Below are 72089 nucleotides of genomic sequence, written 5' to 3' on the forward strand. Positions count from 1 at the left end.
GGTATATTTTTGAAAAATTCAAAAATCTTTCCTCTAAGCTTTTTTGTTCTTCTAGATGACAAGAACCTGTTGAGAAAATTTTCAGACAAAGCATCCCAAGATGTGATAGATCCTGCTGGTTTATTCTGTAATTATTGCTTTGCTTCCCTACTCAGTGAGAAGAGGGATACTGTCAACTTCACATTTTCATCAAAAATATTTTGGTACTGAGAGTCATCACTCAACTCAGTAAAATCTAGTAGATGTTTGCATGGGTTTTCATGTGGTTTAACCTCATAATGGAAAATGTTCTGCACTAGTCGCACCATGTTCTTATTAAGATTAAAATTTTTAGTGATATTCAACTTCACAATAGCTCTGGAGGCATTTTGCTAAGTTGACCCCGCAAAATTTAACTTTGGAACATGTGCTGCTGGATGGGGCTGGACTGCAACCCTATCTACTGCATTATTTGGTAGGTCTTAAAGAACTGGATTATTTAAGTTATCACTCATAGCTCTCAACCCTCTAGGAGTATGCTAAGCTCATGGTCAATTGAAATCAAGGGATCGCCTTGACTCCTGGTATTTATCTAAACTAACCTTTACCCTGAGAGAAACAAAACCAGTAAAGAAAAGTGAAATCTGAACAATTCAATAAAAACTCAAAATAATTTCAATTCTAGAAAATTCTCAAAAACGATGACAAAAATTTATTGCGTTCTTTAAAAGATGTAAGTCCAGATATTGTACCCACAGGAATTTGACAAATTAAAGTTCTACTTTGAATTCTTAGTCGAGCTATTAAGTAGGTGATCAATAACAAAGAGTGATTTGTAGATTTTGAATGTAAATAAAAATAATTGTAAGCAAGTTGTATATTGGTTGTGTTGTAATTCAGATTTAAGAAAAGATCTAGTATTGCGGTGTTTCGACAATCCAATTATGGTATCCAATCATTCGTCTTATTTGCTTTTCTGAGTTACTAGTTGTAGGTTAATTGTAGCTATATTGAGTGTATTTCCAACAACTCTAAGCCTACTCAACTATCCATAACATCTATATTTTTATGGTCGTCAGTTAGTGGTGAAGTGTATAAAGAAATCGACTATATCAACTAAACTAGATCATAGGGTATACTTCTATCCTCAGTGAAATTGATTTTCTTTCCCTATATGGTTCACAAACTATTTCTATTTCCTCTTATTACACTTGTCGTTTTCTTTTTCAAGTCCAACAAATAAGCCCTAGATCATATTCACAAGGTGATCAATTAAACAAATAATTAAAAACAAAAAAAAAATAACTCAATAGATGGAAAACAAAATAGATAATATGATTTTCAAGCCACAACTTTCATGTTCAACTACAACCATACAAATTAAAAGGTTTAGCTACTCATGAATCTCTTTGGAAGAAGAGATTTCATGAGTTTACAAGGCAAAATTTGAAAATAAGATTAAAGAAATAAATTAAACCTTGTTCTTGAGCTTTGCCCTAGTCTTTGCCTTTCCCTAATCAATTCTTTTTCATAAAAAACGTGTGGAGGGTGTTTATATAAAGTTCAGAAAGCCTTAGAATGTCAAAAATCAATCCTAATCGAGTTAGGATAATTTTGGATTCGCGCCACAGCCCAAAAGTAGAGTTGTGGCGCAAGGAACAACCAAAAATTCAGACTAACAACCTAAAATTCAGACTAGCTACTAAACTTGCACCACTCCTTGCTTTGGGTGAGTGGCAAGCCTTAAATATTTTCCTGATAGCAGCACAAATCAGAGCCATTGCTTGCTTTGCAGCAGTGGCGCAAGGAACAATTATTTCTGCCCTTCCGCACTCGTTTTGCAATGCACTGCGACGTAGATTCTTCTTGTTTTTTTTGGTTCCTTGATGCTCTTTTTCTTCTTGTTTAAGCACCAAATACCTCAATACACTCCTATATAAGCAAATCATGAAACATAAAAATAAATCACATCATTTAAGCTCAAGACAACACCAAAAGTAGAACAAATGTGAGGCAAAAGATAGTAACATAAGGTGTTTTTTAGTCTCGCATCAATTGCCAATTAACATGTATTAAAAGAAGAAAAATAATATGTAATTACTCCCTCCGTTCCAAATTTTCTAATTTGATTTCTCATTTTACTTATCTTTTTTCATTATTCAAAAAGAGACAAAAAAAAAAATATGTTTTACCCTTTGCATTAATTACTTTTTCTTCAAATTAAAATGTAAACATTATTTAATAGGGGTACTATGATAAATTAGGCATTTTATTAATTATTTTTCTTAATCAATGGTCATATCAATTTGGTACGGAGGGAGTCTCTTTTAAATGATTTGATTATGTAATTATACCAGTAAATTATGTTTAAAACTTAAAGGCGTCGAGAATGAGGAAAGTCTTAACTTAATAGTTTTGAGCGTCTAAAGAAATTGATGTACTTCATTGGGATTTTGGTAAATTCAGTTCTTATTAAAGTGTTAGTGTCATAGATCAAGTGTATCAATGAACTTAATGTGCAATTATTTGAAGGAACTCTGCCTCTTCTACCAAAAACATCCATTTATCAAGTCATGAGAACTTCAATTATGTCAAGAAAAAAAAATAGAGAGTAGAAGGGGTCTGCATATTATCCAATTCGTCCTGGTCTTGTTTACTTGATAGTACAAGACTACAAGTCTACAGTTAAAGAGAGGAAAGGGTGCTGAGTCAAAATTATTGCCTGTTTTAGGAAGAGGAATGCTAGCAATTAGTGAAGCAAAGTCAGTTTCCAATAGCTAATTGAGGATTACGAACAATGCTGAATGACGAGCTAGTTTAATATTGGTACATGGGGTCTGGGGATTAGAAATTTTGGAATATGGATGCACTGTGGCAACAACTTGAAAACCAGTATAAAAGACGACAAGGTGAACAAATTGTTCAATTTCCATCCTTCCAACTTATTGAACCAGTCACCATAACACATATTCACATTTAGAGTGTACTACACTTGGTTCTCACATTAACAAATCTAAACCTCAAAACAGATGTAAAACAGGAAAAGATGCACAGAAAAGCATAAATATAATGATGGGAGTCTCAAGACGTCTGGGTTTCAGGATTGGTGGGAGGAAGTGGTTTGGTAACAGCAGCTAAAATATCAGCATAGCCAACTACTCCAACTAGATGGTCCTCATTCTCGGCATCAGTAACCCATACATGAGTTGCCCGATGTGACAACATCTGAGCCATAACGGCAGCTAGTGAGCTTGTCTCCTTACATGTCAATGGTGCACTTCTGCCACGATACATGCTCCTAGAAACACTTAAAGATGAGTTTGTTGGATTGCTGACGAACCCAATACTCCTGCTGCTAAACTTTTTTGGCCTAACTATACCGCGACCATTGGCTGTATTTGCATCTGTTACCATTGAATTGACTGCAAAATCAGGTAAGGATCTCGAGGTAATATTATCCTCAACACCCATCACGAATTGTCCTGCTGAAAAATTAGCCAACGCCCATGCTGCAGCCAAATAATCACACTTCCACAGTTTAGTGGCTGAAATCTCGCCAATGATCTTATTGTAATCATCTGCCATAGGATCAATGACTGCAACTGCAGGGGGATCCTTTGGCAGTTTTTGAGTGGCATCTATTGCTGGGCGTGATGCTTCTATTGAGCAGAAGTTTGGGTTAATAACTCCAAGGGAGTAAATAGAGGAGAGAGGGATAGGGGCTAATGCACCAAGGCAACCAATAATAAAACGGATGATATCTTCTCTGGACAGACAACAGAATTTGTCACGAATGGTCGTAGGGGAAGAAGTTGACGGCCGGTTAGCATTGGCAGCAGGATTAGAAGTATCAATGTTCTTTAGCCATTTTCCATTATAAAGAATTGAAAATCTCTTGCTCATACCTCTCCATACAACAATTTTAGGAACTAGGAGTCGCTTCACGCCTTGCTTCATCATCTCCAGTGCATCTATCAATCTGAAAGTACAATGGATCAGCAATATATCAGTTAACGAAATAATTTTTACGGATTTCCATCATCATGTCACTCTCCAGGAGCAAAGCTCATTGTATAATTCAACTGTCCTATCACTTCACATATTAGTTGAATCTTATGGGTACTCATATGGACCCATTGCAATATTATTTAGTAATTTTTTCTTTCCTTTTCTACCTTGTGTATGAAACAAAAACTAGTATAACTACCTTGTTTAATCTACTACACATATTAGTAGACTCTTATAGATAATATGGACCCAAATTCACATCAGGAACCAAATGTATGTTTAATCCATTATTTCACGAGTCAAGCATGTTAGAATATGAATAGGAATAGGAATAGTATACAAATCCTACTTAGAAAAGGATTGTAATGTAATGTCTATAAATAGGGTGTCAATGTAATTATGTAGACACACAATTCAATAATATTTTTTTTCTCCATTATTTCTCACATGGTATCAGAGAAGGTTTGGTGAGGAAGAAAACTAAATAAGTCAGTCCCCGAGCTTCGATTTCCAGCGACTGTCAAGTCTAGTTTGAGCCCTCGTCTATTTTACAAGTGTTGTGTGCGAAAACCAACACTACCACGAGGTGCGAAACGCTCAAGCGAGCAAACCCCAGCGACCGCATCTCATCTCCGGCGATTCATGCGCCGCCGGAAGGTTCAGATCTGCATGTCACACGCCGACGCGTGCGGTTTACTCCGGCAAGGTTTCTTTTCCAGCTAGGTCCCCACTTCATTAAAAGGTTGTACCGATAATTTTTTCTTGATTCCGACAAGTCTTTCAAGATTCCGATCGCTGGAACCTAAATTCTGACGACTTTTCCGACAGTTTCTTCTTCCCGGCCAAATTCCGACAGTATTTCTTTTTCACGATTAAATCTGAATCTTAATGAGGAGATCAGAAACTCAGATGTCAGAGTTTATGAAGAATCAACAAGGGGAAGGTCGATTTGGAAGATCTCGACCTAGGTGTAGTTATTGTAAAAGGTTTGGACATACTCGTAATAGGCTTGGACATACTCATGGAATATACTATTCTTTGCATGGTCGACCACCTAAAAATGCTCATATTGCTCAGTCTAACACCACAGGTGATCAACAGATATATTTATCTGACAAGGAATATAATGAGTATCTTCAGTATCAAGCAAGCATATATTTCTACCAATAGCCTCAACTGCACAATCTCCTACCTTTGAATCATGGGTTGTGGACTCGGGTGCTTCTAACCATATTTCTGGTGACAAATCACTTTTGTCAGATATTATTTATTCACAATCTCTTCTTGCTATTACTTTTACTTTAGCTAATGAAATTCGAACAGAGCCAAAAGGAGTTGGACAAGCCACACCCCTATCTTCTGTCACACTAGACTCTATTCTTTATGTCCCTGGTTGTCCTTTTAATCTTGCATCTGTTAGTCCACGTGCCCTTATTGTAGTATAACTTTTTTTTATGATTCTTTTCTAATGCAGGACCGCAAAACGGGACAGACAATTGGCATAAGACATGAATCACAAGGCCTTTACCATCTTACCTCTTCAAATTCCTTCATAGCATGCTCCGCTATAGATCCGCCCGACCTTATTCACAAACGTTTAGGACATCCGAGTCTATCCAAGCTACAAAAGATGGTGCCTAGTTTTTGTCTAGTCTATCCACATTAGATTGTTAGTCATGTCAACTTGGGAAACACACTCGTGCTACATTTTCACGTAGTATTGAGAGTCACTCAAAGTCTATTTTCTCATTAGTTCAGTCTGATATTTGGGGTCCTAGTAGAGTCAATTCACCCTTAGGATTTCGTTATTTTGTTACTTTCATCGATGATTTTTCAAGATGTACTTGGGTTTACTTGATGAAAGATCGTTCTGAGTTATTCTCTATATTCAAAGGTTTTTGTGCTGAAATACAAAATCAATTTGGTGTTTCTATTCGTGCTTTTCATAGTGATAATACCTTAGCATACTTATCCTCCCAGTTTCAGGAGTTTATGACTCATCAAGGAATCATTCACCAGACATCATGTCCATAACACCCTCAACAGAACGGTATAGCAGAAAGAAAAAATAACCATCTCATTGAGACTGCCCGCACTCTTCTCATTGAATCCCAACGCTGCATTTTTGGGGCGATGCGGTCCTCGCATCTTGCTATCTCATTAATAGAATGCCATCATCTTCGATCCAGAATCAGGTTCCCCATTTCATATTATTTCCACAGTCACCTCTCTACTCTATCCCCTCTCGTGTTTTGGGGAGCACATGTTTTGTTCATAACTTAGCCCTAGGAAAAGATAAATTAGCCCCTCATGCTCTCAAATGTGTCTTCCTTGGTTACCTTCAAGTTCAAAAAGGGTATCGATGCTATTCACCTGATCTGGGTCGCTACCTTATGTCCTCTGATGTCACTTTCTTTGAATCTCAACCTTACTATACATCTTCTGATCATTTTAATATCTCTGAGGTTTTACCCATACCTCCGATCTTACCCATACCAATCTTTGAGGAATCTACGGTTACTTTTCCATCTCCAGCTACAGTGCCACCACTTTTGACTTATCACCACCGCCCACGTCCAGCATCAATCTCAGATGATTCATATCATGCGCCTGACGCTTTCCCTACGACGAACCTGTCTCCTTCTAGCCAATCAATTGCACTTTAAAAAGGTATAAGATCCATTTGTAATGCTAACCCACATTATACTTTCTTGAGTTATCATCGTTTGTCATCACCCCATTATGCTTTTGTATCATTTTTGCCCTCTATTTCCATCCCTAAGATTATAGGTGAAGCACTTTCCTATTCAGGATGGAAACAAGTTATGATTGATGAGATGTCTGCTTTACATACTACTGGTACTTGGGAGCTTGTTTCCCTTCCTGCAGGTAAATCTACTGTTGGTTGCCGTTGGGTTTATACAGTCAAAGTTGGTCCAGATGGTCAAGTTGATCGGCTGAAAGCTCGGCTTATTGCCAAAGGATATACACGGATATTTGGGCTTAATTATAGTGACACTTTCTCTCCCGTGGCTAAAGTAGCATCAGTCCATCTTTTTCTCTCTATGGCTGCCGTTCGTCATTGGCCTCTTTATCAGTTGGACATTAAGAATGCTTTTCTGCATGGTGATCTTGAGGAAGAAGTCTATGTGGAGCAACCACCTAGTTTTGTTGCTTAGGGGAGGTCTAGTAGCCTTGTATGTCGATTGCGCAAATAGTCCCCTCGAGCCTGGTTCGAAAAGTTTAGCACAATGATTCAGGAGTTTGGCATGATTCGTAGTGGAGCTGATCATTCAGTGTTTTATCGTCATTCTGAACCAAATCTGTGTATTTATTTGGTGTTTTATGTTGACGATATTGTTATCACCGACAATGATCAAGATGGTATCACTAACTTAAAGCAACATCTCTTTCAACATTTCCAGACTAAAAACCTTGGCAGACTAAAATACTTTCTAGGTATTGAAGTTGCTCAATCCAGATCAGACATTGTTATGTCTCAACGCAAGTATGCTTTAGACATTTTTTAGGAGACAGGAATGATGGGATGTCGACCGATTGACACTCCTATGGATCCAAATAATAAACTTCTGCCAAGACAGGGGGAGCACTCAGTGATCCTGGAAGGTATAGGCGGTTAGTTGGAAAGTTAAATTGTCTCACAGCGACTAGACCTGACATCTCTTTTTCAGTGAGTGTTGTAAGTCAGTTTATGACTTCCCCCTGTGATAGTCATTGGGATGCAGTTGTTCGTATTTTGCGATATTGGGATGCAGTTGTTCGTATTTTGCGATATATAAAGTCATCTCCAGGTAAAGGACTACTCTTCGAGGATCGAGGCCATGAACATATCGTTGGATATACAAATATTGATTAGGCAGGATCACCCTCCAATAGATGTTTTACATCTAGATATTGTGTTTTAATAGGAGTAATTTGGTGTCCTGGAAGAGTAAGAAACTTAGTGTGGTTGTTTGATCTAGTGCCGAAGCAGAATATCGAACAATGGTTGCAGCAACTTGCGAGCTAGTTTGGATCAAACAATTGCTGAGAGAATTAAAATTTGGAAAGACTGGTAAGATGGAACTTGTATGTGATAATCAAGCAGCCCTTCATATTGCATCTAATCCAGTGATCCATGAGAGGACCAAGCACATAGAGATTGATTGTCACTTTGTCAGAGAAAAGATACTCTCGGGAGATATTGTTACAAAATTCATAAAGTCAAGTGATCAACTTGCAGATATCTTCACCAAGTCCCTCACCAGTCCTCGTATTAATCATATTTGTAACAAGCTAGGTACATATGAATTGTATGCACCAGCTTAAGGGGGAGTGTTAGAATATGAATAGGAATAGGAATAATATACATAATCCTACTTAGAAAAGGATTGTAATGTAGTGTCTATAAATAGGGTGTCAATGTAATTACGTACAGACACAATTCAATAATATTTTTTTTCTCCATTATTTCTCACAAAGCAAAAATGGAAAGCACACAGAAAAGTCAAAACTAGGATCTCTAATCATCCTTAGATTATAGTTATAGAACTGACAACAAAAACATACAGCCACATCTAAATCCCAAGCCAGAAACTTACAGCAAAACATGACTTCACAAATTCCATGCAAAGATGTGCACATGCTTTCACAATGACAACCCAGTTATAACCCCCCCACCCCCACCCCCGGGTGTCTCTCCCTCTTCCCTCTTCCCCCTTCCCAAACAAAGAACGCAGCTCTTTGGTCGAGTGCAGAGAACTCATGGATCAAGATCGATGTCTCTTTACTCTTCTAGATGTATTTTTTTAAGGGGTGGAAGCAGGGGGTTATGCTACTATTAACCAGAGACAAAACCTACACTCTGCGGAAGTACTAAAGGAAAAGTTACTCAACCATACTTTTTGGTACTTCTCTTAAAATTTTACCTAACCATGTACAAGATAAAAAGACTTCTTTAATTGGCTGGATTTATTATACAAAAACCTGTTAAGAGTTGCCTCAAGTTTCTGTGTCTTCTGCTGATTCTGCCCCAACATGGATAGTTCCAGCTTTGTCTTTGGCACTTGCACAATTTTAGGACAGTTGGGTAGATCACGGTAATGATTGTGTAACTTATTGGCCATGTATTTTCCTGGAAGTGGAGCCTATTTTTCTGAACAGTTTCTTTTTATATATTTTTTCTACTGTATGCAATAACAGAAGAAATGAGTGTTATTGTAGTGAGGTTTCTCTGATTTTCTGTCCTCATTCCTGCAACTTAGTTAAGTTCTTGAGGACTCGATTGTACTCTACTTTTCTCATGATGAAGTTGCTCGTAGTTGTCCGTGTTTTTTTCTCGACTTTGGTTTTCCACGTTAAATTTGTGTCATCTGTTCTGTTTTTCAGATTCTTTCTCGATATTTACATGCCTTGTTATTTGATGTATATTATTTCCTAACAAGTGCTATCCGAGCAAGGTTCGAGGATGTCTACTATAACCAAGTTTGATATCGCGAAATTTGATGAAAAAATTAGCTTTAGTATCTGGAAGATCCAGATGAAGGCCGTTCTCACACAGTGGTTTGAAGAAGGCTTTAAAAGGAAAGTCAAAGAAGCCCGATTCTATGAACGATGAACAATGGGAGGAGTTGGATGAAAAGGCACTTTCTGCAATTCAACTTAGCCTTTCCAAAGAGGTTCTGTGGGAGGTTATTCATGAGACTACTGCTGCAAGTCTTTGGTTGAAATTTGAGTCTCTCCATATGACTAAAAGTCTTGCAAATAAGCTCCGCCTCAGAGCGTTTATACACACTTCGCATGTCCAAAGGTTCTTCCATTCAATCTCATCCTGATGCATACAATTCAATTATAATAGATCTGGAAAACTTAGAGGTTAAAATTGAGGATGAGGACAAGGTTGTTGTTAATTGTCTCTCTACCATCTACCTATAAACACTTCAAGGAGATTATGTTATAGGGTAATAACGAAACTATATCTTATGAAGATGTTAAATCAAATTTGCTGTCCAAAGAAAAACTTGATATTGAAGTTCATTCTGATAATAAAGCTGAGGGCTTGTTTGTTAGAGGTAGACCACAGAACAAAGGGAGTAAACTAAAAAGAAGTTCAGATCTAAATCCAAAGGGTGTCATTCCAGCAAGACTTGTCGTTACTGCAAGAAACCCGGGCATGGTATTTCTGAATGCAAAAGGAGGGAGAAGAAAATAACAAAATGATGCAGAAAACTGCTGAAGGCGGAGTTGCTGAATATGATTCCGAAGGTGATGTTTTGTTGGTTGTCCCTATTAATAAGAGAAACTCTTCTAAATGGGCTTTGATGTACATATCATATGTGTCCTCATGAGGACTGGTTTTCAGCATATGAGAAAGCTGAATGTGGTGTTGTCCTAATGGGGAATGATGCCCAATGCAAAGTTGTTGGAATTGGTACTGTACAAATTAGGACCCACGATGGAGTTATCAGGACCTTGACCAACTTTCGTCATATTTCTGACCTGAAACGCAACCTAATTTCTTTGGGTACTCTTGAATCTCTTGGATGTAAATATTCAGCTGAAGTTAGAGTTCTCAAGGTTTCAAATCATCTTGATGAAAGGAATAAGACGTGGGACTCTCTATTACTTGCAGGGTTCAATTGTAACAGGGTCTGCAGCAGTATTCTCTTCATTATTTGATGATGATCTCACTCATTTATGGCATATGCGCCTGGGTCATATGAGTGAGAAAGGTATGACTCTTCCCAGCAAAAGAGGTCTTCTCGGTAATCAATGTACTGGGAAATTGATAAATTGGTTTTCTGTGAACGTTGCATATTTGGAAAACAAAAGAGGGTGAGTTTTCCGGCAGCTATACATCGCACACATGGTCTTCTTGATTATATTCATTCTGATTTATGGGGGCCTTCAACGGTTACATCTCTTCGAGGAAAACGCTACATGATGACCCTTATAGACGATTTCTCTCGCAAAGTTTGGGCTTATTTCTTGAGACATAAGAATGAAGTTTTTCTTAAGTTCAAGAACTTCAAGGCTCTTGTTGAGAACCAAACTAGAAGGAAGATCAAGAAACTCCGGACTGATAATGGTTTGGAGTTTTGTTAGTCAGAGTTCAATGAGTTCTGCAAGAGGCATGGTATTGCTAGATACAAGACTCTTGTTGGGAAGTCCCAACAAAATGGAGTTGCGGAATGTATTAATCGGACTCTTCTTGAGAGAGCTCGTTGTATGTTCTCAAATGCGGGACTTTGGCATCGTTGTGATTTTTGAGGCGAGGCAATTTCTACAGCTTGTTATCGTGTCAACCGATCTCCACACTCATCCATTAACTTCAAAATTCCAGAAGAAGTTTGGCTAGGTAATCCTATGGATATCTCTAATTTACAAGTATTTGGATGTCCTGCTTTTGCCCATGTTAAGAAAGGAGAGTTAGCTCCTAGGGTTGTTAAATGCTTATTTCTTAGTTGTGCTTCCGAGCCAAAAGGGTATCGTTTATGGTATCCTGATTTGAGTAAAATCATTTTGAGTAGAGACATTGTTGTGTTCTGGAAAAGAGTCTTTTGCATTATCTCTTGGTATAGGTGATCAAAAAGATACCGGTGGACTTGTATCCGGGCATTGTGGACTTGTAGAAGAGATAGGGTCAACCTTTTGTTGTTCCGGGCAATGAACAATGTGTTTGTCGTTTTAAAAGGTCCTTGTATGGACTTAAACAAAAGCCTAGGCAGTGGTATAAGCGATTTGATGTTTTTATGGTTGGTCAGGGATACATACGAAGTCAATATGATAATTGTGTATACTTTCATCAGTCTTCAAATGGTTCCTTCATTTACTTGTTATTATATATGGACGACATGTTGATTGCTTCAAAAAACATGTCTTTGATCAGCAAGTTGAAGTCTCAACTAAGTAATGAGTTTGAGATGAAGGACCTTGATGCAACAAAGAACATTCTCGAAATAGGGATTCATAAAGAATGATAAGCTTGTTGGGTTCAAAATCAAGAGGATGTCATGCGGAAGCTTATAGTTTGCAAACCATAGAGGCGATAAATCAGATGACAAAGAAAAATATACTAAAAGTATCATTATTATATGATTTGGCCAATTGACCTAAATATGAAAAACAACAACAAACCCAGTGCATTCCCACAAAGTGAGGTCCCGGGAGCGTAAGATGTACGCAGTCCATACCGCTACCTCCGAAGAAGTAGAGAGGTTGTTTTCGATAGACCTCCGGCTCAAAATTAAGAATACTAAACAAGGGGATGGATGACATAACAGAAATAAAGAGTAAGAAATGATAAAATCGAAATCAAAGCAATACGAAATATGAGAAATAAGGGCAACACGAAATAAGAAAATAGAAACTAAGAAATAAGGCATAAGACACCCACCTAGTAGTAACATACACTCACAAACCAAAGACACCTATGTACACAGTCCTAGGATTACTAACTCGGCTACACCAGGTCTCTCCTAACTGCTAGCTACAACCCACACACTCACACTAGCCTTCTACCCTTATCCGCGACCTCCACACCTTCCTATCTAGGGTCAGGTCCTAAGGAAGCTGCAGCTGCTCCATGTCATGTCTAATCACCTCCCTCCAGTATTTCTTCGGCCTACCTCTACTCCTTCTGAAGTCATCCAACGCTAGCCTCTCACACCTACGAACTGGGGCATCCGCGCCCCTCCTCATCACATGCCCAAACCATCTCAGCCTTCCTTCCCGCATCTGTCCTCCACCGAAGCCACTCTCACCTTCTCCCGGATAATCTCATTCCTAACCCTGTCCCCTTTAGTAAGCCCACACATCCAACGCATCATCCTCATTTTCGCCATCTTTAATTTTTGAATGTGGGAGTGCTTGACTGGCCAACACTCCGCTCCATACAACATGGCTGCTCGGACTGCCACTCTATAGAATTTGCCTTTAAGCTTAAGGGGCACTTTCTTATCGCACAACTCCCGAGGCGAGCCTCTATTTCATCCAACCTGCTCCAATACGTTTAGAGACATCCTCATCAATCTAACCATTCCCCTGAATCATAGACCCAAGATACTTGAAACTATCCCTCTTACAAACATCCTGGGAGTCCAACCTCACCACCACTTCGTCCTCCTGCCTCAAGTCACTAAACTTGCATTCCAAATATTCCGTCTTGGACCTACTCAATCTGAACCCTTTAGACTCGAGGGTTTGCCTCCAAAGCTCTAATTTGTCATTCACACCCCCCGCGTCTCATCAATCAGCACTACATCATCCACAAATAACACACACCAAGGCACCTCGCCTTGAATACTCCGCGTTAACACGTCCATCACCAACGCAAAAAGGAACGGACTAAGAGTCGATCCCTGATGCAACCCTGTCTCGACCGAAAAATGCTCTGAGTCTCCTCTCACCATCCTCACCCTGGTCTTCCCTCCATCGTACATGTTTTTAATGGCTCTAATGTACGCCACCGAGACCCCTCTCACCTCGAAGCATCTCCAAAGAGCCTCCCTCAGGACTTTATCATACGCCTTTTGCAGGTCGATGAACACCAAGTGTAAGTCCCTCTTCCTTTCTCTAGACTGCTCCACCAATCTCCTCACCAAGTGGATAGCCTCTGTCATTGAGCGATCAGGCATAAATCCAAACTGATTCTCCGAAACGGACACGACCCTCCTCAATCTCCGCTCAACCACTTTCTCCCAAATCTTCATAGTGTGACTCAACAGCTTAATACCCCTATAGTTGTTGCAACTCTGAATGTTACCCTTATTTTTATATCACAGAATCATCATACTCTATCTCCAAGCCTCAGGCATTCTCGTAGTCTTGAAGATGCCGTTAAACAACTCAGTCAACCACCTTAAACCTGCCCCACCAGCATACATCCAAAAATCCACCGAAATCTCGTTAGGCCCCGTCGCCCTACCCCTCAGCATCATACAAATAACCTCTCTGACCTCCTCAACCTTAAAACGCCTACAGTAACTGAAATCATAGCTCTCCTCCGAATGCTTCAGTTCCCCTAACTCAATGCCTTTGTCCCCCTCCTCGTTCAAAAGTCTATGGAAGTACTCCTGCCATCTCTTCTTAATGTGAACATCCTCCACCAAAACACTACCATCCTCCCCCTTAATGTACTTCACTTGATCGAGGTCACGACTCTTCCGCTCCCTCGCCTGAGCAAGCCTATACAGCCTCATTTCTCCGTCTTTCTCCTCTAACCCCGCATACAAGCTTTCAAACGCTGCTGACTTAGCAGCCGTAACGGCTAACTTAGCCTCCTTCCTGGCTACTTTGTAGACCTCCCTATTCACCCGTTTCTCCTCTTCATCTTCACTCTCAATCAACTTAACATACGCCCCCTTCTTAATCTCCACTTTCTTCTTCACTTCTTAATTCCATCACCAGTCCCCCTTATAACGTCCTGCCCGACCCCTCGAAACACCCAACACTTCCCTAGCAGTCTCCGTGATGCAGCTGGTAGCCCTATCCCACCTAACATCCACGTCCCCACATAACAACAAATATAAAAATATTATAAAAACTATGAGAGAAAAAAAATTTCCCCATAAACAAAACTCTATAAAGGACTACATTGTGGATGTTATTATGTTATTGTATGAGAAGAAGAGTCTTCTATTTATAGAGGTACAAAACCTTTCCTCCAAGATAGAGGTTAGTCAAATATAAAAGAGTTTTATATTTTCCTTTAAGGAAAAGTAAGAGTAATTATGGTTACTTTTATTTTCCTTTCAAAAAAAAAGTAAAACTTAAATTTGGTAAGAAAATAAAGAAAAAACCCTAACGAATCTCCCGTTTTTAGCTTGATTTTCTAGCAAAATTATCTTGATCTTCTTTCTTCACACAATCTTCATATATTACTGTTGCTTACCATGATTAAAAGTTAATATGGATTAAAAATTGGAGCCCCATGCCTTAACAATAAAAGCATGGGTTGATATTATTGGAGCTCCCGTGTTACAAGTAAATAGGGTTGAAAGTGAAGTCTTGTGCATTGAAAGTGAGCACAGGTTAAAAGTAGAGCTCATGCGTTAAAAGTATATGCACGATTTGAAAGAAGCCCAAACGTTAAAAGTAAGTAGGAGTTGAAAGTTGGAGCCCATAAAGATGGGTTGAAAATTGATTTTGCTTTAAAGATAGAGCTAGTATTGTTGAAAATATGGTTGAAATTTCTTCTCCACATGTAGTTAGACAAAAAGTTTCATTATCATCAAATTGATTGCAAAATTGATTTGAACCGCCTTGACTTGTGTTCAACCTCTTTTCACCAAACCACTGGACCTTTGAACCGTAGTCTCTGATACCACTTGTTGCGTTCGAAATCGAGAGAGTGTCATGCAGAAGCTTATAGTTTGCAAACCATAGAAGCAAAAAATTAGATAACAAAGAAAAATATACCAAAAGCATAATTATTATATGATTTGGCTAATTGACTTGCATATGAAAAACTAATATAAAAATATTATAAAAACTATGAGAGAAAAATTTTCCAATAAACAAGATTTTTAAAAGACTACATTGGGGATGCTATTATGTTACTATATGAGAAGAAAAATCTTCTATTTATAGAGGTCCAAAATCTTTCCTTCATGAAATAGGTTAATCAAATATGAAAGAGTTTTATATTTTCCTTTTAGGAAAAGTAAGACTAATTATGGTTACTTTTATTTTCCTTTCAAAAAAAAGTAAAACTTAAATTTGGTAAGAAAATAAAGAAAAAACCCTAACGAATCTCCCGTTTTTAGCTTGATTTTCTAGCAAAATTATCTTGATCTTCTTTCTTCACACAATCTTCATATATCACTGTTGCTTACCATGATTAAAAGTTAATATGGATTAAAAATTGGAGCCCCATGCCTTAACAATAAAAGCATGGGTTGATATTATTGGAGCTCCCGTATTACAAGTAAATAGGGTTGAAAGTGAAGTCTTGTGCATTGAAAGTGAGCACAGGTTAAAAGTAGAGCTCATGCGTTAAAAGTATATGCACGATTTGAAAGAAGCCCAAATGTTAAAAGTAGGAGTTGAAAGTTGGAGCCCATAAAGATGGATTTAAAATTGATTTTGCTTTAAAGATAGAGCAGCAGGATTGTTGAAAATATCGTTGAAATTTTTTCTCCACATATAGTTAGACAAAAATCTTCATTTATCATCAAATTGATTGCAAGCTTGATTTGAACCACCTTAAACTTGTCTTCAACCTCGTTTCACCGAACTACTGAACCTTTGAACCATAGACTCTGATAGCACTTGTTGGGTTCGAAATCAAGAGGGTGTCATGCAAAAGCTTATAGTTTGCAAACCATAGAGGCGATAAATCAGATGACAAAGAAAAATATACTAAAAGCATAATTATTATATGATTTGGCTAATTGACCTGCATATGAAAAACTAATATAAAAATATTATAAGAACTATGAGAGAAAAATCTCCCAATGACAAGACTCTTTAAAGAACTACATTGTGGATGTTATTATATTATTGTATGAGAAGAGGGATCTTCTACTTATAAAGGTCCAAAACCTTTCCTGTAAGAAAGAGTTTAGCTAAATATGGTTTATATTTTCCTTTTAGAAAAAAGTAAAAGTAATTATGGTTACTTTTATTTTCCTTCCAAGAAAAAGTAAAACTTAAATTTGGTAAGAAAATCAGGAAAAAATCCTAACAAATCTCCCCTTTTTAGCTTGATTTTCTGGAAAAATTATCTTGATTTTCCTTTTTCACACAGTCTTCATATATCACTGTTGCTTACCATGATTAAAAGTTGATATGAATTAAAAATTGAAGCCTATGCGCTAAAAAGAAAAGCATGGATTGATATTATTAGAGTTCTGTTTTATAAGTAAACAGGGTTGAAAGTGGAGCCTTGTGCATTAAAAGTGAGCACAGGTTAAAAGTGGAGCTCATGCGTTAAAAGTATACGCATGAGTTAAGGAGCTCAAAGGTTAAAAGTAAGCAGCAGGGGTTGAAAGTTGGAGCCCATAAACATGGGTTGAGAATTGATTTAGTTTTAAAGATGGAGCAGCAAGATTATTAAAAATGATTGAAATTTCTTCTCCGCGTGTAGTTAGACAAAAATCTTCATTATCATCAAATAGGTTACAAAATTGATTTGAATTGCCTTAAACTTGTCTTCAACCTCGTTTCACCAAACCACTGGACCTTTGAACTATAGGCTCTGATACCACTTGTGGATTCAAAATCGAGAGAGCGTTATGTGGAATCTTATAGTTTGCAAATCATAGAGGCGATAAATCAGATAACAAAGAAAAATATACTAAAAGCATAATTATTACTCCCTCCGTCGCATTTTATGTGTCATCATTTTCTTTTTAGTCCGTCCCAAAAAGAATCTCATGTTTCCTTATTTGGTAAATATTTAAAAACACAATTACACTTTTACCCTTATTGAGCTTACTTAATTAAGAAAAAGATAATAGCACATTTTTTTATAAAGGACAATTATTTCTTAAACTCCGTGCCCGGACAAATAGCGACATATAAAATGGGACGGAGGGAGTGTATGATTTGACCAATTGACCTACATATGAAAAACTAATATAAGAATATTACTTCCTCCGTCCCATTTTATGTGACGCCATTTGACTGGGTACAGAGTTTAAGAAATAAGGCAAGACTTGGTAATGTTTACCAAATTGTCCTTTATCAAAAAATGTGCAACTATCTTTAATTAAGTGGGACCAATAAGGGTTCCTCCACGAAAGAAGTTAGCCAAATATGAAAGAGTTTTATATTTTCCTTTTAGAAACAGTAAACGTAATTATGGTTACTTTATTTTCCTTCCAAGAAAAAGCAAAACTTAAATTTGGTTAGAAAGTCAGAGCAAAAACCCTAACAAAGCTGGAAAGCTATACTTGTCTCAAAAAAATTACACTGAGAAATCCTTGACAAGTTCAATATGAGTAAGAGCAAGCCTGTCTCAACTCCTCTAGTAGCTCACTTCAAGATATCTTCTGAATTTTGTCCTAAAAAAGAGGAAGACGTTGAAATGATGTCAAACATTCCCTACTCTAGTGCAGTTGGTAGTCTCATGTATGACATGGTCTGCACTAGACCCGATCTTGCATACGCAGTGAGTATGGTGAGTCGGTATATGCATGACACGACCCGAAACCGGGCCATGTCGTATGGACACCTCAAGCCCACATAAACCGGAGGTCGCCCGATAACCTAACCTAATCATCAATATAAATCACAAGAGTCGGATGAATCCCAACCATAAGATAAGCAAAAACATACTATAAGTCATAACTTAAACATGTCTAACACTTCATTAGATTCATCAAACTAGCCATTACACCTAAGTCCACAGTCATCCACAATACCTCTATACAAACCGATGTTTAGAAAGGTATATGTCGGGACAAGCCCCTGACAATAGCCAAACCAAGTCAAAATAAGACTAAATCTAAAGATAGGGGACCAAAAATGAATGTCTTCCGAAGTACAGAAGCTCACCACTCCAAAGTCAATGCACGAACTGCACAGGAAGAGAAGATAATGCTCTGGCCCCTATGTCGCGTGGGGACATAGCGTCCGAAAACGGTTAGCGGTTGGAGCGCTAGCATGTAACTCAAGGATAAGGATAAAATAGCATCATCAATCAACAACAAGTCAGTATATCATATTCAACCATATGCATGACCTTATCCATACATTTAGGTATACCACATGCCAACAAGTAAACAAGTCTTAACAACATTCTCAAAGAACTCAATCATGAGACATAAAGTGGAGGACTGACCTTCCACACTTAGATTCAAACAATTCTTATTAGGTATAGGACTTCAACCACATTCACATATTACTTCGACGAAGGACTTTAACCATGTATACACTCATTAAGCAAGGGACTCTAACCACACATGTACATTTATTTAGGCAAGGGACTCTAACCACATCCCCACACATTAGGCAAGGGACTCTAATCTCATGTCGTATTAGATAGGGGACTCTAACCCAAGCCATTTCATTTGGCGAGGCACTTCAACCTCAAGAGATCGCATTGTGCAAGGGACTTTAATCATAAGCGATTTCATTAAGCAAGGGACTTTAACCTTAAGCCCTTTCATTAGGCAAGGGACTTTAACTTCAAGTCATTACGACTGTCATTAGTCGACATTGAGACGCCAACCTTTTATCCATACATCATCATCTATTCAATCACACTTAAGGACTTTAACCCATTTAGACAATTCAACACTATTCATGACCACATGGTCCTCATGGGAGCCTTCGTTGCTCAACCATTTCAATAGGCCAATGCCTTAATTCAATTCATCACACAATTCAATTTATGGTCATCAAGACCCTCACAAACTATTCACATTACATTAGCAATCTTACCAAATTCTCACCACACTTTGGTTTAACACACAATTTCAAGTTCATTTTCATTCTAGGAACTTTAACCCCTCATTAGCCATCAACCAACAAGACCATCAACTTTACAATACATGGCTCATAATACCTTTACAATATCATTTATCAACTATTCATACTTATTGGGTCATTGCCTTAGTTCAAACCATCATTAATATGTGACTAGACAATTCACTTAGACATTTTCATAAACACCTTGTGTGCATGCCTTTATCAAGGCCAATTTCAAAGTAGAAAGCATTATCATTAGGGTTACTCAAGATCCACATGTTTAACCACAAACAACAAGTACCTACATGTGCAAAACATCATCAATATCAAGCATCAACACAAGCCTAAACAAGGGTGAACATTATTCATCACAAGGCATCAAAACCCTTATCATTTGATTTCAAAATCTCCATGTACACTTACTAATCCAAGTGTAAAATACATGGTTGTTGAGTTATTTAGCAAAGGAGAGAGTTACATGCCTTAGACAACTTGATTCACCAAGAATCTTGACTTCACTCTGCATTGCCCTTGAAACCCTAGCCTCTAATTTCTCACAAATGAGCTTAAGAGAGTATTTAGGGTGTTTGATTCATCAAAATGGATGTTTAGGAGGCTACAAACACTTATATAGTGAGGGGACTAAGGGTTTTGGGTGTAGGAAATTACCACAAGGCCCCTAGTTAAGAGCTGGAAAATGAGCCCGTCCTTAGGTACGACTCACTTAAGGAACCATACCCTAGGGTACTAGTTAGGGTGGTACCCTAACTCATACCCTAGACTTCTCCCAAGTCATCCACACTATCCACACTGGTTATGGTACGACTACCCACCATTGAGTCGTATCCAAAGGGTACGATCATGCCCTAAACCGTATCCATCAACCGTACCAAAAACAGTCCACTCCAAGCTAAGACCTCACTCTATAAGATTGGTCTTGGTACAACTCGTACCTTAAGGTACGATTGGTTTGAGTCTCACTCGTACCTAGGACAGTGAGTGACCCTTACCACACTACCTATGGTACGAGAGGAGAGGGAGAGGAGGATACGACTCGTATCCAAAAGGTACGACTAATGCCCCTAGTTGTACTAGCTCAGAGACACCAAATGAGGGAATTTTTCAATAGTTTAAAATCTAGGTATGTCAATGCACAATCCTGGAAAGTATGAATGCAGTGAAGTGGATTTTTCGATACTTAAAAGGTACAGTTAATCTTGGCTTGGTTTTTGATAGGGACAAGGTGACATCTAATGATGATGTTGGGTTTGTTGATTCTGATTATGGTGGTGATCTTGATAGGCACAGATCTCTATCTGGATACATCTTCACTTTATGTTCTGGTTCTACCAGTGGGAAAGCATCTTTGCAATATATTGTTGCTCTATCCACTACAAATGCAGCTACTAAAGGTGTCAAAGAGGCTATATGGTTACAAGGTCTTATTCTTGAGCTTGGTGCTTCACAAGATACTATATTTGTGTTTTCACATAGAATGCAATACATCTAACAAAGAATGATGATTATTATTACAAGACTAAGCACATTAGTGTGAAATATCATTATGTCAGAGATACAATGACGGCTGGACAGATTGTAGTTAAGAAAGTTCACACTTTCAAGAATCCAACAAATATGCTTACAAAGTCGCTTCCCATTGCTAAGTTCAAAGATTTTTTGAACTTAGCTGATGTTTACAACACTTGATAGCCCTTCGGTGTTTTTATGGTAATGACGAGCATCTATTAAATTTGAGCCAAGGTGGAATGTAGAGTTGCCTCAAATTTCTGTCTCTGCTGATTCTGCCCCAACATGGAATGTTCCAGCTTTGTCTTTGGCACTTGCACAATTTTAGGACAATTGGGTAGATCATGGTGATGATTGTGTAACTTACTGGCCATCTATTTTTCTGGGCAGTTTCTTTTTATATATTTTTTCTACTGAATGCAATAACAACAAAAGAAAAAAGTGTTATTGTAGTGAGCTTTCTTTGATTTTCTGTCCTCATTCCTGCAACTTAGTTAAGTTCTTGAGGACTTGATTGTACTCAAAGTTCTTGAGGACTTGATTGTACTCTACTTTTCTCATAGTGAAGTTGCTCGTCGTTGCCCATGGTTTTTCCCAACTTGGGTTTTCCACGTTAAATTTGTGTCATCTGTCTGTTTTTCAGATTTCTTTCTAGATATTTACATCTGTCTTGTTATTTGATGTATATCATTTCCTAACAGAACCTAGTCATGTTAAGCATAAAACTCTCAATTTTACATTCTATTATGAATGAACAACAACAACAACATACTCAGTGTATTCCCACAAAGTGGGGTCTCGGAAGGGTAAAGTGTACGCAGTCCATACCACTTACCTCATATGAAGTAAAGAGGCTATGTTCGATAGACCCTCGGCAAAAGGAGGGATGCAACACGAAGGCTTCCCTGGGGTCACCCATCCTAGTACTACTCTCGCCCAAGCACGCTTAACTTAGAAGTTCTGATGGGATCCAGTGCGTTAGTGCTGGCATGATCACATCCAAAAAGAGGAATGCAACACGAGGACTTCCCCAGGGATCACCCATCCTACTACTATTGTCACCCAACCACACTAATATGAATGAACAAGGTTCACAAAACCAAAAGCCTCCACTCTATTCTTCATACTCTATTCTTCATTCTCCAGGCATGAATACTCCAACAATTGAGAGAGACCATGAATTGAATAATGATATCAACCAGCTGATTAAAAACATACATTCCTAAATCTATCAGGTTGTAGCAGCCAAGAAGTATAGAAAATAGCAAGTCCTTCCATTCAATACAGCATGAAAAGGCAAAGTTAGAAAGTTCAAATACCTAACTAGAGAATGATCAATTTTGTGTTAACATAGCACCATGACAGGAGTATCAGGACAATATACAGCAATAAAGAAAGTATGAACATTGTGAGTGGCACTGTAGACTTGTGGAAAAAGGTGATGCTAAAATATAGCATTGACATGGCATTTTACAGGTAAGGTAGGATTTTCTTGAGTATGCTCACAAAGGTATTCAAGAGGGTGGCAAAATTAACTAAACCTATCTAACCCGCCCAACCTGCCAAGCTTTAATGGGTTTGGGCTAGAGTAATTTTGAAATGGACTAGTTTGGGTTAGCCAAGTTAACCCATCACAAATCATCAGCCCAAATGAACTCATGGTGACAACTTTGACCCATGAAAATGCTCATTTTTCCAATTGTATTCTTTCAAGACTAATTTGTTTGGTTCACGTTTTAGTGTACTGTGCGCATATAGGATTTTCTTGAGTATGCTCACAAAGGTATTCACTATTCACTAGGGTGGCAATATTAACCGAAACCAATCTAACCTGCCTAACCCGCCCAAGCTTTAATGGGTCTGGGCTAGAGTATTTTTGAAATGGGCTAGTTTGGGTTAAGCCAAGCTAACCCACCACAAATCATCAGCTCAAATTAACCCATGATGATGCCCAACTTTGACCCATGAAAATGCTTAATTTTCCAATTGAATTCTTTCAAGACTAATCTGTTTGTATAAAATTAGAATTATTCAACTATAATATGACATCTTATAACTTCTTTTGTGATTTGTGTATTTTCTATTAAAAAACAATTATCTAACAATAAAAATTTACTAAAGAATTTGAATTTAGCTAGATGCACTTTAAAGTTCAATCTTCACTTCCAAGTCTAACTTAATACTACTATCTCTTGTTATGTCATTATATTTTTTCACGTAAGACAATGTGACATTATCATTACAGCAAAATATTATTATTTTGTTCAATGGGCATTCTTTAAAGAAAAAATTTAGTTCTCAAATAATAACAAAGACCGCCAATGTAAAATTAAATACTAGCGTTTTCTACTTTCATTTCTATATATTTCATAACATAAATATAGAAAAAGAGAACTAAAAATTGTCATTCCAAACTAAATTGCTAGCAGAATAGTAAACATAATTTTGTTCAATGATGGAACAAGTTGGGCCACAACCCATTGTTTAGCCCATCTACCCTTTGGGCAGTTAGGTTGAAAACATGCATGACATTTGCTATTGTTTGTTCGGGGCGGTGAGAAGGACAAGAATTTCAAACTGGCAGAGAAGAGGGAAAGAAAAAACAGATTTAGTCTTTATTTAGCCTTGCAATATATGCTGCATCTATATTAAGATGAATGTCATACACAACAAGCAATTAAAGACCACAAATAGACACCTGATTCAAGAGAAGAGGTATAAGGTGCATGAAGCTATGAAGTTGCAGAGATTATAGAACTACAGGTAATGTGTTCTCTACATAAGGTAGGTGCGTCAAGAAGGAAGAGGACTTAACACCAGGTCCTTGTTTCTCGTGTTTTTTGTTTCTATGTTTACATTTAGGGACAATTTCAGAGACCTACCCTCCAATTTTGCTCCGTAACACAACCCTCCCTTGTGGTTTAAAATATAATTGCTTACCTTCCTTACATTGATTTATCTATAACAATTGTTTTAAACTATTTATCATTAAATAAAAGTAATTACAATCTTACCAATTTGCCCTTCTACAATCTTTTCATTAACTAATTTATTTCCTTTGGAATTTTTTTTTTTAAAAAAAAGAGAACTAATATCCAGGCCCACATTCTCCTTCCTCTCTTCTTCCATTAAAAAAAAAAAAAAAATCATCTTCATCAACTGCAATATGTCCATTCATTTCCCTAGACTTCTGAAAAAACAAAACTTCTCATTCCTATCATGATTAGTTAGAATATATACTATGTATTTTGTAATTTTCCATGCTTTACCAGCAAATTTTGATGTAGTGTTTGAAAAACGATATGTACACTTAATATAGGTTAGAATAACAATACATCAATTTAAAAGTATTTGATTACATATTAGTAAAGTTTTTCACTAAAGCAGCTTCAAACGGCCTATATATGGACATTGAAGTCAATAAGGACGCACACTGAAGTTGAAGAAATTCTTTTTGTGGAGGAGGAGAGGACTGCAAACACGGACCTGAATATTAGTTCTTTTTTTTTTTTATATTCCAGAGGAATTTAATTAGCTAATTAAAAGATTGTAGGAAAGGGAAAATTGGTTAGATTGTAGTTACTTTTATTTAATGATAAATAGTTTAAAGCAATTGTTACAAAGAAATAAAAATAAGGGAGGTAAGTGTAATATTGCAAACCACAAGAAAGGTTAGTGTTATGGAGCGAAACCTGAGGGAGGTCTTTATTAATATCAGAAACTCCAATCAGCCAAAGTGGTGAACTTAGTACGACGGAGAATTAGTCCCCTTACCGAAAACTCACAAACCATTCACAATGATAAGCTAAAAAAGCAGTTACTACGGAGGAAGTCAAGGGAATGGAATTTTTAGGGTAAAAGTTTCACATGAGAATTCAAAAGGTACCCAAATGATAGTGGTATCCCATTTAGGAGAAGGTAAACATGTAACAACCAGCAACATTATCCCCCACGAGGGCTATGACAATTGACGGTGATTTCCGATCGCCATCACAACTTACTGGTGACGGAAACACTTCATCTTGTGATTAAAACAGCTTCAGAACTTAGCTGCATAGAGGGCTTCAGAACTGAAGGAAATGGCAGGGACACTTTATAGGTTTTACACATCTTATATGCAGATGATACATTAATATTGTGAGGTGCTGAGAAGGAACAACTATAACATCTAAAAGTGAACCTGTAGACATTTGAAACCGTTTGTGGACACAACATAAACATGCCCGAAAGCCGCATGTTCTCAGCGTAATGAAGACTGTCAAATTCTGAATTAGCCAGCAATCTGGGCTGACAAATGGGTAAATTCCCAGCAATATACCTGGGTCTTCCACTAGGCTCCAAGTACAAAGACTGCAATGTGTGGCAAGGAGTGATTAAGAACTGAAAAGATAAGCTAGCACCATGGAAGAAGACCTATCATTTGGGGGATGAATGACACTTACGGAAAGAGCTTTAGATGGAAGTCCAACATAAGAAGGGCTTCTCATGGGATGACGGCCAACAGAGAAGGAAGATTTATTTGTTAAATAGACTAATATCTTAAAGAAAGAAGGGGGATTTTGGGATTCAGAAATTTAAGCCTAGACAAGAAGAGTTAACTAAAAAACCTGCTAATGAGATTTGGGATGAGAAGGATGATATGGGGAAGTTACATCAGAGAAGACTCTGTACGGACGACCAATTGTGCTCCAAACCCGTAAAAAGCTCAAGGGGCAGATTGGAAGTGGCATCACGACCAGAATTTGGCATGACATATGGATAAACAAGCCCCACTCAAGGGGATCTTCCCCATTTCTGCTCTGATATGTAAAGCTGCATAAAGTTGCAGAGACAGATTCTGGGACCTGAACTTAAGGAGAAATATACAAAGATTTGGAGTTGGGAAGTATACTCTTATGTAGGAAATGCTACAGAAAATGCAACTTCTGAAAACAAAGACATACAGCAATGAAGAGTGATACAGGTGACACAATTCAGCTTGTGCAAAGATAAAAAAGGGCAGCCCGGTGCACGAAAGCTACGGCTATGCGCGGTGTCCGGGGAAGGGTCCCACCAAAAGGGTGTATTGTACGCAGTCTTACCTTGCATTTCTGCCAAAGACTGTTTCCAAGGCTTGAACCGTGACCTCCTGGTCACATGGCAGCAACTTTACCAGTTACTCCAACGCTCCCCTTCAGCTTGTGCAAAGATTATTTCAGGAAAACAATCCACCAAGAATCATATGTTTTGGATGTAAGGCTACATAGAAAATCTGTCCAAGAAGGAAAAGTGGATTCCATCTATGTAATAAATGCCTTTTATACAAAGATAACACTGAAACTGAAAACTATTTTTCTATAGCTAGGTAAAAAGGAAAATTTGGAGCATTGGCATGCATTGGGTGGTTCCAAAGGAGACACAGAGAACCAACACTGGCACGGTAACATATGAAGACAAAGAAAGAGCAAACACACTTATGGAGGACCATCCCATTACACATTCTTTGAACTATGTGGTTAGATAGTACTTGTGACGAGTGTATCTTGGACCTAACTTAACCCCAAAAGCTAGCTCATGAGGGGAGGATTGTCCAAGTCCATAAAAGAGACCAATTACCCATCCTTTTCCGATGTGGGACTCTTAACACTCCCCCGCACGACCAGACCTTGTTAACTGGAGCGTGAACAATACAATACGAGGACCCAACATTGGTTAATAAAGAATTGGGATGGGCTTGGCTATGATAACATGAAAGAAAAATAAGAGAAGAACATTATTAGATTGTGTACACATTATTACACTGAGACCCTATTTATAGATGCTACACACTATAATCCTTTTACAACTAGAACACTACATTACAATCCTTTTCCAAGTAGGATTCTATATATTATTAATGTTCCTACAACTATTCTAACAGTAATCAATGATGTTCTGAAGGAAAGCAACAACTATTCTGAAGTTTAGGTGCATTAATCATTTGTCTCTTTGGTGTAGGATGAATCTTGTGATGATGCTAATGTAATTATGGGCTTATTAGGTTTTCTTAATGTCTAGCATATAGAAGTCCAGCTACTTTTGAGCATTTGGAGTACCTTCTTGGGGAATCAATCATTCAACAAAAGTTTTGCCTGCTCAAGTTCAAAAAAAAAAAGAAGTTCCTGCTCATTGGAAAAAATAGTAAACCTGGAAAACTTCACTTCAGAAGACAGAAGGAAAGAGAGGTGAACAAAGTTTCCTAGAACATACTAGCTATTACCAAACTTGAACAGCAGAACCAATGTTAGAACAAACTGACACTTCTTTGGAGCAACAGTGAGGTAAGGCCAGATGATGCAGCAGGTGTTCCCCTTGATACATTTAGATCTCTATATCTAAAATCTTTTTTCAGTTAATGGAGTAATCCGAAGTTTGCTGTTTTAAATTGCGGTGGAAATGGACCTAAACCTCTACATTTCTCCACTCAAATCCCTGATTGGGGGTCTCCACTGGCCAATATTCATGTCAGAGTACAGCAACTAATACATCCCATTTTCCAGCCCAGTAGCTACTTTGCTGAACAGAGAACCCCAAATCTTTAAGGTAATCAGAACTTCTGACCGTGTTCGACTTTCAAAACAAAGAGACAATTCATAATCAAGTGGGCCTGCGTGAGAGAGAGAAAGAGAGAAGTCTTTAACTTTCTCCAACCAATTGCTGGATTGATCGGTGAAACCAGCCGGCAGCTCCTTCCCTCTGCCTCCTTCTCTAACAAAGGAAAGAAGGTCCTAGTGCCGTAAGTCAAGAATGTGGGTGATTCAAATTTATAAGGGGCACAATTCAAGAAACATTTCTCGAAATCAGTAACCTAAATTCCGAAAGTAAATGAACTTCTATAACACGACACAAATGATATGTAAGTCCTTAAAATTGATTCTATGAAGCATATTAAACCTAGTTGAAGTGTGAATTAATCTTGCCATATGGCGTTTCTGTTGTAGAGAAGATTGATATTTTCAAATTCAATCACATGAAACACTGCACCAGTCCTCAGAACATGAACTGAGTTTGCCTAATTTCTAACTTACAGAACTCACACACCTGTGGGACCCTTTGTTCTGTGTTGTGAAAAGCGCTGAAGCACTCGCTTAAAGCGCCAAGCGAAGGGAAGCACAGAGGGTCCCTTTTTTTTTTACCTGAAGCGATGGGGCGAGAAAAAGGCGCGCGCTTCGGGCCCAGAAGCGATGAAGCAGAAAAGGCGCAGAAAAGCTCGCTGAAGCACTATTTATGTTTTTTCTGTTCTTTTCTTTTTTTTTTTAGGATTTTATTGGTTTTTTCGATTTATTCTAATTAAAACCCTTAAGCGACTTCTTCGACTGTGGAGCCGCTGCTGCTGCGACTGTGGAACTGCTGCTGCAACTGGGATGCGACTTCTTCTTCTTCTCTATTTATCTTTTCTTTGTTATCTGATTTTGTTTTTTTTTCTTTCTCTTCTTCTTCTCTATTTCTCTGTTTCTTTTTCTGTTCTTCGTAGCTCTGTTTTTTTTTCTCTTCTTCTTCTCTGTTTTCCAGCTCAGTTTTTTTTTTTATTTTTTTTTTTTTTTTTTTTTGTTTTTTTTTTTTTCTCTTTTTCTTTTTTATTTCTCTTTTTTTTTTTCTGTTCTTCGTTGCTCTTTTTTTTTTTCTCTTCTTCTTCTCTGTTTTCCAGCTCAGTTTTTTTTTTAATTTTTTTTTTTTTGCTGTATGTGTTATTAGTTCTGACATCTGTCTATCTGTATATATTTTCATTATTTTGTTTTCTCTTGTAGTATATTTCTTTATTCAATGGTGTAAAAGGAGATCAGCTTGGGCGTACGGAATTGCAGTAGGCAATACTAATTTATTATTTTGTTTGCTTGGATGCTAGTTATTACTATCTATTGTCTTTTTAATTTAAGAATTGAAAGATTATGTTATTTATTGAGTTCTTGGCCATTTATTTGTGCATGTTTATTATTTTTAAATTTTGTATTAAATAGCGCTTCAATGAAAAAAAGTGTGTGCTTCGCTTCTCGCTTTTGTGAAGCGAGCCTTCGTCGCTTTCTTCCACCTTTCGCGTTTCAAAACACTGCCTTTGTTATCCTTTCAATTCTGCGGCATTTCAACTTTTCAAGTCCTATATCACTTGACAAGAAGTACTATCCACTAACTATACAAATTAGTACTTAAGATGTGAATGATTATTTATGAGCTGAAATTACGAATCATACTTTGCCAATAAAACATTATTTTATCTGTCCCAATTTTATATAGAACTCAATTCATTTTGTAATGTTTCTAAATGTTTGAGACCATCCTATTTTGTACAATTTCCAATAATTCAATTTGAAATGTTGATCTCATGTTTTTCTCTATCAAGCTAACTTTTCAACCATTATTCTAACAGTTTTTTTTCTACTTACATTGATCGAATGAGTGAAAGGGTCAAAAACACGCCTAAAGTATCCCCAGCTTTTGAGTTTCATACTTGAACTATCAAGTGTGTGAGTTTCTTATCTAAACTATTACCAAATACTTATCGAAACACACTTGAACTATAAGTTGTTTGAGTTTCATACCTAAAATTTCAGGTAAGAAAATTGAACAACTGATAGTTTAGGTGTGTTTCGGTAGACAGTGGTGATACTTAACGTACAAACGCACCTCACACACTTATACAGGTATGAAACTCAAAAACTGATGCATGTTAAGCTTTATGTAAAGTGAAGTATATAGCACAACCGTATTCCAAAGCAAGCTCCTACGACTCCATGATCAAACATAAAGGATTGGCATAACAACGAACACAATTCAAAAAGGAAAGGAGATTAACCTTGTGGCAGGATCAAGCTCCTTAAGCAAAGAACTATTAGGTACCACAACCTCAGAAACTGGAGTCTTCATAGCTTTCACCTGATCAGCCAAACATTCCTCTCTAGCCAAGAAAGCAACAATATCAAGGGAATTAAGAATACCCAAAAACCTTTTCCGCCTCATTTCCGCATTCTCAATTAAATTCTTTGGAGATCTCGTTTTCCATACTGGTATACCACATTCCGTAGACTCCCCAATTGCCTTTATAGCTGCCTCCACTGTTTGTGTCTCTGTAAATTCAACTAATTCCGCCTTTCCCACTGTTAGATCCCCCACCACATGGTACAAAAATACAGATGCCATTTTCAACTCAAATTGGGTTTTTTCTTTTCTTTTATATTGAGACAAACAGAAAATTTTCTGAGTAACCAAACTGCTCAAAGGTTTAAAATTCTGTATTATTCCCAAGATTTTATTCGAATCTTTGCCAAACTTTGTAAGAGAGATCCGGATTTCGGTGATGGGGAAAGAAAAGTTCAAGTATTGCTAATAAAAAGTGCAAATTGTTCAAAGGAAATTCCAAAATCTGTTTAAATTATCCTCTTATAAGAGAGAATGGAGAAAGATAAGGAGAAGGTGGAAACGGGTAATGCGGAATCTCACAACAAAAGCAATACTAAATTGAGATAAAGCTGTAAGATTGGCCATGGAAAAACTGCAAACTCAACAAGGCAACAAGCCAGGGCCATGAAAACAAGAAAAAATCTTGGCTTGAACAGATCAGATGGAGAGGGGTGGTGTCATTGGCAAGGAGATTCTAGAAGAGGCAATTTTTAGTGGAGAGAGATGAGGCAAAGGTTAAGTGGTCAATAATTGAGTAATCATACAAAATTATTGAGACATCCCTATGAAAATGGAAAATGGAAAATGGAAAATGGAAAATAGAAGTATTTTGAGAAGGGAGTGTTAGTGTTTTCAATCGGTTGATTCGATTTGATTTTATGTATTATTGATTTGGTTATTGATTTTTAATTTTTAAATATATAAAATCAATAATCAATCGATAAAATATTTTCTTATCGATTTTTGGTTTATCGATTTTGGTCTTTAACGATTTGATTTTCGGTTTAACCAATAAGAAAATACTCATAAAACAGAAATAGTAACAACTAATATAAAAAAAAAAAATCTTAGTTACCGCAAAAATCTTCCACAATGCATTTTAATTTACAAGAATCTTCAAAATTAAATTGAATGTTAGATAAAAAAAAAAACTAAATCCTTATTGTTGGAAGCTACTAAATGCTTCAAGCTTTCTAATACGATAATACCCTTGCTTTATATTGTGCCTTTGTTGTCCTAAAAAGGTTAATACTTTGTGACTCATTGAATTGAGAATAAGTAGTGTATATATATATCCTAATTTTTTGTCTTACGTCTTTGTCAAAAGCATCTGCTTTTTCAATAAGATTATTTATTCTTATTAGTGAATTATCTTTAGGGATTTTGATTTCCTTAACTATATATATATATAGAGAGAGAGAGATAGATAGATAGATAGATAGATAGATATAAACCGAACCGTTTACTCTATAAAATTTTTAATAAAATCAATAAAAAATTGTTAACCCAATAGCATTTTTATCGGTTCGATTTTTGCATACTCCTAAGGGAGATTCTCTTGATCGTTAATTATAATGAAGGGAACCTTTATTTATAGAAAAAATTAACATTGGTTTCTAACTTTTTCATAAATAGATATTCATTATATATAGGGGCGGGCGTTCGGTATTCGATTCGGTATTTTTAAAGTTCAGGTTCGAAAATTGATATTTGAACGTAGATACCACATACCATACTTATAAATATCGGTTCGGTAATCGGTAAATTAAAGTTTGATTCGGTACGGTAATTGGTAATATCATATTAAAGTTGATGATGTGCAAATGTACATTTAAACTTCAAAGAGTATATTTAATAGAAATCCTATTTAGTATTATTTTTGTTGCTATTTACGTTATATTACGAAGGTCCAAGAGATTCTTTGGGATGAGTAATACTATTGTCTATTTGGTTGGTTAGACATATCGTATTATATATATATATATATATATATATATACATACATACATATAATTCGGTATTATATATATATATATATACATACATATAATTCAGTATTCGGTATTTACTGAATACCAAACGACATTAATATCTTATACCAAATCCAATCCTAAATACCAAATATCGAATTACCGAATACCAATTACCAAATTTTTTGGTTCGGTTCGGTAATTCAGTTTTTGGTAATTTATGCCCAACCCTAATTATATATGATAAAGTAGACATTCACTATATATGGTAAAGTAGATATTCGCTGATATTCGCTATATATAGTAATATATTCGCTATATATAGTAATATATTTACAACACTCAACACTTCAGCTTGAATATCTAATTGATAGATAATATGCCTCGTTAAAACCTTACTAGAAAGCATATAGGTTGCCTCATTAAAAACCTTACAAGAAAAATTTTGTGGGACAAAATCTCGTAAGGGAAAAAGAGTACAACACGTATTAACACTCCTTAATGAGAACATCCTTAAGCCTTTGCATCCCGATCTTGGACACAATCTTCTTGAAAGTTAAATTGGAGGAGACTTGGTGGATAAATTAACCACATTGTCACTTGAAAAAATATGTTGCACGTTAATATTATCATTCTTTTGCAGCTCGTGTGTATAGAAAAACTTTGGTAAAATGTGCTTCGTTCTATCTCCTTGAGTCCTCCCTTAAGTTGTGTTCTGTATGTTGCATTATCCTCATAAAAAATCATGGGTACTTTATCACATTTCAAACTATATTTTTTGCGAATGAGATGTATCGTGGACCTCAACCACACATACTCTCGGCTTGCTTGATGAATAGTTATTATCTCAGCATAGTTCGATAAAGTGGCTATGATAGACTGCTTTGTATATCCCCAAGATATGACAGTATCCCCATATGTGAACATATTGTATGTTTGAGATCGAAATTTATGTGGGTTAAATAAATACCCAACATTAGCATAATCAACAAGATCGGGACCACAAAATAAGATCATGTTGAACCCATTTCGATATCTCTTTGTAGGAGCAGAACTATACTTTGCTAACAAATTAACTGAAAAATGTTATATCGGACCTTGTAGTATTTGCAAGATATATCAGTGCATCAACTGTACTAAGATATGATACTTCATAACCAATCCAAATTGGTATATTTCTCATTTCAGCAAATAATCTATTGCTTTTAAAAACTCTCCAAGAGTTCCAATAATTTTCAAACTATAAATTTATGCAATATAACGATTATAGATAAGTTTCCAGAAACTTATATATGCTTCAAACATTTTGAATCCTTAAAAAAGTTTTCATGTAAATTTTGTCAAATGACAATATTCAACATTTCATGAGTGATATCTTCAAGTGTTTGGATTGCAAATCAAATAAGTTTTATGCTTACCAAGATGCATCATTTCATGTCACTTGATAAATATTTCTACGTCAGCATGTCTAAATAAACATAAAATTTGGATCCTCATAATCTTTCACAATATTGCGTCAATATTGTATCAAAGATATTAATGATATTTCATTTCGTATCAGCTCACAGTGTGACATAACATTTTGAGATCTCATCACTTCATTATTTTCAGGTACCTGAACCTCTCATAAGATTTCATGAAGTGTTATGTTGTAGGCTCTTCAAGAGCATATTGCCTTCTTATTATTTGCTCCGTATCCTTTTCAATGATGATTTCATTTGGAATCGATTGGTCAACCACACTTCATGCATGTATAGACTTTGTCTTAGGGACAAAAAATAGGAGTACTTGCAACTTAAATATGAGATGCTTCCGACATTTGACTTGAATTATCCTTTGAATGAACATTTGATGATAACTCCAAACATATTTCTTAGTTGTTTATAATCTCCCCCTTATGTTAGAAAAATTAACATACATCCTCCATGATACAATCCAAATAGACTTCGGATTGCTAGAGAGGATGCTTACGAGTCAAGAGACACTTGATGACTTTTCAGGCATTCATTGGATGATTATGATGATCAAGGAGGCTCAAGGGACGTTAGAGAGGCCAAGAGAAGGCAAAATAGGGCTAGAAAGCCCCTAAAAGAGGACATGCGCCCCATCCACTTTGAAGGTGTGTCCAACCCGCTCTAGATCCTCTAGAGCGAGTTGAAATAACCCACTACACCCTTGGGATGCGCCCCATATGCTCAAGAAAGTGCCTAATAGGCTTCTATGTGTTTGTCTTTCCTAAATGGGTCACTTTTAGGCCCATATGATGTAACAACTTAGCGTAGACCATAAATAGGACTTCTTTTCATTTTAGTAGGTAGTTATTGATGAATTATGAATATAAACACTTGTGAGAGTGTGAGGCAAGCATGGAATTGCTTGTGTTGATACTTTATTTAGAAACATGGGTTGTTTGGGAATCGATTCTCTTGAGGTCTACATATGATTTAGGTGCTTTGTTTGGTATATTGATCGAGGTTTTAGGATTTGATACACCCTTTATTTGCTTTCAATTTCTTTCATTGTGTCTATCTTAATACCTTTCTATTTTATTTTAATCTTCGTATTCGTATCTTAGTTATAGGTTTTGATTTTGTAGTTAGTTTGTATATCATGTAGTATCATAGTCGAGCTTGATTTCGTTCCTACGAAGTCAATCTTGGGTTTGTTATCTTGAAAATCCACAAAAAAGTGTCAAAATTAAAAATCCCCTAAAAATACTTTTCACGTTTTTAGCCCTAGGTTAAAATTTGAGTTTTTGATTTTGTGTTCTTCTTGTGTTTCTAGTGTTAGATTTGTGTTATCGAATACTATAGGAGTCTAGGGTTCAAATTTGAGCTTAATCAGAGTCAAATTGAGTGAGGTACCATTGTTAAGAGCTTGAACTTAAAGAAGTGAAGGAGAAATGAAAATCTGGAAAAATAGGTTGTGAATTTGGAAAAAATGATGTGTTGAATGTGTTTATAAGGTTTAAAAGAGCCTTGGGTCAAAATTTTATCGCATTCCCATCTTCGGTTCAAGAGTTAGAGGTTTTTGAAGTTTTGGTGTTCTTGAGGAAGATTCAAATCTTCATCTTGAATTCTTATCAAAAGTTGTTGTTTGATCCAAAAGGAAGGAAGAAAAGTGTGTAAAAGCTGTTTGTACTAAGGTATCTAAAAAGAGCCTATGGATATTCCATAAGAGAGTACAAGGGGGGACCATTTAGAAAGGCAAAATTGCCCATTCAAGAGAGAGGAGACGGCCAGTCTGCCTTGCATCTGCTCCCAAGGTGCGCCTAGTCTGCCCTTGACCTGTGGCCTCACCTCAAGGCAGTATCCAAGGTTCTAAGATGTGTCCCACCTGCTATTGCAGCCCCAACACCCCCCAACACAGATCACTCTAATTTAACGCCAGGCAGCCCCAAACACACCTCAAACACATTTTAACACTCCTCCAATCTCAATTCAACTTCTTAAATCTCTTCTTTGATTCTTAAACTGCTCATCAACTAGTAACTCATCTACTAAGTTGTTTGATTAGTTCTTGAGTCCTTTATTTCATCGTCCTACTTTTCTTTCAAGCTTATTCTCTTTTGAATTTGTTGTTAGTTCTTGAATCAAGTTCATACATATTTCTTTTCTTTGAGTCGTTTCAAACAAGGATCTATTCTAACCTCAAGCCACAATTGGTACCAAGCAATCTCATTAGAGTACAAACGAGCTATCAACACTTGCGACGCCAATTGAGTGACAAACAACGGTGTGAACTTTGAGATGTTGTGGGTTGATTTCCTAACCTTTAACTTGTTTATTGTTTTTGTTTTGTTTAGTGTTTCTTAATAGATACCATGGATCAAGAAGGTAAAACATCACAGACCATTAATAATAACACCACAAATACTATGTTAGCATCTATTATGAAGAAGCTTAATGTTATGGATAGCCGATTAGGATCCCTTGAAGGAAGAATAGAAGGGATGGAAGGATCACTCTTAAGAAGGATGTACACTTTGGAAGTTCGTCTAGACTCCACCCACTCAACTCCTTAAAACTACTATGCCTCCTCTAGTGGATATGTTCTCAACACCTCCACTACTATAGCTCCAAAAACACTTTACCAAATTCTCAATTCACCTAGTCAAGTACATGAACCCATTATCCAAGCCACTACTTACCCAAATAACCAAAATCTCATTCGTCCACTACAACCCCAATTAAATCAATACCATCAAGAATCTCCACAAAACCATGAACCCCACTTCCAAATACCCCACGAACTACCTAAAACCCCACTTAAACAAAACCAACTACCTTAAATCCCAGCTAACCGCAATCAACTAATCTAAATTAAAGATGAAAGAAGTGAGGAACCTTATAAAAGAGGTGACGAGTTAGATAAAGTGGCTCTCTTTGTGAAACCTCTATGAACTAGAAGAGGAGCTCACATGAGGGGGACATAGAAGATGAGGAGGAAGATTTGGTCTGGTTTCACATGGAAGAGGACACTTGGGAAACCATCCCCAAGTTTAAGAAGATCATCAATTGGATCAATGAGGTAATATGAGTCGAGACACGGGTCTTAACTTAATCAAGATCACTCTTACTACCTTCAAAAAAACTAGTGATCCATTAATCTACATTTATTGGGAAATACAATGCAATAGGATCTTCTAACTCAATGAGTTAACCCCACATAAGAAAGCCGCCCATGCAATCACTCAACTTTAAGGGTATGCTTCTACTTGGTGGGAGAATAAAAGGGTGCAAATAGAAAAAAATAGTAATCTCAACCTTTTGAATTGGGATGAATTGAAGGCACTCATGAGAGAGAGGTATGTGACGGACAGGTTCAAGCAAGAGTAATTAACAAGGCTCTACAATTTGAGATAAGGAGGTAGAGGTGTGGAAGATTATTATGAGAAGTTTCAAAACTTAATCATTCATTTTGAGATTGTCAAACCCCCAAATAATTGTATGGCTCAATTCAAAGGTGGTTTAGATTATGAAGTTACTTCTCAACTACCTATCCACAAGTTTAACCAAATAGAAGCTCGTATTGAAGCGGCCATTGAGGTTGAAAGAAACAACAATGCCAAGAAGTCCTTCAATAAAGGTTATAATTCTTCTCCTTCAATAAAGGTTATAATTCTTCTACTTTCTTCGGATGAAACAAGAACAAAGATTTTAACAAGCCCTTAAAGATGAAGCCCGTTGATAAGGCAATCCAAAGATATCCACCAAGGAATGAAGGTAATCCATCTTCTAATCCCAATTCTAAAGGTATTACTTGCTTTAAATGTCAAGGTTGGGGTCATAAGACTAGTGAATGTCCCAAACAAAGGAATATAGTATTGGTGAAGGGTAATCCTTAATTTGTTGGGGATAGTGACCAAAAATGATGGTGGTAAGGAAATCCCTCAAGAGACTAATGACCTTGGAAGTGAAGGGGAATTAGCAGAAGTTGAAGAGGACTTTAGTGTACCTTGTGAATTGATGATCAAAATTCCCAATGAAGATGTTTGGCCCAAAGAAGGAGAGGTCTTGAATCTTAACCTTATGATAAGGAGGGATATGAATGGTGAAGATGAAGAGCTTTAGGATCAAGAAGGAGAGCTTAGTGACAAACCCAAGCCCTTGTTTTTCGCTATATTTGGAACTATCATTGTGCCAACTTCTAAGTTGATGCTTAAGAGGACAAGTCCATATGGTGCAACTTTAGAAGGAAAGAGAGCAAGCTCAAATCTTTGCTCCAAAGTTATGTACCTACCCCTTCTTATTTCTAGCTTTCCTTGGAATCATAATGAAAGAGTAATTAATGATAGAGGGATATTTAACTTAAAATGCTACCTATATGATGTTGATGTCTTTTGGAATGACTTGACTATGCATAAAATGTATGGCCTCCCTATTTCGAATGGCAAATTTATTGGTTGTTCCAAGAATAGTGTATGGTTTCCACTTGATAAACAACTCTTGTTCCTTGTTTCTTGTTGCACTTATGTGGATAGACAAGTTGGCTCTTTCTTAAAAGGTTGTTCGAGTGAAAGGGATTAAGGTGCTTAAGTTGTTTGTTCTTAACGTCATATGATCTTATTCTTGGTAGAACTTAAGTAATCATAACTCTTGTCATTCTATTTTTCTTCATTTGTGAGCATAACCATATTGGTGCTAAGCATGGTTTATTATGAATGGAAGGGTAATCTACACCTTAATGACTCTTTAATTCTACCCTTAGTTATTCCAACATGTGATGATTTGCTTGGTAACATTGCTAATGGAACTAACTTAGGGAAATTTGTTGATGCTTATCATAGCCAACTCCTTTGCACTTTAAATGTTGACTTCTCTTCTATTGTCTTGAAAGATGTTTAGTTATATGTGAAATGGGTGTCTCCGTGGCATGGATGTTTTGATTTTAACCCATTTGCTAACCCTCATGCCTCGAAGAAATATTGGTTGTGTTTTATTATGTTGTGTTTAAAGGTTGTAGATTCAAGGATGAATCTTATTCGAGAAGGAGAGGATGATACAATCCAAATGGCCTCCAGATTGATAAAGAGGATGCTTACGAGTTAAGAGACACTTTATGGCTTCTCTATATCTATAAAAAGGTGTCCATTGGATGATTATGATGATCAAGGAGGCTCAAAGGATGTTAGAGAGGCCAAGGGAAGGCAAAACGGGGCTAGAAAGCCCCTGAAAGAGGAGATGTGCCTTTGGAGGTGTGCCTAACCCACTCTAGATATCCTAGAGCGTGTCAAAACAGCCCACTACACCCTTGGGATGAACCCTATGTGTGACCCATATGCTCAAGCAAGTGCCTAATGGGCTTCTATGTGTTTGTCTTTCCTAAATGGGTCACTTTTCGGCCCATATGATATAACAACTTAGCCTAGACTATAAATAAGACTTTTTTTCATTTTACTAGGAAGTTATTGATGATTTATGAATAATAACACTTGTCAGAGTGTAAGGCAAGCATGGAATCTCTTACATTGATACTTTAGTTAGAAATGTGGGTTGCTTGGGAATCGATTCCCTTAAGGTCTACATACGATTTAGGTGCTTTGTTTGGTATATTGATCGAGGGATTAGGGTTTGAGATACCCTTTATTTGCTTTCAATTTCTTTCATTATGTCTATCTTACTACCTTTTCCATTCTATCTTTATCTTCGTATTAATATCTTAGTTATTGTTTTCGATTCCATAGTTAGTTCGGGTATCACTCCATATGTCACAACCCGAGCTGGGGCCCTGACCGCGATGAGCATCTCGAACTATCATGGCCTGAGATACCCCTAAACTCATCAACTCACTAGTGATATTGTCCGCTCTGGGCTCAGGCCTTCATGACTTTCAAACGCGTCACTAGGGAGTAAGACTTGCTTACTTATATACCCAGTATCCCTCTTATGTTTTGCCGATGTGGAACTCCTTCTCCTAAGTTGGGGTGTCACATACACCCCCCTTATCGACTCAGTGTCCTCGCTGTGGTTTGCCCCACTGAATGGGATTTGCCTAAACTCAGGTCTGAGGTTTGCCTCGCATTGGCGGGATTTTCCTACACTTAGTTTGAACTTTGGCCCACATCGATAAGGATGACACAGGAGCGGCTTTGATACCATTTTTGTCATGACCTGAGCCGGGGCCTTGGCCGCAACGGGCATCCCGAACCATCATGGCCTGAGATACCCCTGAACTCCTCAACTATCTAGTGATATTGTCCGCTCTAGGCTTAGGCCCTCACGACTTTAAAATGCATCACTAGGGAGTAAGGCTTGCTTACTTATATATCCAGCATCCCTCCTATGTTTTACTGATGTGAGACTCATTCTCCTAAGTTGAGGTGTCACATATACCCCCCTTATGAACTAAGTGTCCTCGCTGAGGTTTGCCCCGCCGAATGGCATTTACCTAAACTCAAGACTGGGATTTGTCTTGCCTTACCGAGATTTTTCTATACTCAGTTTGAACTCTAGCCCACATCGACAAGGCTGACACAGAAGCGACTCTGATACCAACTTTGTCGCAACCCAAAATAGGATCATGACCGACGCTTAGAAGTTTAGGACTCCAAAGCAAGCCTGATCAAAATTCTATAGAAAATCGGACAGAGTTTCCCCTATTTTTAGACCTAACAAGAAAATTTCCTGTCTCAAATCCATAACACAACAACCCAAGATTACAACCAACATACCAATTACCAACACAATCCACCAAAATCACCAACAATTCACTAATATCACCAATATCAATACGAAAACCATCTCCAAAAATAAGAGGAAGTTAAATACTCCACAAATCCAAAATAATGAATGAATACTCAAAGCTCTAAAGACATGACTATGGATCAAACTAATAGTTTTCAAGAAAAAAAACGTAACAAATAAATAAACTATAGCCCACGCGAACAATTGTGGGGCTCACCAGGAATATGCTACTCGGATTCTCTAGCCAACGAAATCCTCACCGAATTTTCTTGTCACGACCCGAGCCGGGGCCTTGGCCTCGTCAGGCATCCTGAACCATCATGGCCCGAGATACCCCTGAACTCCTCAACTCACTAGTGATATTGTCTGCTCTGGGCTTAGGCCCTCACAAATTTAAAATGTATCACTAGGGTGTAAGGATTGCTTACTTATATACCCAACATCCCTCCTGTGTTTTGCGATGTGGTACTCCTTCTCCTAAATTGGGGTGTCACATACACCCCCTTATGGACTCAACGTCCTCGCTGAGGTTTACCCCATCGAATGGGATTTGCCTAGACTCAAGACTGAGGTTTGTCCTGCATTATCGAGATTTACCTACACCCAGTTTAAACTCTGGCCCATATCGACAAGGCTTACACAGGAGAGATTCTGATACCAACTTTGTCATGACCCAAGATAGGATCATGACCGGCACTAAGGAGTTTAGGATTCCAAAGGAAGCCTCATCAGAATTCTATAGAAAATCGGACAGAGTTTCCCCTATTTTTGGACCTACCAAGAAAATTTCCTATATCAAATCCACAACCCAACATCGTAACCAATATACCAATTACCAACACAATCCACCAAAATCACCAACAATGTATGAATACCACCAATATCAATACGAAATCCATCTCTAAAAATAAGAGAAAGTCAAATACTCCACAAATTCAAAATAATGAAAGAATACTCAAAGCTTTAAAGACATAAATATGGAGAAAACTAAGAGTTTTCAAGAAAAATAAACATAACAAATAAATAAAATATAGCCCACGCGAATAATTACGGGGCTCAACAGAAATATGCTACTTGGGTCCTCTAGCCAACGAAATCCTCACTGAATCTTCTTGTCACGACCCGAGCTAGGGCCCTGGCCGCGTCAGGCATCCCGAACCATTATGGCTTGAGATACCCCTGAACTCCTCAACTCATTAGTGATATTGTCCGCTCTGGGCTTAGGCCCTCACGACTTTAAAATACATCACTAGGGAGTAAAGCTTGCTTACTTATATACCCAACATCCCTCTTGTGTTTTGCAATGTGGGACTCTTTCTCCTAAGTTGGGGTGTCACATACAACCTCCTTATGGACTCAGCTTCCTCGCTGAGGTTTGCCCCACTGAATGGGATTTCCCTAGACTCAAGACTGAGGTTTGTCTTACCTTATCAGGATTTGCCTACACTTAGTTTGAACTCTGGCCCACATCGACAAGGCTGACACAGGAGCGACTCTGATACCAACTTTGTCTAACCTAAAATAGGATCATGACTGGCACTAAGGAGTTTAAGACTCCAAAGAAAGCCTCATCAGAATTCTACAGAAAATCGAATATAGTTTTCCCTATTTTTGGGCCTAACAAGAAAATTTCCTGTATCAAATCCACAACCCAACAACCCAACATCACAACCAACATACCAATTACCAACACAATCTACCAAAATCACCAACAATGTATGAATACCACCAATATCAATACAAAATCCATCTCTAAAAATAAGAGAAAGTCAAATACTCTACAAATCTAAAATAATGAAAGAATACTCAAAGCTTTAAAGACATGACTATGGAGAAAACTACGACTTTTCAAGAAAAAGAAACATAACGAATAAATAAACTATAGCCCATGCGAACAATTGCAGGGCTCACTAGGAATATGCTACTCGGATCATCTAGCCAACGAAATCCTCACCGAATCTTCTTATCATAACCTGAGCCGGGCCCTTAGCCGTGATGGACATCCTGAACCATTATGGCCCGAGATACCCCTGAACTCCTCAACTCACTAGTGATATTATCCGCTCTGGGCTTAGACCCTCACGGCTTTAAAATGTGTCACTCTGGAGTAAGGCTTGCTTACTTATATACCCAACATCCCTCCTCTGTTTTGCCGATGTGGGACTCTTTCTCCTAAGTTGGGGTGTCACACCATCTTCTTTAAGGAATCCATCTTTGTGTATCATGGTATATTCATTAATCATATACCGCACATCAAAACTATTAGATAGACAACATGTGGTTTCTGACATAGAACCAACTTTGAAGGGAAATTAATCATAATTTGTTGGTTTGATGCATACAAGTACTTTTTTATATAATAATTCAAACCAATACATAAAGCTTTTTGAAACATCCTGGGTTTTAACCCTTGGAAAATTTCCTAAAAATTCATTCTACGGACCTAATATGACTCATGGGTACGAGCCGTATGCTGGGGTATGAGTGGTATGGTCCTGTCGTATGCTGACCAGTATTAGTTAGTGTGATGGTTTTGGTCACTAGAATGGGTACGAATTAAGGGTATGAGTCGTAGGTTTTGGTATGAGTCAGATCAAGGACTCGTATAGTGGGCAGTGTTTAATCCGCCCAGTATTTCATTCTGCCAGTGATACGGTTTATGGATATAGATCGTATGTTGTGGTTATGACTTGGTTGGATGAGTCATATACTGGATAGTGTTTGATCTAAGGGTTGAGGCTTGGATACGAGTGGTGGATGCCGATCATATAGAAGGGTATGACTCGTATTGGTCAGTCGTATCCCTGTAATGAGTTTTTAAAGGATTTAAGTAGGGGTATTTTAGATATTTTCCTATTTGCCCTAACTAGGACCCACGACTTATAATACACTTATGAGGTTATTTATCCTATTATTTCATTTATTAACACTTATAAACTATTTCAAAAACATCTCATAATTCTCTCAAGAGCTGTTGGGGCAAGAAGGCTAGGGTTTCATTTTACGAATTGCTTTGGAGCTTGCTTTGGTGATTTCTTTTCATCATTTTTTTGGTATAAGGCATGATTTTCTTCCCTCATTGTAATTTCAACTAAAGACATGGTTTATATAATTGATTTCATGATTTCACTATTTCATAATTATGGTTTTCAACTGTTATTTGGGGGTTTTGATTTTAAATACTTGGTTATGATTTTTTATAGTTGTAATTATGCTTTATTATGCATTAATGGTAGATTTGGATAATTGAATTGTATGGTAATGGTTTAATAGTCTTTAGAATTAGTTTTGGTTACATTATGCCCACAAGGTGTTTGATAAAATGCTTATAAAGATATGTTCATTGCATTAACTTCTTTTAATGAAACTCTTGTACGTTTTAACCTTGGTAAAGGATTTTTGAATGGTTTAAATGGTTTGAAAAGGCTAAAGGATAAATGGTTGTGCTTGTGGGGAACATGGAAGTCTCCCAAGTGGATTTATTATGGTAAAAGGAAGAACACCTAAGGTCCCCTTAACCTAAATAGTTTGGCTATAGATATTACTCGCAAGTAATAGAGTGGTATAATGGTACCACTAATATTGGCCTTGGTTAATAAATGATAAATGGATTGTTTGGACATGGTTTTAACTAGGCATTAATAGCGAGGTGTGTAGCTAAGCCATGGAAGGTGGTAGTTTCGAGGGGACCAAAATTAAAAACTCATATTTGCTGATATGAGGGGTCTTCGATGACCACGTGCAAGTGTCACGTTTTATAATAATGGGATGTACTAGTCATCCCATGAGATATTCTTTGGTCATACGACTACATGTATTGGCGTCCTTTCAGCAGGGGGCGCTGAACCCATATGAACTGTGGGTGGTTAGGACGGCAAAGCTACACAACCCAGGTAAAGATTTTAAATATATGCTAAACCTGGTTCCCTTTTCCAGCACATATATATGTATGGTTGTACGCATTATGGATGGTTTTCACTTGGTTTTATGACGGGCATTATTTTATCCTTATCCTGAGATTCATGCTAGCGGTCACTCACTAACCCCGTTTACTAGCGATTGTATACCCAAGCTATGCAGGAACCGATCATTCTACTCATTTTATTTAGCACACAAATTTGGTTTCCATATTAGGACTGAAGTGGTAAGCTTTCATTCATTAGGAAAGCATCAAATTTATGTTATGGATTTGTTTAGACATTTTTCTTTTGGATATTATTTTTGGCCATGCCCCAACCAGATTTGTTTACTCTCTCAGACAGAGGCTTTGTGGTACTTTTGGGGGGTGGTATGGGCGGGATCGATATTTATGTTAGCCTTGGCATTGGAATATGCCGGCGGACTGACATCATTAGACGATATTATTGGTTGTTCCATCTTACTACATTTTGGGATTGATTTTTATATTTTGTTTTGGTATTCCCTTTGGATTATAGTCTATGGTTTGGTTGGTATGGTTGGACGATTGTTGCAGTACGGTCGGACTTGGTTGGGTTGGTTACGATTATAACCCTATCTCAGAGTCTTAATGAGAACAATAATGTTATCTTTTTATATGTTTGAAATTAGTCCATCTAAGACTGGATATAGGTGGTTGGGTTAGGTAATAGGGGGCGGTCCTCGGTCCTATTTGGACTTGGGATGCCCATTACAACAAGGCCTGGGTTCGAATCAGGTCAAGTTGGTATCAGTGCCTAGGTTCATGGTCAACTAGAAAATCCACAAAGATGTATCGAGTGGAGTCTCTTTTAGGGGTGTAAAGCGCACCTCACTCAAAAGAGAGAGACTATATGACATTTAGAAATGTTTCACTTTCTTGTTATTTTATCTTCAAGCTTGAGTTCTCAATCTTGGAATCTCCTCTAATCCTTATTTGTTCGTCTTTAGATCATGCCTCCTAGATTTGAAACACAAAAAAACTCTTCCGTCTCACCTAAAGATAATGCTGAAAGGGTACATCCTACGTCTTGATTACATCTTTAAACTCATGGTCCTATTTCTGGGTTCTAAAGTTTCTCATATTCCAGCTAGTTCTCCTCAGGTCCTTCAGGCCAATGTGACGAACACATAATTTTGTCAATCTATTCATATCATGGCCTAATTGGTTGCTGCTCAGGCTGAGCGTGGTGTGACTGGTGCTTTATCTGCTGAGGCCATAAGGGTTGATCAATTTATGAAGATTTGTCCTTACACTTTTATTAGGGTGAAGGTAGAGAAGGATTGACAAAACTTCTTGGATGAGATAGAAATGATCTTTTGGGTGATACGTGCTACTAATGTAAAGAGGGTTAACTTTGTAGCTTATTAGCTTAAAGATATTGCTTATGAGTAATATAAGGAGTGAGACAGGGACGAAGGTGATATGGAAGAAGATGGGTTATGAAAGGCCTTTTTCTAATACCTTTATGGATCGGTTCTTTTCTCAAGAGTTGAGGGAAGCTTAGATGGAGGAGTTTGTTAACCTTGGGCAGGGGAGAGTGTCAGTAAAGAAATATGCTTTAAAGTTCCATCAGCTATCAAGGTATGCTCTTAATTTGGTGGCTAATATGAGGTCGAGAATAAAAAAGTTTGATTTTGGTTTGAATAGATATTTGATTCTAGATAGAAAAACTACCTTGCTGAAGATATAGATATATCAAGGTTAATTGTTTATATGCAGCAGGTTGAGGATGAAAAGAGAAAGCATGCAGAGTTTGCGGATAGGCAGAGAAATAGGAGCAGGTTTTCTGATCAGGGAGGTGCTCAATATCAAGGTGGTAGAATGGATGGTGGCAAGTGGCAAACAAGAAAGTGAGAGAGTTCAGGATCCTTTCCTGTTAGTGCTTCTTATTTTTTGGGAGACATGCATCATTAAGGTGGTGACAATTTTCAGGCACAGGTTGTCCAATCTCAGGAGAGTAGAGGTCGGTCAGTTTATTTGTATCCTCCTTGTCGATTCTATGGTTGTCCTCATCGGGGTTATTATGAGGAAGGAAAGGAAAAGTGCTTCAAGTGTGGCCAGGTAGGCCATCGGCTCAGGGATTGTCTGATCAATAAGGTTACTACGGGAGCAAATAAAATTCCAGTGGCTTCATCTTCTGCTCCTACACTAAGTGGTATGGTATCTCCTTCTGTTATTGCTCCTTGTTCTATTATTGGTTAGAACAAGTTGTATGCTTTAGCATCCCAACAGGAATCTGAGGCATCACCTGATGTCATTACTGGTATGTTACAGCTTTTCTCTTACGACGTTGTTGTTTTCTTGATTTAGGGTTGACTTTTTCTTATATGATTTCATATATAGCTGTGTCTTTTAGTTTTGGTTCGAAAGTTATCTCAGATCCTTTTCTGGTTTCTACCCCAATAGGTGACTTAATTATTGCTAAAAGAGTCTATAGGGTGTGTGTGGTATTTGTTGGTAAAAACCAGACCTTGGCGGATCTATTTGAGTTGGATATGGTAGATTTTGATGTAATTTTAGGTATGGATTGGTTGCATTCTTGTTATGCGTCTATAGATTATCGGATTCGTAGGGTTATCTTTAAGTTTCCTGATGAACCATTTATAGAATGGAAAGTTAGTTCCTTAGCTCCTAGGAGGAGGTTTATTTCTTATCTTAGAGCTCAGAGTTTAATCTCTAGGGGTTGTCTTTATCACTTGGTCCGGGTTAAAGATTCTAACTCGGAAGGTCCTTCTTTGTCTTTGGTCTCTGTGGTTAATGAGTTTCTAGAGGACTTTCTGGATGAACTTCCTGGTGTTTTTTCGGATAGAAAAATAGAGTTTGGTATTAATTTGCTTCTGAACACTTGTCCAACTTCTATTCCTTCATATAGAATGGCTCCGGGTGAGTTGAGGGAAATCAAGGATCAACTTAAGGATCTTCTAGATAAGAGGTTTACTCATTCTAGTATTTATCCAAGCGGTGCACCGGTGTTGTTTGTGCATAAGAAGGATGGTTCTCTTCGGATGTACATTGACTACAGGCAGTTGAACAAGGTAACGACCAAGAACAAGTATCCTCTTGCTTAAATTGATGACTTGTTTGACTAGTTATAGGGTGCCAAGTTCTTCTCTAAGATAGATCTTCGGTCTGGGTACCATCAACTTAAGATTAGGGAGGTAAATATCCCTAAGATGATATTTCATGCTCGGTATGGGCATTTTGAGTTCTTAGTGATGTCATTTGGGTTGACTATTGCCCCAACATTATTTATGGACTTAATGAATAGTGTGTCCAGGCATTATTTGGATCTCTTCGTTATTGTGTTTATTGAGCACATTCTGGTTTATTCAAAGAGTGAGGTAGATCATGTTAATCACCTCCGTGTGGTGTTGCAGACCTTAAAGGAATAATAGTTGTATGCTAAGCTCTCTAAGTGTGAGTTATGGTTGAATACTATGACTTTCTTTGGCCATATTATTTATAGTCGAGGGATCATAGTGGATCCACATAAGGTTTCTGTAGTGAAGAGGTTGCCTAGGCCCATAACTCCAGTCGATATTCAAAGATTATTGGGCTTAATCGGGTACATAGACGGTTTATGGAAAGCTTTTCTTCGATAGTTGCTTGTTTGAATTGGTTGACTCAGAAGAAGGTTAAGTTCTTTTGGTCGGATTCATGTGAAGGAAGTTTTGAGAAGTTGAAGGATAAGTTGACTTCGTCTTTAATCCTGACCTTGCCGAAGGGCAATAATGGGCTTATGGTTTATTGTGATACATCTTGGGTAGGGCTTGGTTGTGTTGTGATGTAGCACAAAACGATGATTGCCTATCTTGCAAGTAGTTGAAGGTACATGAGAGAAATTATCCTACTCCTAATTTAGAGTTATTGACAGCTGTGTTTGCTTTAAAAATAGTGCGGCATTATCTATATGGTGTTCATGTGGATATCTTTTCTAATCACAAGAGTCTTTAGTACCTGTTTACTTAGAAAGAGCTTACTATCAGGCAGAGAAGGCGACTTGAGGTTCTCAAGGATTATGATATGAGTCTTCACTACCATTCAAGCAAGGCTAATGTGGTTGCTGATGCTCTTACCAAGTTATCCACGGTGAATTTGGCTCACGTGGAGAAAGGCAAGCGAGAGTTGGTGAAGGATATTCACCGCTTGGCTAATCTCAAAGTTCGTATTTTAAACTCTAAGAATAGTAATGTGATGGTACAAGAAGTGGTTCAATGGTCTCTTGGTGCAGATATCAAGGAGAAGCAAGTGTTGGATCCTATCTTAACCAAAATCAAGTGTGACATCGGTGGATAGAAGGTAGCGTATTTGAGATCAGTGGTGATGGTACTTTACGGTACCAAGGGAGGTTGTGTGTTCCTGATGTCGCTGGGCTACGACAAAGGATTTTGGCTGAGGCACATGAGTCGCTCTATGTTGTTCATCTCAGCTAGACTAAGATTTATCATGATCTCAAGGAGATCTATTAGTGGAATGGCATGAAGAGGGATGCGGTTGATTTTGTAGCCAAGTGTATGGTGTGTTAACAGGTTAAGGTTGAGCGCATAAGCCCTGGTGGGCTGTATCAAGAAATTGATTTTCCCAAATGGAAGTGGGAAATGATCAATATGGATTTCATTACCGGTCTTCCTCGATCTCAAAATCAGTATTGTTCGGTTTAGGTCATCATAGATAGGATGACCAAGTCTATGCATTTTTTGCCAGTGCAAACTACTTTTTTAGTGGAGGGTTGTATACGGTTGTTTCCTCAGGAGATTGTGAAGATGGATGAGGTACCTATTTCGATTATCTTTGATCGTGGTACGCAATTTATGTCTTATTTCTAGCGATTTTTCCAGAAAGGGTTGTGGACTAAGGTTTGTCTGAGTACTGCCTTACATCCACAGTCGGATGGGCAAGATGAGAGAACTATTCCGTCATTTGAGGATATGCTTCAGGCCTGTGTATTTGACTATAGTGGCAATTGGGTTGAGCATCTACCTTTGGTGGAGTTTGCTTACAACAATAGCTATCATTCGAGTATTGGTATGGCTCCTTTCGAGGTGTTGTATGGTAGGATATGTAGATCTTCTATTGGGTGGTTTGAGCTTGGAAAAGCAGACATATTTGTTTCGGATTTGATTTATCAAGCAATGAAGAAGGTCAAGGTGATTCAGGATAGGCTTAAAGCTTCCCAAAGTCGCCAAAAGTCTTATACGGATTTTAGGCGTTGAGACTTGGAGTTTGAGGTCGGGGATAGGGTGTTCCTCAAGGTGTATCCCATGAAGGGAGTGGTGTGGTTTGGCAAAAAGGGGAAACTCATTCCTTGGTATGTTGGTCCTTATGTGATTTGCGGAGAGTTGGGAATGTTGCTTATGAGTTGGAACTTCCATCTAGCTTAAGTTTGGTTCATCCAGTCTTTCATGTTTCTATGTTGAGGAAGTGTATTGGTGATCCTTCTTCAGTCGTTCTTTTGGAAGGATTGGGTATTTCAGATTATCTATCTTATGAAGAGGTCCCGGTTGAGATATTAGGTAGGCAAGTTCATTGGTTGCAGACCAAGGATGTGGCTTAGGTTAAGGTTCTATGGCGGAACCATAAATTGGAAGAAGCTACTTGGGAAGCGAAAGAGGACATGAAGTTCAAGTATCCACATTTTTTTCTGCTCTTGGGATTCGTGCGGAAGGTATGTCTCTTGAACACATCTTTATTTTTTTGAATTTGTTAATGGAAAGATTAACATCTTTGCCTCTTTGTTTTCAAACTTTGTTGAAGGGATGTTTGATAATGCAAATGATTTTGTGTGTGGTTATCCTTACCTATTCTGTCATTCAGGGATGAATATTCCTAGTGGGGGAGACTGAAACATCCTAGGTTTTGACCCTTAGAAAATTTCCTGGAAATCCATTTTTCGGACCCAATACGACTCATGGGTACGAGCCGTATGCTGGGGTACGAGTGGTATGGTCCTGTCATATGCTGATCAGTGTTAGTTGATGGGATAGTTTTGGTCACTAAAATGAGTACGACTTAAGAGTATGAGTCGTAGGGCTTGGTACGAGGTATATCAAGGACTAGTATAGTGGGAAGTATTTGATCCTCCTGATATTTCATTCTGCCAGGAATACGAATTATGGATACGTATTGTATGTTGTGGTTACGACTTGGTTGTGTGAGTCGTATACTGGACAATGTTTGATCTAAGGGTTGAGTCTTGGATACGAGTGATGGATATTGATCGTATAGGAGGGTACGACTCGTATGGGTCAGTCGTATCCCTGTGACAGAGTTTTAAGGGATTTAAGTGGTTGTATACCCACGCTATGCAAGAATCGACCATTCTACTTCTGTTTAGCACGTGGATTTGGTATCGGCATTTGGATTGAAGTGGTGAGCTTCCATCCTTTCGGAAGACATCAAATTCATGTTATGGATTTGTTTAGACACTTTGCTTTTATTTTGGATATTGGCTTTGGCCATGTTTGGGGGCATGTCCCAATCGGATTTCTTTACATTTTCAAATAGAGGCTTTGAGGTACTTTTGGGGGTTGGTATGGGCGAAATCGTTATTTGTATCTGCCTTGGCATTGGAATAAGTTGGCGGGCTAACATCATTAAACAATATTATTCGTTGTTCCATCCAATTACATTTTGGGATTGATTTTCATATTTTGTTTTTGTATTCCCTTTAGATTATGGTCTATGGTTTGATTGGTATGGTCGGACGGTTATTGCGGTACAATTGGACTCGATTGGGTCGGTTACGGTTGTGACTCTATCCCAGATTCTTAATGAGAACAATCACGCTATCTTGTTATGTTTTCAAAATTCGGCCTATCTAAGGCTGGATATAGGTGGTTGGGTTGGGTAACAGGGGGTGGTCCTCGGTCCTGGTTAGACTTGGGATGCCTATTACGACAAGGCCAGGGGTTGGGTCGTGTCACTTTTGTTCTCATTAGCAATGATTCAGCTATTTATCAAAGACATTAAATGCCAAACCCACATTATCAAGATGAGTTATTTGATTATGCAATCTGAAAATTATGCTCTTAACTCAATTTTATTGAGCAGCAACTTTATGAAAGTTAAACTGCAGGTTGACAATAAACGTACATGTGATCATCTTACATTGATGCATCTCAATAGATCACATAACTGGTGAACGGGCCCATATTCATTTTTTATATTTTTTAGATTTTTAGGGATCAAATCCCAATATTAGTTGGTCCAACCAACTTATCATGAGAACAAGCAATATCAATAATTCTTGAAGAATTCTTTTATTTTTTCAACATTTGTCTAATACTCAATATGCACATTTTCGGAATGAAGCAATCGTTCATATCAATTTATGAACTTTTATACTAGTAAGCTCCAAGTTTATCATGACATGAGCCTTTTTACTTTAGTAAATTTCAGATTTACTATTATATGAATAAATTTTTAAATTTACTACTTCACAAGCAGATTTCAAAATAACTCTTCTCAGTAATACAACCTTTTTCAGAGGTGAGTTGTGATACCATCACAATCAAGTGCACGTTTGCATTAATAAGCTTCTCATTCCTCGGGAATGAAATATAATTGTGCCTTAAGCCTATTAAATTATGATAGCTTATAACCTTTTCGTGATATTGCTACTTCAGGAGCACATCGAGGCATACATATCTTTCAGAGTATATCGTATATTGCTACTACATTCACTTCAAGAATGGAGCAAACTGTCATCTTTCAGACTTATCATATATGCTACCACCTCCACTTCATGAAATGAAGCATATCATATTCACTTCATCGAATGGAATAAATTTTCATCTTTTAGACTTATCATATATTGCTACTACATTCGCTTCATGGAATGGAGCATATCACATTCACTTCATGGAGCATATTTAATGAGACAGGTTTCATGACTTTTCACCAAATACACATTATTTTGTCTTAGCCATCATAATATCATCAATATGGCGTATTGAGATCCAAACTCAACATCTTACCCATATAAAGGCGTCTTAAGCATAAATTGATGGGACTTGAACCCAATATTATATCATCATAATGCATCAAAACTCTTAACCCAATATCTTACTATGGTTTTGAAATCTAACCCGATGTTTGAAACCAACCATACAATATTATTACAAAATCCCATTATCGAATTTCATAAAACTATGCCGTTTAAATTTAAGATTACGGCATAATTATTTAGGACAAAATCATCATACTCTTAATATTCAAAATATATACTACACAATATAACCACAAAACATTAATGACAAGTGAAAAATTTCCACTAACACATATTCTCATGAAACGAGAAATTCTTTATCCTGGACTTGATTTTTCTTTTATAGAAAACAACTTTTCTTTCCTTGCTTAATATTTTTGCCAGCTCTTTCGACACAAATTAAGAGATTTGATAAAAAAACACTAGTCAATTATGCAATTTCAGAAAATGGCAAACAACGAAATAAGAAATATTTCAACAATCATAATATGATCACGTTTTAACATTGTACTGTCGCCACCAGAAATCCACTAATATACTCTCGTTTCATTAATCTATCGATTAATAATCATAAATTTTGTGAAAACGTTAATATTGTTTCGTCCAAAAAAATATGACAACAGTTCATAATAATGTCATATACATATCGTGAATAATTTATCTATAAAGATGAAAGCAAGACTTGTGATGCTAGTTATTGAAAAAAAAGGCAAGCGGAAGCAAATAGATAGGATCGCTTGCACGTAACATAGACAACTAACAAAAACACGTTGTTCATGCAAAGGATGTTCAAAATTAATCAGGAATACCTGAGCAGATTAGAAACTCGTCCTGATAACGTGCTATAAAAGAATAAATAGTAAAGAAGAAGAATGGAGAGAGAAGGAGGAGTAATTATTATTTCTCTTGAAGGATTCTCTTGATGGGGTTAATTACAATGAAGGAAAAACTAACTTGGGGTTTGTAACTTTTTCATAAATAGATATTCACTATGCATGGTAAAGTAGACATTCACTATCTATGGTAAAGTAGATATTCACTATATATAGTAATATATTTATAACAACTACCGATTTATTGCAAGAAATTTGACTTGATGTAGACAAATTCATATCCCAAATTGTACGCAGGCATATGCAAAAATCCGAACCGATTAATAAATTTAATCGATAAAAATGTTATTGATTTATTGTTATTGGATTATTGAGTTAATGATTTTTTAATGATTTTATAATTTTTTTTTAATTAGGTTATTGGTTCATTTTTTCTTATTAGGCTATTGGATAAACCGATAACTAGGGGTGGACATGGTATGGTACGGTACGGTATTTTAGACTTTGGTAAGGTAACTTCGATTTTTGGTATCTAAAAGAGCAATACCATTACCATACCAAATCATTTCGGTATGGTTCGGTATTTTTAAATTCGGTTTTGATACTTTACGGTATGATAATTCGCTAACCATACTTTATTTGATTTCGACTTACATCTATTCATATAAAAAAATTATAACTTTAAATTTTAAAAACGTCTCAATCATATCAGACTAACAATTATCATTGTTAAATAATTACACAAAAAGAACATTTCAATCACGTTTGAGTAGTCCAAGATGCAAATTCTGAACAACATTACCTAAACTTAAGCATAATACTCCTAAATAATAAGCTACTCAAAAAATTTATTTATGAATAAAAGTTACTTTTATGTTCAATTGGCTAATGGATGACATATAAATATATTTAATAATCTTAAATATAACATATATGAGTTTTATATATTTTTTAAAAACTTCGGTGTGATATACGGTATTTCGATATTTATTGCATAGATACCAAATACCAAAATAATTTAAAACTCCTACCAAATATCATACCAAATGCCATAGAATTCATACGGCGACATAAAAAAATTTGATTTCGATATGGTATTCGGTATATACTATACCATGCCCACCCTACCGATAACCCAATAAAAATATTTCAAATTACACTTTATCCCTACTTATATATATATATATATATATATATATATAAATATTATAAACCTATTTGATTTTTCATAAACTTATTCAAGTTTGAAGATTCTTGTAAATAAAACAAATCATGTAGGATTTTTGCTGCAACAAAGATTTCGTTTCTTTTCTTGTTAGTTGCTACTATTTTTATTTTATGCATATTTTCTTATCGGTTAAATCGAAAATCGAACTGTTAAGGACTAAAAATCGATAAACCAAAAACTGATAAAAAATATCTTATTGCTTTAACATATTTAAAAATTCATAACTGATAAATAAACTGATAATACATAAAACCGTACTGAACCAACCAATACACACCCCTAATAGCACCTTAAAGACCTGAAATTGTTCCGTACCATGAATTCTTAGACGGTTTGATTCGCTTCTATATTTGGAGTTTCATCAGAAAAAAAAATAAAAAATTGGGGTGCTCAGCCAAACGTTATTAAATTAAAACATAAATTTCTTTATATGAATTTATATGGATAATCTAGACAGACGGGTAATCTAATTTATATGGATTTCTTTATTTATATGAATTCAAATAAAAAAAAAAAAAATGTAATTTTACTAAAAATAAGTAACAGTTTGGATCCTTGTTATCTATCATTTCATTATATATTATATTATAGATATAATGTTTGCATAGGCGATATTATTAGCTATTGTTTAATATTATTTTTATTACTTTCATTTAATTTTATTGTAATTAATAAGGCTATATTTATTTTTATTAAGATTAAAACATTTGAATTTGAGTGTACATATGAATGATTAATATGTTAATTTTAGATCTGAATACTGAATAATTAAGATTATTTATTTTTAGACATCTAAATATGTATAAGTTATTTTATATAAATACAATAAATATAGAATTCAAATACAATAATAATAAATATTATATTAATAAATTATTACAACAAGCTTAATAGAAATAAAGTCAAATTAATATTTGATAAGAAAATAAAATAATTAAATATAAATTTTGAATAATTATATCTCATAGGATAAGTGTATAACATAGTAAATATTACTTAAATTATATGAAAGCTATAGTAAGTAGTAGCTTATCTAGAGATTGACCTAGGAGTAATGAGATAAGATAAACTAATTTTTTTTTGTAGACATGCGCTCATCGATAATGCAAATTATGAGTATGCAGAGTAATAATCATGAATTACTAATTAGATAACATATGCACATAAGGCTTCAAACAAATATTTGACAATATATATTTATTTGGTAACAATTTCTTTACTTTATCTGAGGTAGTGGTATGGACTAAATATATTTTACTTTTTTCGGGCTCCACTTTGTGTAGTTTTACAAGAAAAATGGTAGGTTGCCATTTTCCTTTACACGCCTCACTGTTAGGCCATTTGGCCATTTCTTTCTATTTTTTTTTTTTAAAAATTCTATTTTTTTTTTTTTTTTTGCTTTCTTAAAAAAAAAAACTTTACTTTGTTTACAAAATTTTTGTTGCTCTTCTTTTAAATTATTTTTCGAATTGTTTCACTTCCTTTGTGGAAAAATGAAGTATATTGTTTTATATAAGGTGGAAACAGAAGATAAGTCAAATGCATATTGATATCGATACATTATATAATTCCTTATATAATATCGATACACGATTATACATTATTTATATAATATTGATAAATTACATATCTATTTATACAATATCGATTTGCATTTATACATACATATTTAAATACTATTTATACAATATCGATACACGCTTATACACCATTTATATTATAACACCCTAGGTTTTTGGTCCTTCAAAAATTCCTAAAATTCTGTACTCACTGCCTTGGTTACGAATGAACCCTAAAAGATGTAAGGTGTCCTGGCGAGTCATTGGGACGAGACGTAACCAAATCAGTAAGTTTGTGGCTTGATTCTACTCTGAGTACGGTAGCTCACTAAGAGCCATAAAGAGATGTTACGAGTCGTTAGGTGTAATTGTGGGGTGTCCAGTGTAAGTCCCAATTTGAGTTCTGTGTTGACTACGACTGTACCCTATGAGGCGTAGGGTCCCATTGCGATTCCTGTGGTTGAGTCGTAAGGTCAGAAGTGTATGTTGCCTTGGTGGTACTGCCTTGGTTATGACTCGTGGTGACAAGTGGTAAGGAATGGCTATGAGTCAAGGGTTGACTCGTAGTCAAAGGCGACATTTTTCATCTTTTAAGTTAAGGGCATTTTGGACATTTTTCCTCTTATCCAAATTAAAACCCACGACTTATAATATCATTAGGGTGTTACTAGCACTCATAAATAAATCAAGTAACTTCTTTAACACTCTGAAAGCTCTCTAAATTCCCTTAAGCAAGTCAAGCTAGGGTTTCATCAAGTTGGTCATCTAAGGGTTCAAAGGTCGATTTCTTTCCAAATTTCTTGATATTTAAGGCATGTTACTCTTTCTTCATTGTTAATTTGTTAAAGGTGCGTGCTTTAAAGTATTGTTCATGAGATGTTTGTGATGGTTTTGAAACAAAGGTTTGGGCTTTTGAATGCTTGTGGTTGAACAATGTTTTTCATGGTTTACATATGATTATTCATGCTTTAATTAGGGTTTTGAACTTATGGGTGCATGGGTATGGTGAATGAACTAGGAAAGTGTGAATTTCCCAAACTTATGACATTTGAAGTGGTTATGACCCCAACCCCATAATGTGAAATTGGTTTTCAACTATGAGGAATGTGGGAATTTGTTAAATTGAACTAGTCTTGGACTATTGCATGATATAAAGAGGTATTTGAAACACTATGGCCTGATTTAATGAACAAAGGGAGTTATTTTCCCCAAGTGAATGGAAATTATTTTGGCATGTTGTTATTACCTTGCAATTGTAGTTGGTATGACGATACCAACAATGTATGCCTTAATGTGAAATATGGTTCATGAATGGGTGTAAGACCCCGTAAAATACTTAAGCTTAATTCAGTCCTTTAAGCTTGTCAAGGGGGTCACAGACTTAGAAAATTCTAGCTAGATGCCCAGACTTAGCTTAATTTTGGCCTTCAAAAGTTGGAAAATTCATTTCGGCACCTTAACATCCATTAATGGTCTATATTTTTGTTAATTCATGATCAGGAAGGTCAATAGATGTTTCCGAAAAAGTTTTAGATTTTTCGGAACTCGTTTCAAGCAAGTTTGGAAGTCCAAAATAGTGGACCAACGCGATCTTGGTGGGCCGCATCGCCAATCGCGTTGGTCACCAGTTGTGCAGACTGCCAAAACCAAAGCAACTGAGGCTCGATGCGTTTACAGCGTGCTGTGTCAGGTATAACGTTGAAACCGTCGACGCATCACATCGCCCATAGAGTCGTTGCCCAGTTATTTAGTCATTAAATGTCTGTATTTTTAAGGGCAAAGAGGTAATTCTCCCACCCCTATATAAGTCAAAAACACGGGATTAAGCCTCATTTACACCAAAATATAGCCACTTCCCTTAAGATCCTCTCAAGAATACATTAGGGTTTTCAATTGGGGATCCAAGTCCAAACAAATTTCTCCGTGAATCATCAAGAATCTTCCATCTAAGGTATGCATGGTGTTCATTCATGGACTCCTTTCGTCATGAAGCCCAAGAACCAAGTTTTAAATTACGAATTGTGATATTCATTCTATGAACTGAATTATGTTCATATGTTGTTGTTGTATGAATTCCAAGATGGAACCTTTATTATATCTTTATGAAATTATGCTAATATGTGAACTAAAATCATGAAATTGGGTAGAATTACGAAGTAAGGTTGTATTAAATTCATGCTCATGCCTAAGCCTTAAATCATGCAATCTAAGTGTTTGATAAAATGCCTAGAAGAATAGAAATTATGCTTGATAGTTAAATTGTGACCTAAGTTATGAATGTACATGTTCCCCTATGTTTAAAATATTTTCCATAAGGATTATTGTGAAATACAATTGCGTGATGATATAATTATAATATTAAAATGATGAAGTTAAGACATGATCATGTGCATTCTAAGCTATATACAAGATTATGATAGCCATGTGTTTCATGAAATATCCCCTACTATCATTGTATGAATTGTTGATGTTGGTCATGTATTCAAAAAAGTCATGCTTTGTCAGTTTTCCTTCTATCGAGTCCTGAGGGAACTTGTACCCAAAAAATATAGCTGTGTACCTAGAGCCAGTATCATGTTTCATGATATCCTCAGTCAAGCCATGATCCATAGAACTCAGTTAGTCATATGACTCAGGAAATCTCAGTAAATTCAGAAATCTCAATAGTATTCTGTCAGTCAATGAAACTCTATAAAATCATTCTAGTTTAGTTCAGTTAATTTTGTCCAGTATCTATTTAGATGGGAGTAGGAATTAGCACCGAGCGAACCCAAGATGGGAACTCACCTGTTATATGAGGGTGTGATTCTTAGAAGCAATTCTTGTGTTCCTGAACTACGTAGCCAGCGTAGGTTGAGACATCATAACCTGTTATATGAGGGTAGATGAGGTGTCTTAACCTATTATATGAGGGTTCCCACCATTCTCACTAGATTTACCTGTTATATGAGGGTTACTCACAGATTGTCCTTACCAGTGGCGCGGTATTGATACCCTTCCGATTAGGGTTACAGATTGGACCCCAACTCAGCTATATTACAATTATTTAGGGCATGTTGGTTAGATAACTACTTCCCATAATTTTACTTACACGATTAGGATTGTCAGATACAGTCATACAGTTTCAGTAAAAAACTCAGATAGTTCTTCAGAATATAGGACTGTCAAATACAGTCAACTCAGAATAGTACGAAACTCTGCTAGTTCCATCAGAAACTAGACTGTCAGATACAGTCTCTCAGTATCAGTTATTTTAGTTATACAACTATCAGTATCTCATGTTATCAGCACTCAAGCTTAGTAATCATGTCGTCACGATCTCAGTTACAGTTATTATGTATTCATGCATGCTTTCTCACGTCCATGTTATTCAACCAGTTAGTATAATTTATGTATGTGAACCCTTTGTATTTAGCCTACCTCACATGCATACTAGTACATTCAATCGTACTGATGCATTTGCGCTATGGTGTTTTTATACCATACATCAGTAGCAACCAGGTTTAGCAGTGAGTCCTCATCATTCGAGGATGATATTATGAGTTATTTCATTAATTCAGTTTTAGCTTTCAGTAGATGGAGTTAGTTAGGGACATGTCCCATCAACTCCTTATTCAGACAGTTAAAAGTTTTTCAGACTAGCATGTTCAGACAGTTATTTCAGTTGTTTTGGGTATTTCATACCCCACCCAAATTTTATATTTTAACAGATATTATGTCTCAGTTTTGAACCTTACGGCCTTACAACTATTATTTCTATATTTATACAGTATATTATGCAGTATATAGGTACAAATATAAGTCATGGGTTAGCTTGTGGTTCTTTGGGGTCATGAGTACCGTATGGCATTCTGGGTACCAGATTCAGGGCGTTACAAACTTGGTATCAGAGCCTAAGGTTCAATAGTATCCTAGGAAGTCTGAAAGCCGCATCTAGTAGAGTCTTGTACAAGAGTGTGTTGCATGTCACATTTATGTATAGGAGACTATGAGATGTTTTAGGAATAGTTTCCCTTCTTTCAGTATTCATGTCGTGCCAATAAGCATAATCTGAAGTGTATCTCCCAGTCTGATCTATTTCTCCCTTTCTTCTACAGAATATGCCTCCTAAAAGATGAAATGGGAATCAGTCAGCCCCTCAGCCCGAAGATCCTTTGGGTGAACATATTTCTCATGCAAAGTTTAGAGCTATATTCACTACTCTTGCTCAGTCAATTGCTACTCAAAATAAATGACTAGCTGTTGTTTAGGCCAACCCAGTGGCTAGTTCAGCTGCAGCCAGGATTTGAGACTTTACCTGAATAAATCCTCTATCCTTTCTCAGGTCTAAGTCAGATGAGGACCCTCAGAAATTTATCGATCAAGTTTATAAGATTACATACATCATGGGGGTTACTTCTAGTGAGAGCTTTAAGCTAGCTACATATCAGTTGCAGGACGTTGCTCACACTTGGTTTAAATAGTGGAAGTTAGCAAGGCCAGATGGTGCAGGGCCTATTGAGTGGGAGGAGTTTGTCACTGCATTCTTAGATAAATTCTTTCCCCAAGAGCTGAGAGAGGCTAAGGTATTAGAGTTTATCAACCTAAGGCATGGTAACATGACAGTGAAGGAGTATTCTTTTAAGTTTACTCAATTAGCCAGATATGCCCCTCATGTGGTTGCAGACAGCAGGGCCAAGACGAGTAAGTTTGTTTTGGGGGTGAATGATAGTGTGGTCAATGAGTGTAGGTCTGCAATATTGAATAGTGACATGAGTTTAGCCAGGCTTATGACTCATGCCCAATAGATAGAAGACCAAAAGATTAAGATGAGGGAGAAACAGAATAAGAGAGCAAAGATAGGTAGTTTCAAATTTGCTCAGTCCAAATCAGAAGAAGGAAACCTTTCTCAGTTTCGTCCTAATTCACTAGTTCCAGCTCCTTCTTCAGCTAGTGCTCCAGCTCCTAGATTCAGAGACGATAGTATAGATAGAGCACTAGGATTTAAGTCTCAAGGCAGTATTAGCAGTGCCCACACTTATCTTCTTTACCAGACTTGTGGCAAGCACCATCAGGGTATTTGTAGAGCTGACGGTGGTATTTATTTTGAATGTAGAAAGACATGCCATCGAGTTAGAGACTGTCCTTATCTAGGTCCTCAGGGTAAACAGAACCATTTCTCAGCTCAATAAAGTCACGGTCAAGAACAAGTATCCTCTTTCCAGAATTGATGATTTATTTAATCAACTTCAGGGTGCAACTATTTTTCTAAGATAGACCTCAGATCAGGCTATCATCAGCTTAGAGTCAGAGAATGTGATATTCCAAAAATAGCTTTCCATACTCAGTATGGTCACTTCAAATTCTTAGTTATGTCCTTCGGTCTTACCAATGCCCCAACAGCTTTCATGGACTTGATGAACCGAGTGTTCAAGCTGTACTTGGACAAATTTATCATATTCTTTATAGATGAAATTCTGGTCTATTCCTGCAGTAAGCGTGATCATGCAGACCACCTCAGCGCCGTACTTCAGACTCTCAGAGATCATCAGCTATTCCCCAAATTCAACAAGTACGAGTTTTGTCTAAGCTCAGTAGTATTCCTTGGTCATATCATTTTCGGTGATGACATTAGAGTAGATCTTCAAAAAACTAAAGTGGTAAAAAACTGGCCCAGACCTCTCTCTCCATCAGACATCAGGAGTTTCTTAGGTTTGGTTGGCTATTACAGATAATTTATTGAGGGATTTTCTTCTATTATAGCCCCTATATCCGGACTGACTCAGAAGAAAGTCAAGTTTCAATGGTCAGATCCTTGTGAGAAGAGTTTTTAGAAGTTAAAGACTCGACTAACCTCATCTCCAATCTTAGCTCTTCCAAATGGTTCGAATGGGTTTGTAGTATATTGTGATGCATCCAGAGTAGGTTTGGGTTGTGTCCTCATGCAGAATGGTAAGGTCATAGCCTACGCCTCCAGATAGATTAAACCCCATGAAAAAAATTATTCTACTCATGATCTTGAGTTAGCAGTCGTAGTATTTCCCTTGAAGATTCGTAGGACTTATCTATATAGAGTTCATGTAGACGTATTCATTGATCATAAGAGCCTTCAGTATGTCTTTACTCAGAAAGATCTGAATCTTCATCAGAGAAGGTGGTTAGAGCTCTTAAAAGATTATGATATGTGCATTCTTTATTATTTGGGCAAGGCCAACGTAGTGGCCGATGCTCTTAATAGACTGTCCATGGGTAGTGTTCTCATGTTAAGGACAGTAGGAAAAAGTTATCTCAGGAGGTCCATCAGCTTGCCAGACTAGGCATTTGCTTAGTCTATATAGAGGAGGGTGATATATGGGTTCAGAGTAGTTCAGAATCATCTCTAGTTTTCGAGGTAAAAGAAAAATAAGATAGAGATCTCAGTCTAGTCAAGTTGAAAGAATCAGTCAAGGATCTGAAGGTAGAGGTTTTCTCCCAAGGGGGAGATGGTGTTCTGCATTGTCACGGTCATCTGTGTGTTCCAGGTGTAGATGACTTAAGGCAGCGAATTCTTGCAGAAACACATGGTGCACGCTAATCTATTTATCCAAGATCCACAAAGATGTACTGTGACTTACAGGAAAGCTATTGGTGGAGTGGGATGGAAATAGATAGTACAGAGTTTGTGACTAAGTGATCTACATGTCAGCAGGTAAAGATAGAGAATCGAAATCCTAGTAGGTCTATGTAGGAGTTTAGTATTCCTACTTGGAAGTGGGAAGAAGTGAACATGAACTTCATGAGGGTTTTCTTCGTACTCGTCATCAGCATGATTCAGTTTGGGTCATTGTAGATAGAATGACCAATTCAGCTCATTTTCTTCCAGTCTGTACCTCTTATTTAGTTGAGGATTATGCCAAACTCTATATCAGAGAGTTGGTCAAATTTCGGTGTTCCATTATCCATTATCTCAAATAGAGGTACCCAGTTCACCTCTCATCTCTGGAAAGCATTCCAAAAAGGTCTTGGTACCTAAGTTTATCTCAGTACAACCTTTCATCCTCAGAAATATGGTCAAGTAGAAAGGACCATTCAGACTCTAGAAGATATGCTAAGGGCGTGTGTAATTGATTTCAAGGGTTGTTGGGATGACCACTTGCCTTTGATTGAGTTTGGATACAATAATAGCTATCATTCCAGTATTAAGATGGCTCCGTTCGAAGTTAGTGAGGCTTCAGTTATAGGTCCTGACTTAGTGTTTGATGTCCTAGAGAAAGTCCAGTTGGTCAAAGAAAGACTCCAGGCTGCTTAAAGCCGACAGAAGTCTTATGCAGATGTGCATTGAAAGGATCTCGATTTTGAGATCGGTGATTATATCTATCTAAATTTCTATCCCATAAATGGAGTAAAGAGATTCGGCAAGAAGGAAAAGCTTAGTTCCCGATATATCGGTCCCTTCAAGATACATAGTTATTTTGGCAAGGTAGTTTATGAGCTCGATTTTCCTTCAGATCTAGCCTCTATTCATCCAATTTTCCATCTTTCTTTTCTCAAGAAGTGTATAGGTAACCGACAGTTGTAGTCCCTATTCAGAGCGTAGACGTTCAGAACATCCTCTCTTATAAAGAGATTCCAGTCAAAATCCTAGACTATCAGACTCATAGACGGAGAACAAAGAAGTTTCTCTAGTCAAAGTTCTTTAGTGAAATCAGTCTGTTGAGAGAGATACTTGAGAAGCAGAAACAGACATGCATACCAAGTATCCTCACCTCTTCTCCATCAACTCAGGTCTAGCTCAATGTAACAGTTCTCCTTAAGCTTTTTAGTTTCATGTTTAGACTTCAATTACAATCTTGGTACTCAGTTCATGCTCAGAATTCCATTATAAACTCGGTATTAAACACCACTGCACATTCAGTCATGCATTCATGTATCAGTTCAGTTAAATAGTCATGCTTCAGACATGCATTCTCATTATGAGAAACCCAGTTCATTATATTACTTAGTAATGCATTCACGAATTAGTTACACATTCATCAGATATGCATGCTCAGTATGATATATTTATTTATCAGTCATGTCAGTCATGAAATCATATTTTAGTTATGCATGCTCAGTATGTGTTTCAGTCTATTATTTCTTCCCTCTTATTTGGTCTCATTCGAGGACGAATATTCTCAAGGGGAAGATATTGTAAGTACTCGTAAAATACTTAAGCTTAATTCAGTCCTTTAAGCTTCTCAAGGGGGTCAAAGACTTAGAAAATTCTAGCTAGGTGCCTAGACTTAGATTAATTTTGGCCTTCAAAAGTTGGAAAATTCATTTCGCCACCTTAACGTCCATTAATGATCTATATTCTTATTAATTCATGATACAGTCTTAGAAAATTAGCCTCAATTACCGTGATTGCGGTCTGAGGGTCATAATTGTGGACAGTCAAGCTAGGTCAAAGGGCCACAATCATGGTGTTCTTAACATGATAGCAGTAGCCGTGATCGCAGACAAGTTCTAGCGATCATGGTCTAGAGGGAATACAGTCTAGGGGCAGAGATGTAAATGCACACAGCCGACCCCAATTCTTAGAAAGGGCTCAAAAACCCTTATTCATATCATATTTTATCCTTTATCTTCAATTTAGCTTAGTTGGAGGGTTTTGTAATTTTTTGGAGCTTGGAGCTTAAACTTTTACTAATCTTGAGCTAAGAAAACATTAGAGTAACTCTTAAAAAAAGAATTGACAAATCCCATTGAAGATTCATAGGTATTTAAAGTGTGGTTTGCATTCTCTTTATTTTTCATGAATCAAATTGATGGAGATTTTGATATATTTTTGCTTATTATCTTTATGAGTTGTTAGTTTTTCTGTTATGTTTGAATAGAGTGCAAGTGTCAGTGGGTGATGATTATTAGCTTTAATTCTTGGTTAATGTTGCTGGGTTTTACAAATGTTTGATTATAAAATAAAATTTGTTGGTGAAACCTTAATTTCCCTAAACCCTGTATCATCTTCGAAAGAAGGATGTGGGTAGTATAGATCCTACATCATCCTTGAAAGTTGGATGTAGGTGGAATGAGTATTTATAAATAATAAGATATATATAGTTATTCCCTTTTTATTGTCTTAGAAATAAGGATAAATTGTGGAATTGCTATATCTTGGGCATCATCCTAGAAGTAGGAATGTCAAATTGAGGCTTTGTGATGATTATTTGACCACACCCATGAGGTATTTGAAAGAATCCGTGAGTGATAGTTTGATACTTTGCTGAAAGACTAGTACTAGAAACCCTAACCGAGCCTACCTAGGTATGACTTAGCTAAGATTTGAAGTTGATTTTATGTACCCATACACTAGTTGTGTCTAGTATAGCATAGCCCCAAGATCCATTCCTAATCAATTACGCTCTAATTATTCTTAGTCTTGAATTAGTCCTTTAAAAGCCCAAGAATTGTCTTACACTTTTGAAAATATTCAAAATCCCCCAACATATTTATATAGTATAATTGAATTTAGTAAGCAACTTTGATTTTGAACTTATTTAATCGTCACTCACATTGTTCCTCGTGGATATGACCCCAACTCAAGGTTGGGTAATTATATTGATAACAAATACCTTACATATAAATTGACGTGTAAGTTGACCATTATCAGTATGCATGATTAGCAGCTAGATCATTGAAAATGCTTCGATAGTAATTCATGAACTGTCTTATAGATTGAACCCATGAATATGCTATCACTTAAATCATTGACTAAATTACCATGTGGGTCTTGGATTATGTTATTACTCATATTATATTCAAGTCTAGTGACTAAACTAATGTTTGTGCTAAAGATCTTCTTGTGCTAATAAAGTAAATCATGCTAATAAAGAGGGGCTGTAGAAGATAAATAATGGCTTGTATTGAAAATGCTAATGATTATGTTGAGCTCGGTAAAATATTAAGTGTTCACACCATATGAATATACTTGTTCATGCTCCTAGTAATATATTGCATTGATAATGAATGATGAGGTCCGAAAGATGTTTTCTCTTATGTCTCTTTCACTTTATCCCTCGTGGGGCTTGCCTTTATCATGGATTTGATTGCACATATATATATTGATGTTATAATGAATATTAATTTTATGATGAATATTGATGCTATGATGAATATTAATGATATAACGATTTTCGGTAATTTTAGTAGATATATTGATGATATAATATGTCCAATAAGTCCGGAGGATATATTAATGATATGATGAATTGATGATATGATGATGCCCGGTAAGTCTGGAGGATATATTGATAATATGATGATGTCCAGTAAGTCTGGAGGATATATTGATGATATGCTAATGCCCAGTATATTCGGAGGATATATTAATGATATGATGATGCACGGTAAGTCCAGAGGATATATTGATATTATGATGATGTCCGGTGAGTTTAGAGAATGTATTGATGTTAGGATGATGCCCAGTAATTCCAAAGGATATATTGATGTTATATATGGTAAACGTGTATATATGTTTATATGTGCTTACGCCTTTATATGATTACATCCGTATGTTCTTTAAATATATGATATTATTCTTGGAATGCTGATTATAATTCTTTAATACATATCACTTGTTAAGTGATGTAGTTCTTGCTAAAGTTGAATATTAAATAGAATTAGTACATGTTGAATAATGAATCAGGATAAGTTGGTAAATGGGATATTGTGTGGGATTTGAGGATTCACCAAGTGAATTTTGATAGTATTGGATAAATAGATTAATTAAGATATATTGCTTATTTAAGTGAGTTATATGGTGACTAGTTGACTACTAAGTGACTATATTACTTGATGACTTGAAGGCTAGAATTCTAGTTATTGAACCTTGTTTGGTTGAAATATGGTAACTAACAATGGAGGTTGTTATGTGTTCAATAATGATAATAGGTTAGCATTGGTGATGATTAATGACATTGATGACTAAGTTATGATGTCGATTATCTATTATTTGAGGTTTGTATATTAGTGATGCTAGATACTAAAAGAAGTTAATGGTTAGATATATAAGCATTTAATGATGATTAGTGGGCTTTTGCTAGATTATGACTAGTGCGATTATGATGACTAGAATTGTTCTTGGGCTAAATAACATTCATGGTCTAGTAGTGAACCTTGACTAGATGTGGGATGTTGGTTATTTAGCAGATAATGTCTAGTTACTATTCCGTGAATAAGGATTTTGTAAAGTATCGATGAGTCTACTAATTAGAGGTTATTATTGTCTAGTAAATGGGTGATTAATTAATAATCCTTAGTTAGCTAGTAATTATTAAGTAAAGTATATTGATGAGATAGATATCTTTATGATGTCATGATTATGGGTATTAGTACCTTGGTAAATGTTATTTAATTACGGTAATGGTTGATAGATGTAATTATTGACAATTGGCTGTTGATGTGAAATGCGGATAACCATGAAAGTTGAGAGTGGGTGGTATATTTATTTACATTGATGAATTAATCCTTTGATGCACTCTCCGATTGTATGGGACACCGTGATGGGTTCTTTACTTTATGTTTCTTTTGGGTATACTCCCCGGTGTATGGGACACCGTGGGGGGTTCTTTTACTTTATGCTCTAATAGATAGATGTGCGTTAACCTGGTATGTATGTGATTGTGATTGTATTAATGTCGCTTTATGCTTTTGGATCAATTACTCATTATAAATGATGGTATTATCCTGTATTGATATAAGATGTTGTATTATTATTCTAGTTGATAATTTATCTTATACAGTGATGATGAAGATGATCCAGGTTCAATTTTGTGCCTTGACTTAGAGATATTATCTTTCTTTATATCATATTTATATCATAATTTAACTAAGTCAACCAATGATGCCTACTGAGTACTCATTGTTTTGGTACTCATACTATACTTCTGTAGTGAAACAACTTTTAGGTAGTCATACTGAGTACCCGTTGTTTTGGCACTCATACTATACTAAGTTCTTTCTAATATAGATCTTTGGTCTGGGCACCATTAGCTAAAGATTAGGGGGTGGACATCCCTAAGATGGATTTTCGTACTTGGTATGGACACTGAGTTTTTGGTAATGTTATTTTGGTTGACTAATGCTCCAGCGGCATTTATGGATCTGATGAACAAGGTTTTTCGTCAATGTTTGGATCTTTTCATTATTGTGTTTATTGATGACATTTTGGTTTATTCGAAGAGTAAAGTGGATCATGCTAATCACCTTCGTGTGGTGTTGCAGACCTTAAAGGAACAATAATTATATGTCAATTTCTCCAAGTGTGAGTTTTTATTGAACGCTATAACTTTCTTGGGTCATATTATTTCTAGTGAGGGGATCATGATGGATCCATAAAAGGTTGTTGTAATGAAGAGGTGACCTAGACCCACGACTCTATCCGACATTCAGAGCTTCTTGGGTTTAGTTAGGTATTACAGAAAGTTTGTGGAAAGCTTTTCATCGATAGCTGCTCCTTTGAATAAGTTAACTCGGAAGAAGGTCAAGTTTTTTTGGTCAGATGCTTGTGAAGGGAGTTTCTAGAAGTTGAAGAATAAGTTAACTTCAGCTCCAATTCAAACTTTGTCGGAAGGCGATGATAGGTTCTTGGTTTATTGTGATGCATCTTGGGTAAGGCTTGGTTGTGTGTTGATGCAGCATGGGAAGGTGATTGTCTATGCTTCCAGGTAGTTGAAAGTGCATAAGAGAAATTATCCTACTCATGATTTGGAGCTATTGGCGATTGTGTTTGCTTTACAAATATGGCAGCACTATTTGTATGGTGTGCACATGGATATCTTTTCTGATCATAAGAGTCCATAATATATGTTCACTCAGAGGAAGCTTAACCTCAGCCAGAGGAGATGGCTTGAGCTTCTCAAGGACTATGATACGAGTCTTCACAAACATCCAATTATGGCTAACATGGTTGTTGATGCTCTTAACAGGTTATCCATAGGGAGTTTGGCTTATATGGAGGAAGGACAGCGGGAATTGGTGAAGGATATTCTTCGCTTGGGTAATGTTGGAGTTCACCTCTTGGACTCTAAGGATGGTAGTGTGATGGTTCAAGAAGTGGTTCGATCGCCTCTTAGTGCAGGGATTAAGGAGAATCAAGTGCCAAATCCTATCTTGATGAAAATCAAGAGTGATGTTGGTGGACAAAAGGTAATGGTGTTTGAGATTGGTAGCTATGGTACTTTATGGTACCAAGAAAGGTTGTATGTTCCTGATATCGATGATTTGTAACAAAGTATTTTGGATGAGGCACATGAATCGTGCTATGTTGTTCATCCTGGTTTGAGAAAGATGTATCATAAACTCAAGGAGATCTACTAGTGGAATGGCATGAAGAGGGATATGGCTGATTTTTTGGCCAAGTGCATGGTGTGTTAACAGGTTAACTTTGAGCACATGAGGCTGGAAGGGTTGTATCAAGAAACTAATTTGCCCGAATAGAAATGGGAAGTGGTCAATATGGAATTCATTACCAATCTTCCTCGGTCTCGGAATCAATATGATTCGATCTGGGTCATCGTGGATAGGATGACTAACTTTACTCATTTTTTTCCAATACAAACTACCTTCTCGGTGGAGGATTTTGCGAAGCTGTATCTTTAAAAGATTGTGAAGCTGCGTGGGGCGCCTGTTTCAATTATTTCTGATTGTGGCACGCAGTTTATGTCTTACTTCTGGCATATTTCCAGAAAGTATTAGGGATTAAGGTTATTCTGAGTACTGTTTTCCACCTGTAGACAAATGGGTAAGCGGAAAGAACTATTCAGACATTAGAGGATATTCTTCGGGATTGTGTGATTGATTATGGTGGCAATTGGGTTGAGCATCTATCTTTGGTGGAGTTTACTTACAACAATAGGTTTCATTCTAGTATTGGTATTGTAATACCCCGGGAAATTTTTCGTTGAAATTTTGTGCGTAAACGTGTTGGGTTCTATCTTCTAGAATGAATTATAAATTTTCCGTGCAAAATGTATCAGATTATGCCCCACCATTGCGTAGAGCATCGAATAAGATTTCCAACGATATGTGGATCATCCAAAACGGACACCCGAGCGACGAGTTATGAACATTCCGATCGAACTGTGAATAGTAGTGAACAGTAAAACGTGCAGGAAAAAGTACTGAGGCCTGGTGTATTTTTGCTCTAATTTAAATGATCATAACTCCTTATACATAATGATCTAGGTGATCTACTATATATCAATAGAAAGCTCTGTGAGTCGTCTTTTCAATGAAATTGGTTTCATCCAATTTGTCTATCAGAGCAAAAAGTTATGGTCGATCTACTTTAGCCTATCAAAAGTGAATTTTGGGTCAACTTCAAATGATCATAACTACTCATACACAATGATATGGGTGAGATACTATATATCAACGGAAATATATGAGAGTCCTCTTTCTAATGAAATTAGTTTCATCCTATTTGAATATCGGAGTAAAACGTTATGGTTGATCTACTTCAGACTATCAAAACAGTCCACCAAAGGACAGATTTGAGATTTTTTTTGATTTTTAGGGGCGTTTTGGTCATTCTCCCTCACCCAAAATCCTTCCAAACCCTATATTAAAGCCTATTAGTAGCATTATATATTATATTTCATCAAACTCCCTCAAAAAGAAAACCCTAAGCTCCTACATCCAACTTTAAGAACCTCCAAAGTTCACCATTAATTCTGCAAATTTATTCAAGATTCCAAGTTCATAGTTTAAGAACTCCAAGAACCATCATTCAAAGGAACGATTAACATCTCAAAAACGAGTATCGATCTAAAGTTCATCATTCAAGGTATGTGGGGTTTTTCAGCAAGAACTCTTTTTCGTTCTTGTGCCCAAAAGTAATTTTCTTTACAAAGGCATGATTTTTATTTGATTTTTATGAATTTAAAGCATGAACCCATATCTTATGATGATTATTATTAAATATTGATGTTTATGATTTTGAAAGATGAATTTACAGGTGTGGTGATATAAAGCATGAATCTTGAACGATATTTATCATAATTTTGATATTTAGGTCGTGAATCCCCATTAGAAATTGTGTTTTTTTGAGAAAGTGTGTGTTATAAGCATGTTGATGTTGAATATTTGAGATATTTTGAATGATTTGACCTTTTGGTCTTAATGAAGTTGTTTTGAACTCAAGTGTGAAAGAAATCCACAACGTGGTTGATTTTGATAGATGGGAAGCATGATGGCTCCCGATGTATATTTATATATTACTAAAATTATTTCGTTGTGGATTGTCTTTGAAATGATCTGAGCTAAGTTCGGGAGAAAGCTTTAGCACCGAGTGGGAGGTATAAAGCAACTTTACTTCCCTAGAACTACGTGCCCCCGTAGGAGTGAGCCTGAGGATGATTTATATAGTGATCACTAGTTTGTGTGGATTTGATATTGATAGTCCTACTCTGATGGTAAGGATAGGATGACTCTCCCCAACATGGGTTGTATGTTGGACTCCATGTAGCTCACATGGTTTATGTCGGTTATAGGATCTCACAGTGTGTGTGTGTTTCCTTGTGTCTATGGTGAATGGTGAAGTGATTTGAAAGTAGAATTGTGGAAGTTATTCTTTTGAAAGATTTAAATGATATTTACATTATGAGAATTGATATTCTTGATGAACTGAAAGTGATTGACAAATTATATGATGACTCACATGTGTTATTGTACTTATTTCATCCTCTCATGATTATGATGATTTTCTTCGGGCTATATGAGTCTTTCATACATCCTGCATATTTCTTATAAATATTTATGATGATGATGTTTATACAACTGCATACACCCCCATATACTCGGTTCCTTTTTGTAGTACTGACCCAGATCTTTGATTGTAGTCTTTATTTTCTCGAAATGTAGGTTCAGATGCTCAGTTCCAGGTTCGATAGTGATTCTTCGGGCACGCTGTTCTACCTCTTCTGTTGTGGTGAGTCCTACTGTTTAGAGGACATGATGTCTGATGTTGGTTTCACGGAATTGTTTACATTTGATAACTGAGTATGAGTCAATTGGGGCATGTCTCAATGGCTCGCTGGTTTTATTGATTTTCTCAGAGGCTTGTTAGACTAGTATAGATGTTGGGAGTTGACTAATAAGTCATATTTTGTTATCTTTCTGAAATTCTTTTATTCTTGGATGATGATTACTCTATTGATATTTGAGGGTTATTTATGGAAACCCCGTTGATTTGTGTTGAACTGAATGAAAATGGCTCAAAGGGTTAGCTTGGGGCTACTCGTAGCCTCAAGCACTGTGTGGCACTCCAGGACGCATTTTTTGGTGCGTTACAAACTTGGTATTAGAGCCTAAGGTTTTAAGGTGTCCAAAGGGAGTCTGACAAGCCGTGTTAAGTAGAATCTTGATCATCGGTGTGTAGCACGCCACATCTATGAGCAAGAGGCTATAAGACATTTTAGGAAAAAGTATGATTCTTTCTTTTAAAAGTCTATCGTGCTTAAAGTGTCTCTCTCTGCTATTGATTCATGCTCTCCTCTTTTAGAAATATGCCTCCACGTTGAGCGAGAAAAAATAATGATGGTCAGCAAC

The 72089-nt window shown here is 36.7% G+C and overlaps 1 protein-coding gene and 1 non-coding gene across 2 annotated transcripts; both read right to left on the minus strand.

The window, feature by feature from the left end:
- Positions 1 to 2889: 2889 nt before the first annotated feature.
- LOC107850371 (CBS domain-containing protein CBSX6) lies at positions 2890 to 30778 on the minus strand. The gene is made up of 2 exons (XM_016694853.2): positions 29738 to 30778; positions 2890 to 3958 (listed from the first exon to the last, which is right to left on the minus strand). The coding sequence occupies exons 1-2, from the start codon at positions 30079 to 30081 to the stop codon at positions 3061 to 3063; spliced, it is 1242 nt and encodes a 413-aa protein (XP_016550339.2). The 5' UTR covers positions 30082 to 30778; the 3' UTR covers positions 2890 to 3060.
- On the minus strand, positions 21812 to 21929 carry LOC124889978. The gene has a single exon (XR_007048889.1). It is a non-coding gene; the product is annotated as a 5S ribosomal RNA (ribosomal RNA).
- Positions 30779 to 72089: the final 41311 nt, after the last annotated feature.

Source organism: Capsicum annuum, chromosome 12 (assembly GCF_002878395.1).
Source record: "Capsicum annuum cultivar UCD-10X-F1 chromosome 12, UCD10Xv1.1, whole genome shotgun sequence".
NCBI classification, from domain to species: domain Eukaryota; kingdom Viridiplantae; phylum Streptophyta; class Magnoliopsida; order Solanales; family Solanaceae; genus Capsicum; species Capsicum annuum.

Bases quoted from the DNA above. Each gene is read 5' to 3' on its own strand.
- LOC107850371 (XM_016694853.2), bottom strand. From the start codon at position 30,081: ATGGCATCTGTATTTTTGTACCATGTGGTGGGGGATCTAACAGTGGGA. The intron at 3,959-29,737 runs GTTAATCTCCTT...TTGTACTTTCAG, and splicing joins GAGCTTGATCCTGCCACAAG to ATTGATAGATGCACTGGAGA.